The sequence below is a fragment of the Phacochoerus africanus genome, chromosome 8, assembly GCF_016906955.1.
Source record: "Phacochoerus africanus isolate WHEZ1 chromosome 8, ROS_Pafr_v1, whole genome shotgun sequence".
Lineage (NCBI taxonomy): Eukaryota > Metazoa > Chordata > Mammalia > Artiodactyla > Suidae > Phacochoerus > Phacochoerus africanus.
This window is the reverse complement of record NC_062551.1, coordinates 24056889-24128977: the sequence shown is the minus strand read 5'-3', so window position 1 is coordinate 24128977 and position 72089 is coordinate 24056889.

The following is a 72089-nucleotide window of genomic DNA, read 5'->3' as shown; positions in this document are numbered from 1 at the left end:
TTAAGGTCTTATTTGACTTCTGCTAAACCCAGGTACATTAAAAGCATTATACTTGACACTGGTGATCCTAAAGATATGTCTACGTGAATTAACCCAACAAACTTAACCTAGCTTCGATACCCAATATCGATTCAGTACTGAATACTGCCCAGATTCCATGAACCTGAAATTCATGCTGGCCAATTTATATTTAGAAGTATTTAATTTTTAAGGGCATACTTTAAAATCAATTAGAGTTCATTTACAACTTTTTTTGTATAAATACAGAACCAGAGATCTCAGGTTTTCTGCTTGAGTTTTTAAAAGCCTCTCTTTTTCTCTTCAATCTCAAGGACTACAGAAGTTAAGTTTCGGAGAGCCCAGACAGAATATTTTCATTTGCAGGGGTGGGGATGGGGGCTCACCCACAGCATATGGAAGTTCCTGGGCCAGGGACTGAATCCAAGCTGCAGCTGTGACCTGCACCACGATGAGAACTCCAGAATACTTCTATTTTAAGGGCATGGGGCAGGAAAGGCAAGTTCCTCTTAGAAGAACTTTTTCCCATGAGGACAGACGTCTGAAGACATATTTTATCAAGCCAGTTTTTTCTAACTACATATGTAAAAAGAACCAGCTTTAGAATTTCCAAATTGTTTCATCTTAACCTATTTTCTCTGGAGTCAAAAGAGTACTGTGGTCACACAGTATTTAAAAAAAAAAATCATTTTCCTTCTTTTGTCATAGGCTCATATGATCATAGGATCAAAATCCTTCCAGTCATCCAGAATGTGCCCCAAGGGGCTGTGAGGCGGAATTGAACCAGAATCTCCCGTTCAACAAAAAGGCAATGAGAATTTCAATCATACAAATGGAATGCACACTCACACATCAAAGGACAGATCCATCACAAATCCTCCGGAAGGATAACAGGGAAAGGGTCCCAAACAAACACTTTCCCAGCATAAATGGCCCTCGATGGCAGATGCATGTCAGAACCAACTGGTAAAATGCCCAGAGAGCACAAAGGGAAGGCTGCTCACATGCACTTCATGGGACTTACAGGTCCTCCACTCACAAGCTCATCTCAGATGCACGTATCCATTTCCACCAACCAAAAATAAGAGTCAGCAGCCTTTGCAGGCAGGGGAAAAACGGGGAGAATCCCAAAACGAGTGCTTTCAGCAGCTGCTGAAACATCCCCCAATCCCCCTCTCGGGGCAGCTAGCCATGAGCAGCTGGCTCCTTTCAGTCATCCTCGTGCTTCACTGTGGCTGATGGCTCTAGTCCAGGAGACCTGGAGAAGCCAGACACTGTGAGAGCGCAGCCCCGTGTTGGGTGCCAGAATTTGGTACCAAACTTGGGTTTGGCTGATCACTACTCCAGAGCCAATACTTGAGAGGCAAGTGTTGTTTGGAAAGGAAAGGCTGCTTTACGCCGGAGGCCAGCAACCTGGGGACAAGGCGGACTCGTGTCTAAGAACAAACTCTGAATATTCTGCTGGACTGCATACGTTTTTCAAGGGAAAGTTAATCACAGTTAATCATTTGGGGAGGGGGTGAGAATCTTGGTTATCCTCCTACTGTGTGCAGACTTACTTGTGACTGGTTGGTGGTGAGGTAACAGGGCAGAGGTCCAGGCTCTTCTTGCTCAGCCTGAAGTTACCGTCCGCCACCTGGAAGGGGCCTTAGTTCCTGCAGAAGAATTCAAAGACATTGTTATCGATATTCCTTGAGAAGGAATCAGGACTCTTCCCATAGCTCCAGCATTGTTTCTTGAGTCTTTCTCCTTTGTTTCTGCATTCCCTCCCTTTGCTGATTAGCAACTGTTTGAATCTGCCCTTTGGGACTCAGAGAAGGTTGAGGAGGTTGAATGAAGCCTGTTTCCCCAAAACAAGAGAGGGACCTGCAGGGGACTTGCTCAGCTTCACTCATGGATTCTTTTGAACCCTATTCTATTTCACTATTTCTTCTACTTACATGACAGTACTATCTTGTTTTTTGGAGTTATTTTTTGTTTTGAAAAAGAAGAAGCTACTAGCTATCAGATATGTTTAATATATGATAAGATGCTCCCCTGCTTATTATTTCTACACATTTTTAGCAATTTTTAAATATTTATTTTTCTACAAGTTGTATTTAGTACCCCTAAGGAAATAAATTTTTATTCATATTGAAATCAAAATAAATTATTAAATTAGTGAGACTTGAAACTGTGGTGTTGAGACATTCTAAGGAAGAACGGAGGGTATGTCCTTCCATTTGCTCAAGTTTGGAGGTATTTTTTGTTTGTTTTGGCCATACCTGTGGCATGCAGAAGTTCCCAGACCAGGGATCAAATTCATGCCACAGCAGGGACAATGCCAAATCCTTAACCATTAGGCCACCAGGGAACTCCTGGAAGTGTTTTATACACATAAACACAATCCAGGAGATGGGGTATATGAACAAAGCTCTTTTTCCTCCTCTTTCGTCCACTCACACAGACATTTCCATTATAGGCACCCCTCGTTGCAAGGGATAGCACATTGGACTATCTCTCAGAAGGGTCTTGAAAGCATGTGATGTGGATAAAATATCCACAACATGCCATAAAAGTTGCCAGATACTTAGAATTATTCTAGTCATGAGTCTCCCTTTTTGCAAACTGGACAAATAATTTCTGAACTTGGGATGTCATACTGTATTATATGCGAGATAATTTCTAGTCCCCGCTGAAACCAAGCAGGGTCCTGTGGGGCTCCTGGGCACTAGTCTTTCTGTGTCCCTATTTCTTATTTGTAGGGAATAGGCTTCAGTCTCCAGGATTTTCCAAAGGGCAGGCTCAAGCAGTTGCTCATCAGGAAAGAGAGGGGATGAAGAAACAAAGGAGAAAGTGTCAAGAAGTAATGCTGCAGCCTTAGGGCAGGGTCCTGGTTCCACCCTCAAGGGATGCCTATGATAATATATTCAAATTCTTCTGCAGAACTGAAACCCCCAATAAATGGAAGATGTTTCTATCTAGTATTCTTCATTCTAGAGAGAAGTCACAGTTTGATAATCTCAAGAGCCAGAGAAGGTCATCAGGAGACCACCTGAGGCTTGATGAAAGAAATGCAGGTCCTGCACAGAACCTGATCCTTACCAGCAGCCCTGACCTTGAACCACTGCTATAAAATTCCTCACCATATCCCCTGGGGTTGGGACACAGAATTTTTGAAGGCAAGAGCCCACTGTGTCCCCTTCTGTCTGGCAAAGCTCTGTCTCCAAGATTGAATTCGGCATCAGTGCAGAGGCTGAGTTTCAGCATCAGTGCTATTTCTAAGGTTCTAAATAAGAATTCTTCAACACTAAGATGCTAGGTTATATGCCCTTTAATTCTTTAAGAAATTAATTAAATAAAGACTGTAGACTAAGAGGCTCATAGTATTTGAAAGAGACTCTTTTATAAGTGTTAAACTACTGCCTATTTTGCTATTGAAATTAGCAGTTAGTTTTCAAATATGTTTTTCTTTAATTTACTAAGAACATGGATGGCATCTTTTTCAAATTCATAAAGATGGCCTGCAGGGAAATAGCTAATTATCCTAAATATATTTTAAAACTCCCAAAAGGAGATACAGGAAAACCTATTTCAAATGGGTCTGTTAGAATAGCTTCAAAGTCCTTTGATAAACTCTTGGATCATCACAATGATGGGATTTATTAGGATCCTTTCTGTATGTGCTGCACAAAGAAAAAGGAGTATTATCCTATGCAGAAACCTGTAGCTGCAAGGGAGAAATAGACCATTTAAATGCAAATCTTCTAATCCAAGAGATTCACTCTCTAAATAGAAGTGGGTCTTCAGGGTGACTCATGAAGTTAGCAATATATGGCCATTCTTCTGGGATTACTTATTTTAGGAAATCTAATAACCTGCTTTATTATGTGAGGATACAGCGTCCTACCACGTATCCCCTAGACTTTTCCGAGTTACTGTTGCTTATGATGTGTGGGCTCCCTGGTTGTTTAAAGTTTCAGTGGTTCCTTGAGTTATGAATCAGGTGCCAGTTCTAGCTACAGTATTAAATTGTCTATAGTAATTACATAGTATATATTCTCCAGTCGCTACTATTGGAAAAGTGTTCAAGAAAAATATGTTAAAAGGACAGAAGAGTGTATATATTTGAGGGACAATAATATTTCATAAGAACAGTTCCACTGCAAGATATATACCTCTGAGCTGTCTCTCCACAAATCACACTGAATATTCATTTAAAATGTTTTTCTTCTATATTCTATAGCACAGTAAACTATTTGTAAGCTGTATTTATGATGCTGAAAAAAACCCAAAGATAGACTTACAATGATCAGGTTTGGCATCCCAGTTTTGACCTTATCCCAGAATTTTGGCTTATTGTGTCCATTTTCCACATCCACAATTTTTCCAATATTCACATGTAAGTAATCGATGACTCAAGCAAACTCCTGGTGCTATTAGAGGAATGAGTAGAACTGTAAGATTTACATGAAATCCATCACTTAATGTAAGCTTTATTTTTGGTCACATAATCAGGACTGGAAGGGCTAGGACTAACTCTCATTTCCTCTGCTAAAACCAGTAGCATGCTTCAAATCCCTAAAAAGCCGAGACATAAATAAAGGTTCACAAAGGAACTTCCATTTGAAATTGACCGTGAAGAAAAACAAGCATGCTTCTGAACAGGTAGTGAGGAGTATCAGGGACATAGAGCAGAGGCATTCGAGTTCAGAAGTGTGGCAGATAGAAATCAGGGAAGGTTTGAAAATCAGATTCAGTTAAGGTAAATGACATAAGGGTAGAAAAGACGGGGATAGAGAGAGATTAGAAATAAGGCTAGATTCAAACTACGTAAGCAGTTGTTTGCTACTTTAAGAAGTCTAACATTTTTAGAATAGGCTGTTCTGAAGGAAGGTTGTTTTGTTTTGTCTTGTCTTTACTCACTATGTTTATAAAGCACACGCTATAACATGATGTGTGTTATAGGGCGAGTACCCAGCAGAATAAATGAGAGGAGGGAAATCTCTAGGGTAACAATACAGTCACCAAGTCACAGACGATGAAGTCTTACCAGAGCTGTTGACATGGAGAAAAACGACTTTAAAAATACAGTAAGTTCCTGTTGTGGTTCAGTGTGTTACAAACCTAACTAGTATTCATGAGGATGTGGGTTCAATCCCTGGCCTTGCTCCATGGGTTAAGGATCTGGTGCTGCTGGGAGCCATGGTGTAAGTTGCAGACACAGCCCGGCCTGGATCCCCTGTTGCTATGGCTATGAGGTAGGCTAGCAGCTGCAGCTCTGATTTGACCCCTGGTCTTGGAACCTCCATATGCCACAGGTGCTGCCCTAAAAAGCAAAAATAAATAAATAAATACAGTTCGACAGACAGTGGGAATGAAAGGCCTGTTGAGTAATTCAATATACATAGGGAGAAGTCAGAACATTTCTATTTTTGAAGACTTTGTAGATAGAGAATTATTTGCTAAATTAAATGTTCTGTCAATACAGCTTGATCTTGGTAGTGGGGCAAGGTAGTGGGGTGAGCTTTGTAGTTTATTTTTTTAAATCTTTTTTTTAGGGCCATGTCACCTGAAGCATATCGAAGTTCCTAGGCAAAGGGTCCAATTAAAGCTGCAGCTGCTGGCCTATGCCAAAGCCACAGCAAACCAGATCCGAGCCACTTCTGCAACTTACACCACAGCACATGGCAACACTGGATCCTTAACCCACTGAATGAGGCCAGGGCTTGAACCTGCATCCTCATGGATAATGGTCGGGTTCGTTAAGCGCTGAGCCACGACAGGAACTCCGAGCTTTGGGGTTTAAAGGTGAGTGCCCCTCCTGAGTAGAGAAAGCCAACAGGTAAGAGGCTACTAGAGCTTGTTGGATGGCAGAGACATCTGTATACACATCCAGAATGGAGGATCATGAGCTCAGAGATCAGAAGTCATCAAACCTAAATATATATACCAGAATAACCTAGAAGTTTAAAAATCATTCAATGCCCTGCTCCCATTTCCAGTGATGCTAACTTTGCCCTTGGGTGGGTCATAGACTTTGGTACTTTTTTTAAAAGTTCCTCACAGATTCTCATACACAATGAGGATGAGCATCACTGCTGTACATGGCAACTAAGGAGAGTGGAAACATGATTTATTTATTCTCTTTGGTCATCATGATTTGTTGCAATACCTGTCTCCCTCCCACCACGTGATAGCAGGGGTCAGATAGGTTTCATTCACAGTTTCATTCCTCGAGATTCATTACTGTGACATGTATACTTTGTACAGTAGTATAAAGTGTTCACTCTCTCATTCCCCAATATCTATCCACTGAGCAGGGCTCTCTGAGGGGTTCTAGGAATACAAGAGAAAGCAAACTCTTACCCCACTCCTCACTTCATGGAGTTTTCACTCTGTACAGGAAAAAGAAAATGAAAGGAAAATGATAAAAGAAATTTAAAGTCCTTATCTTCTGTGCCAAGGTTGTATTCACTTTATGGCACTGCTAATTATGGATACATGGAATTTCGAGCATCACTGAATAAATAAAAGAAGCATTGTTGTGGCAAAAGATGGTGTGTGCATGTGGGCTCTAGCTCTCTCTTTTTTTTTCTTTTCTGTACAGTTGATCTGACAATAAGTCCTAACATTCTAAATAAGACAATAATGCTAAGATGCATATATTCATTTTTAGCAGGCAAAAATAACGTCTGCTTAGGACACTGATGATTCATACTGCTCCTTGTCCCCTAGAAAAAGCTGATTATTATGAAACAGAGCAGAACTCTTTTGCTTCAGAAGCCCTAAATAATAATATTTCAATAATATTTCACAGCCTTCTTAAGGGGTAGACCTCCACAGCTCATTTTTAAAAGAGTAAATCTACCAAAATCTTAAGGATTAGATCACTTACAGGACAGAGAAAAATTTGGTAGGGTCACAATTTGTATCTATAATTCTTCTGTTTGGAGGAAGTTTATTTGGCCGGAGTAAATTGCATGACATATAGAAAGAGGAGGATGATAAGCATTTTTAGACCTGAGGAGAAAGAAATAGTGTCATGCAGTCATTTTGTACATTGTTCAGAACAAGTGATATAAATATGTTTGTTGAGACCAGATCCTTAACAAGGATATCTCAATTTAATTTAAAAAGTAAAGGAAAAGCTATGAACAATGAATTTTAAGAAAAATCATTCTTAGAATCATAGAATCAAAGGATTTCAGAACTAGGAAAGGTCTTTCAAAATTTATCCCCACTTGGTCAAAATTTCTAAATTATGACAACAGCTTTACCGAGTTTCAGTTTACATACCATAAAATCCACCAATTTCCATTTTAATTGACAAATTTAATAATTTGGGTCAACTTCAAGAGTTTCATAATCTATGGAATATTCTCCAGGATAGTCATATACTGGGCCACAAATCAGGCCTCAGTAAATTAAGAAAACTGAAATCATATCAAGAATCTTTTGCAGCAGAAATGAATCTGACTAGGAACCATGAGGTGGGTTCGATCCCTGGCCTCATTCAGTGGGTTAAGGATCCTGTGTTGCCATGAGCTGTGGTGTAGGCTGGCAGCTGTAGCTCCAACTCAATGCCTAGCCTTGGAACCTTCCTATGCCATGGGTGTGGCCCTACAAAAAAATAAAAACAAACAATGAAAAGAATCTTTTCCATCCACAACACTGTAATATCAGAAATCAATTACAAGGGGAAAAAAGGTTAAAAAATACAGACATGTGGAAACCAATGGATCACTGAAAAAAAAGCAAGGAGGAAATTAAAAAATACCTAGAGACAAATGACAATGAAAATATGACAATCCAAAAAAACTATGGGATTCAACAAAAATAGCTCTAAGAGGGAAGTTTATAGCAATACAACCTTACCTCAGGAAACAAGAAAAATCTCAACCTAACCTTACACCCAAAACAACTAGAAAAAGAAGGACAAACAAAACCCCATAGTTCATAGAAAGAAAGAAAGCATAAAGATCAGAGCAGAAATAAATGAAATATTTACAGCAACACAGATGCAGCTAGAGATTCTCATACTAAGTGAAGTAAGTCAGAAAGAAAAATACCATATGATGTCACTTATATGTGGACTCTCAGGGTACAAATGAACCTATCTACAAAACAGAAAGAGACTCACAGATACAGAGAATGGAGCTGTGGTTCCCAAGGAGGAGAAGAGAGGGAGTGGGAGAGAGTGGGATGGCCTGGGAGTTTGGGGTTAGTAGATGCAAACTATTACATTTCGAATGGATAAGCAATGAGGTCCTGCTGTACAGCCCAGGGAACTATATCCAGTCTCTTGGGATAGAACATGATGGAAGATAATATAAGAAAGGGAATGTGTATATAAGTAGGACTGGGTCACTTTGATTTACACCACTGTCTCAGTTTCTGCTGTATATCAATGATACAGTAATAAAAAAACTAATGAAATAGAGATGAAGAAAACAAGAGAAAAGGGCACTGAAACTAGAAGCTGGTTCTTTGAAAGATAAATAAAATTGAAAAATCTTTAGCCAGACTCATCAAGAAAAAAAGGGGAGGGGCTCAAATCAATAAAATTAGAAATGAAAAAGAAGTTACGGCAGACAACACAGAAATATAAAGGATCATAAGAGCTACTACAATTAATTATACGTCAATAAAATGGACAACCTAGAAGAAATGGACAAATTCTTAGAAAGGTACAAACTTCCAAGACTGAACCAGGAAGAAACAGAAAATATTAACAGGTGGAGTTCCCGTCATGGCGCAGCAGAAATGAATCCAACTAGGAACCATGGGGTTGTGGGTCTGATCCCTGGCCTTGCTCAGGGGGTTAAGGATCCGTGTTGCTGTGACCTGTGGTGTAGGTTGAATGCTCAGCTCAGATCTGGCATTGCTGTGGCTCTGGCTTAGGCCAGTGGCTACAGCTCTGATTAGACCCCTAGCCTGGGAACCTCCATATGCTGCGGGTGTGGCCCTAAAAGCACCAAAGACAAAAAAGAAAAAGAAAAAAAAGAGAGAGAAAGAAAATATTAACAGGCCAATCACAAGTACTGGATTTGAAACTGTAATTTAAAAACTTTCAACAAACCAAATTCCAGGACCAGATGGCTTCACAGGTCAATTCTATCAAACATTTAGAGAAGCTTTAACACCTTTCCTTCTGAAACTTACAAAACACTGCAGAGGCAGGAACACTCCCAAGCTCATTCTAACAGGCTACCATCACCCAGATACCAAAATCAGACACAGATATCACAAACAGCAACAACTACAGGCCAGTATGAACAGAGACATAAAAATCCTCAACAAAATAACTAGCGAACCAAATCCAATGAAAAAGGATGATACACCATAATCAAGTGGGATTTATCCCAAGCAGGCAAGGATTCTTCAGTATCCACCCATCAGTGTGGTACATCACATTAACAAAGAGAAGAATAAAAACCACATAATCATCTCAAGAGCTAACAGAAAAAGCTTTCTACAACGTTTAACACTCATTTAGGATAAACACTCTCCAGAAAGTGGTCCGAGAGGGAACCTACCTCAACAGAATAAAGACCCTGTATCTACATTCTTTAGGCAGTTAGAGACAAGGTCAAAGCTTCTTCCAGAGTCTTTTGGGCCTGGTTTCCCCTCAAAATAATTCACATGCCAAGGAGACATTTGGGGTTGGCAGATTTCTCCTCTACAGCACTGTGACAGAAGGGAGCTCTCCAGGGCGTGGGGCCGAAACTGACACACAGAACTCTAGCTACACAGCTATTTTCATTCAAATGTTGTGCTTTGTAAATAGAGAAACTCACCTAATATAACTCGTCTGACGTCCCACAGGTCAGGAGTAACAGAGAAAGGTAACGAATTGGGATTTTGTTTACTTTTTCACTTGGAACATTTCAGTGACTAAAGATGAGCTCTAAGTTTTACATTTTCTTGGGTATTCAGGAAATAACCATAGTATTTCATAATCTCTAAGGAACTGAATGAAGGCTATCACTCTAATTAGTCCCATATGATTTTCATTTTATCAAGAACAACATGGTGACACATGCCTGCCCTCTCACCTGATTTTAATTAGGTCTCATGAAACACTGTCTATTCACCTCATTGTAAAAGACAAATTATTTCAAACCAGGTTTCTAATGAAAACTCTTTTCCAACCAAAAGGCACTGTCTGCTCTAGTCAGTACATATTTGCAAAATAGACAAAAACCATCAATTTCCAAGGATAGGTTAATTAAATTCTCATAAGCTCAGAGTTTTGACATTTAACAATTTTCATTTATATACTGATACGCCCATCTAGGCCATTAAAGCAGGTAAATAAAAGAGTAGTTAATGTTGTGGGGTAGTAGAGCACACAGAACCTGCTTAACTTCCAAGTTCAAGTCCGCTCACTTCCTCTTACCATAGTTATAACCATGGGCATGTTCCATTACATTTGAACCCTCATCTACAAAATGAGAGGGATAATACTCTCAATCACATTGGGTTGTGGTGCAGATTAAAAGACACATTACAAGTTAAGCATGTATCACAATTACTGACACAGTAAACAATTATGTACCACTATAGCTATTATTGAATTGTAGTTCATTGGATTTATTTTTTATTATTTTTAGGTATTTTCATAGGGCCTGGTATTTCTATGCACTATCATATTCTAAGTATTCTATCCTTGGTCTATCGACATAAAATATTCCAGAATTTCAATCCAGCCTGTCACTGCTTCCTCAAGAAGCACAAGAATCCTTTTTCATCCATGTGACCAGATTTCAGATCAGACAACGTGGTGTGTAAGTAAAGTATTTATTTGATCTTATAGTGCAATTTATGCCATCAAAATTCCTATACTGTGTCCCATGGTATTTCTAATTGCTGTAATTTGAAAACTGGAGGGTTTCATACAATTCCCTGAATACAATTATATTTTCATTAATATCATCAGGTGTCCTACCATAAATTTTAGCTTTATGAAAAAGGGAAAACTTCAAATGAGAATTCAATACAGATTAGAAAATACTGGGGAGACGACCAAGAGGGTGGGGAGAGAGGGAGGGAGGGAGAGAATGAGAATGTCTCTACCTATGGGTAGAGGCAGAAGTGGTAGAAAAAGTATTTGTATTAAATCTAATTCTACACCATTAAAATCCACTGATATTAGGTTGTGATTTCCTTGAGGAACACATAAAAGATCAAGATAGGAGTTCCCGTTGTGGCACAGAGGTTAACGAATCCGACTAGGAACCGTGAGGTTGCGGGTTCGGTCCCTGCCCTTGCTCAGTGGGTTAACGATCCGGTGTTGCTGTGAGCTGTGGTGTAGGTCGCAGACGCGGCTTGGATCCCGAGATGCTGTGGCTCTGGCGTAGGCCGGGGGGCTACAGCTCCGATTAGACCCCTAGCCTGGGAACCTCCATATGCTGTGGGAGCGGCCCAAGAAATGGCAAAAAAAAGACCAAAAAAAAAAAAAAAAAGATCAAGATAAAGTTAGGGTCCTATTTCATAAATACAAAAGATTAGAAAAATCAAAATTAAAGCAACCTATAGAATGGAAGGAAATATTTACAAACCATACAAAAAATGGGCAAAGGGCATTAATAAACATTTCTCCCAAGGAGATGTACAAATGGCCAATGAGTATATGAAAAGATGTTCAAACACCACCAATCCATGGGGAAGTGCAAATCAAAATCAAAATGAGGTATCATCTTAGGATCATTAGCTTGATCACTCTTAAAAACAAAGAAATAGGAGTTCCCGTCGTGGCTCAGTGGAAACGAATCCAACGAGCATCCATGAGGACACAGGTTCCATCCCTGGCCTCACTCAGTGGGTTAAGGATCTGGTGTGGCTGTGGCTGTGGTGTAGGCTGGCAGCTACAGCTCCGATTCGACCCCTAGCCCGGGAACCTCCATATGCCTTGGGTTCGGCCCTAAAAAGACAAAGAAAAGAGAAGAGAAGAAAAACAAACACCCAGAAAATAGCAAATGTTTGCAGAGATACAAGGGGAAAAGGGAACCCTTGTGCATTGTTGCTGGAAATATAAAATGGTGCAGCTGCTATGGAAAGCAGTATAGGGTTTCTGAAAAATTAAAAATAAAATTACCACATGATCGTGAAATTCCACTTTGGGGTATATACCCAAAATAATTGAGAAAAAAATATATATATACACATATATACGCACTCATATTCACTGCAACATCACTGACAACAGCTGAAAGGTGGAAACAACCCAATGTCCAACAGCAAATGAATAGATGAATAAAACTCAGTATAGAGAAGGAATGGGGCATCGTTCAGCCTTAAAAAGAAAATCCTGTTATGTGGCACAACGAGGATGAACTCTGAGGACATTGTGCTAAGTGAAATAAGCCAGTCACAAAAAAGACTATTACTGCATGATTCCACTTATATATGACATACAAAACAGCCAAACTCCTTGAAACAGAAAGTAGAATGGAACGGTAGTTGTCATGGGCCAGGGGAGGGAGAAGTGTGGAATCGATGTTTGATGGATTCAGAATTTCAGATTCACAAGATGAAAAAGTTCTAGGGACCTAGTGCCAATAATATGCACATAGCTAATAATACTGTACACTTAAATATGGTTAAGACGGTGGATTTTATAGTGTATGTATTTTTTTTATTGCAAAAACAGGTGCATTTTAGCCAAGGGGTATCCACTATACTAAAAGAAGTATACTGCTATCTGTATCACAGATTAGAAATGTGATTTATTAATTGGCCAAGTCATTTTGGAATACAGATCCTGCAACACAGATACTCCTAGAGGAGCTATAATTTTTAACTGTTAAGGTTCTATAGCCTATATCTTATCTCCCCACCAAACATGTAGCTAAACGGATAGCAAAGACAATACATATGCATGTTCTCTGGTTGGCTCATGAGGAATTTTCTTTCTTTCTTTTTTTTTTTTTTTCTTTTTTAGGGCCGCACCTGTGGCATATGGAAGTTCCCAGGCTAGGAGTTCCAATCTTAGCTGCAGCCACCAGCCTATGCCATAGCCACACAGGTTCCTAGCCATATCTGCAAGCTATATTGCAGATTGCGGCAACACTGTATCCTTAACCCACTGAGCGAGGCCAGGGATGGAACCTGCATCCTCAGGTTCTTAACCTACTGAGTCACAATGGAAACTCTAGGAAAAAAGTTTTTAAACTAAATTATTTTTCCATTGATGTTACTCACTTCATGACTGTATTTTTTTCCCTAAGTGCCAAGTTAAGGATTTGAGAAAAAAATAGTATCTGAGGCTAAGCAGCTCTAGCTACATCCTCAAAAAAAATTCTGGGAATTGAACTTCTTTATATTAATCTTTCAAACCAGAGACAGGTGTAAGCAAGTGTAAACCAACTGGCTCTCTCCCCTCCAAGGCTTATTTAGGGGTACTGAGGGAAATCTGAGAGGTGTCACATTCCAAAACATCATCAGGAAGCTACAGAATTTTCTGTCTCAATCCCAGTCTGGTTATAAAGGCTGTCCCATTACTCCTCTAGGATTCTCTCTTTCTGGATTCCCCAGGTACCCCTTTGTCCTGCTCATTCATCTAGCTCGAATACAGCTTTCAGATTCAGTCACAGGGATTTACTTGAGGAGTGGGGGTCAGAGTCCACAATGGAGAGTTAGATTTCAACTCCATGCAGAAAGGATTTCGTAACAAGGGCTTTTCAGCCATGAATGACAACTTACTACCAAGGATACTGTGGAGATGTTCATACAGCAGTCCAACTAAATGCAAAGGAACCTCCTAGGAGGTGAAATTTTGGAGAAAACCTTCCCTCGTCGTGCAAACCGTATTTTACAGCTGTGTGGTTTTCCTCTGCTGAGAACAAGTTGCTCTCACAGGAGGTGGATGACCTCTTAAAAAAAATCAGGGAGGAAAAAACAAAGATATAGCAATACAGAAAAAGACACATAGAACAGCACGATTTTGCTTTTTCCTCCACGCACACTCACATGTACACACACATGTTATCACTGACATTTCAAACATTATATACTTACGTGCATTTTAATCAAACATCTCTTCCTCATTCATCCTTTTATTCACTCTATTACCTATTTATGCTTTAATCTATCACCATGATCAATAACTTGTGAAGCATTATGCAGCTGCCCAAAATTTAAACTGATTAAAAAAAAAAGATCTCTTTGCACGTGTTCACTATGTATTAAATTATATACTTCATTTAGATACATAGCTATAAGTTAATGACTTTAGAACACATCTTCAGGAGTCATTGCTGGAAATTTCGTGCACAGGAAGAAACTCACCCATCTGCCACAGCTGTGAAAAATGCAGTCATATACCTCTGGTCATTATAAGCTGATGTCCTGTCATTCAATACAGGTACCCAGAGATTGTTTCATATTTAATAAACTGATATAATGATTTATTAATCCTGTGGAAAAAAATGAATCTTAATACTGTACTATCTATATATCCAACAACACAAAATCGTCTAATTTCCTACAGTGGATTTGCATACAGCGACACCATCTTTTGGGTATAAAGATGTATATACACAGCTCATCAGAATACTGATCTCGGTAAGTGTTACTTTTATTCTCCCACATACAAACAGGTTGGACTCTTCAGCAGGCTCTTTTCTTCCTCTTGTCAAGCTTTCTCTGAGCATCTGTCATTATTTCAACATCTGGAGGGGCAGATAAGCTGCTCCAATTGGAACATTGCAGTCAGCAACTTTCTCCAGGAAACGAAATTTGTCACTTCTGCAAAGCATCTGTCTTCTGCCAGCTTTTGACTTTCTATCCCCAGGCCAAACTCAAAAATCAGGCCTCCCTGTTTGTAAGGCTGCCGTGCTACGGACTAATTCAGCTATGGAGAAAAGGATGACAAAAGGTGGAAAGATCATGATTAACTCAAATTAAGTTCTAGAACAGCAGGAAACTCATCTCAATATGATATAAAGATTTAATCTTAACCTGCTGTCTCTCCAGCCATTAGACACCATTTCCTTCTTAAAGAAATACTGAATGCTTCTCTGCATTTCTCCCTGACAATTGCTTGTACCATTATTGTGCTGCTTTGATTATAGAGAGAGGTCATCTTTTTTCAATTAACTGGAATGCTAACAGTTGCTAATTTAAGGCTGTGTTATGAAATAAATTCATAAATCACCCATTCCTTATTCTAACCATTCAATTAAAGTAACAATAGAGCTGCACATACATAGTTATATTTTAAAGGCAAATCTGATCGGATTTTTTCTCTGATTAAAACCATTGATTGATTATTTTCCCCCAGAGAATATCGAGATGCTATTATGAGCGTGTCGAGGTGAGTTGTCATCTTTTTTTTCTCTTTTTACTGCCACACCTGCAGCACATGGAAGCTCCCAGGCTAGGGGTTGATGAGAGCTGTAACTGAGGCCTATGCCACAGCAATGCCAGATCCAAGCTGCACTTGTGACCTATGCTGCAGTTTGTGCAACACTGGATCCCTAACCCACTGAGCAAGGTCAGGCATCAAACCTGTATCCTCAGGGACACTCCCAGGTTCCTGACCCTCTGAGCCACAACAGGAACTCCAAGGTGAGCTGTCTTCTGACTCTTAATTAATTCCCCAGCTTGTGTCCTATCTTTATTCTACCCTCTGGCCACCTGAATCTCTCTACACCATGCCCTCTTGCCAATGTGTATGTTATTCCTATTTCTGGGAGGCCTCTCAAAATCTATGTGCATAGAGATTATCGAGGAATCTGGCTCAGATGCAGTTCTCAATTAAGTAATGCTGGACTGCGGTATTATTTTTATAGTCTTTTTAGGGCTGCACCTGCGGTATTTGGAAGTTCCTAGGCTAGGAGTTGAATCTTAGCTATAGCTGCCAGCCTATGCAACAATCACAGCGACACCAGACCTGAGCCACATCTGCGACCTATACCACAGCTCACGGCAACACTAGATCCGTAACCCACTGAGCGAGGCCAGGGATCAAACCCACGTCCTCATGCTTACTAGTCAGGTTCATTACCACTGAACCACGACAGGAACTCCTGGAGGGGGGCTTTAGACAATGTATTTATAACGAGCACATACTGTTGAGCCCTGTAGGACACTTTGAGTTCTGTGGTCTTAGAGCACTTATTCTCCATTCGGGGGTGATTTTGCTCCCCAGGGTCATTTGGAACTATCTGGACATGTTTGTCATAACCTGGGGGTGCTACTAGCATCTAGTGGATAAGACACAGGATATTACCAAATATCATACAATCCCCAGGACAATCTACCAGGACAAAGGCTTACTCGGGCCAAAATGTCAATAGCATGAGGTTGAAAATCTAGTCTTCAGTAATCAGCTGTCTTCTCTAAGTCAGTCCCTAACCACACCTGTTTCTGGTTTGCCCCATCCATCCAAGCCCACCACTTCCTCACGCACATAAAAAGTATACATACGGTTTATCTGATACATTATCAATCACTTCTTTATATGCCTAATTTCACATTATTTGCATTTGTAAGCATTCTAAATGCACTGATCAAATCTGTATCACATAACACAGCACCTATTTTGTTGCTGTTGGTTTTAGGGCACTTTTCCACGTGATTAATATGAGATGTTGAAAGAAAATGAGATCATTAAAATTTGCAAATTTCTGGGGATCCCGTTGTGGCTCAATGCGTTAAGAACCCAACATAATGTCCTGTGAGGACATGGGTTCCATCCCTGGCGTGGCTCAGTTGGTTAAGGATCTGGTATGCTGTAAGCTGCAGTATAGGTCGCAGATGCAGCTCAGATCCAATGCTGATGTGGCTGTGGCATAGGCCTGCAGCTGCAGCTCTGATTTCATACCTAGCCCAGGAACTTCAGGATGCCATAGGTATAGCTATAAAAAGGAAGAAAAAAAATTGCAAAATTCAATTTAGCCACCATTAATAAAAGGTAAAGCAAGAAGGCCCAATTTTGGAGTTTCCTCATGGCTCATCAGATTAAAGATCTGGTGATATCACTGCTCTGCTTATAGATATGGTGCTGCTGATTTGATCCTTGGCCCCAGGCACAGCCAAAAAAAAAAAAAAGAGAGAGAGAGAGAGAGAGAGTGCCATTTGGTTTAACCTATCGACACAATTCCAATTGCTCATAAAAATGATTCATTCATATTACTCAGAAATAAATCACCAACAGTATTTAAAATAGACCTGTTCTTGAATCATCTCTAAGAGGTCACTGGTTGATCTGGAGTTGAATCAGCCCACAGACACAGAGAATGAATTTTTATCCATAGATTTGTGATAGAATTTAGGAGTTCTGTGAATTCGGAGGAGAAAGAAAATACACCCCATTTAATATTTATTGTTTTATGTTGAATGAAGGAAACAAACCACTAAGTTATTAATACATTGTCCTTTGTGGTTACCATAAATGTTTTATATTATCTTACAATAATGCTATTTAAAAATAATAGTACTTAAGAGATTTTTAATGTGTTAATGAGGAAGCACTTACATGTCTATGTCATGATTAAAACACTTAGACAAATTTGATTTCAACACAATTAGATCTCTTTGTAATCCCTTTGCTTAACCTAAAAATATTATTTTAATACTTGATCCATCAGCTGCACAGAAGCCAAAAAAACAATAAAAATCCTAACCCAATCCTCTATATCCCACCTCAGATCCTGTTAATGTGACTAATTCATAAGTATGAGAATATTTCATGACTATACTTTCACTGTAGAGCTTTATTAAAGTTAATTTATCAATGGGTATTCAGAAAACACTGTATAAGGTCCACTCTGCAAAAGACAAATGAAACATGTAACATACTATATTAGATGTCTATTGCTATATAGGAAATTACCCAGGAGTTCCCACTGTGGTGCAGTGGAAACAAATCCGATTAGGAACCATGAGGTTTTGGGTTTGATCCCTGACCTCACTCAGTGGGTTAAGGATCTGGCGTTAGCTACAGCTCTGATTTGACCCCCGGCCTGGGAACCTCTGTATGCCACAGGTGCTGTCCTAAAAACAAAACAAAACAAAAATTACCCAAAATTTACAAGCTTAAAACAACACAAATTTATTATCTTGCAGTTCTGCAAGTCCAAAATCTCAAACAAATCTCCTCAGGCTAAAACTGAGGTGTCAGCAAACTTTATCTCATTCTGGAGGCTATAGTGGAGAATCTATTTTTTTTACTCACTGGGCTGTTAGGATAATTCACTTCCTTGGGGTTGTAGGAACCAGGTCCTTGTCTTTCTTGCTGCTTTTAATATGAGGGCTATTCGCTGCTTTCCTTGCCTAATGGCCCCATCCTGTATCTTTAAAGTCACTAAAGCGAGTCTGGTATTTCTTATTATTACACCTCTCTTCTTCCATCATTTTTCAGTTTAGAGAACTCATGTGATTAGGAGAAAGCTCCCTATTTCAAGACCTGTAACCTTACTCTCATCTGAAAAGTGTCTTTTGTCATATAAAGTAATATATTTACATGTACTGGGAGGGAATTCGGGTGTGGCCACCCTTAGGGGGCTATAATTCTGTCTCTAATTCATACCTGATAGAATAGCTCTGACTCAAATCAGTTTACCATGTTTTGGACATCTAATCACAGGCTTATGAATGCAAAATAGCTGTCATGGATGCAACAAGGCCAGGTGCCTAGAAATATATCTCAAAGGCTAGAAACACTCTTCATCTTTGAACTTTGTTGCTATTTCACCATGATTATTAGAAGGTGCCTGAACTGATGCAAACCAATGAAAACTAAATTAATTTTATTATTTATAAATGTCATATGTATAGAGCTATTATAATCAGTTCTGATATAATATTTTTACTAAAAGGAGGATAAAAAATCTTTGCTAATGGATTTCCCACCAATGGCACAGTGGGTTAAGAATCCAATTGCAAAAAAAAAAAAAAAAGGAATCCAATTGCAGTGTCTCAGGTTGCTGTGGAGGTGCAGGTTCAAACCCAACCCCCAGGACTATGGCCCCGCCCTGCACAGCGAGTTAAAGGATCCAGCACTGCAGCATTGCTACAGCTGGGGGTGCAGGTTACAGCTGTGGCTGGGAGTCTACCCCCGGCCCAGGAACTTTCATATCCAGAGGGGCAGCCATAAAATTAAAAAAGAAAATCTTTGCTCATATGTTTCTTTCAAGTTTTCTTTCTAAATTCTATTAACCCTATTAATCCATGTATATGTAGACTTTTATAGCTCTCAATATCTTTTGTATACTGTACATGTTTTCTTTTTAAAATATCTTGGCGTCTATGTACAGTGCTAGCATGTGACATGACATTTTCAATAGTAAAACTCCAGAAATTACCTGAGGAAAGGATTCTATTTTCCAGTTTTGGACTGTTTACATGAATAATCCTATAAAAGTAAAGTGATCAGGAGTTCCCGTCGTGGCGCAGTGGTTAACGAATCCGACTAGGAACCATGAGGTTGTGGGTTCGGTCCCTGCCCTTGCTCAGTGGGTTAATGATCCGGCGTTGCCGTGAGCTGTGGTGTAGGTTGCAGACGTGGCTCAGATCCCACGTTGCTATGGCTCTGGCGTAGGCTGGTGGCTACAGCTCCAATTTGACCCCTAGCCTGGGAACCTCCATATGCCATGGGAGCGGCCCAAAGAAATAGCAAAAAGACAAAAAATAAAAAAATAAAATAAAATAAAAGTAAAGTGATCAAAGAACATGTAGTTAAACGGTGAATAATCCTTCTCAAAAATTATCTACGTTTATGTGGGGAAAGACTGTCTCAGAAAACTAAGGACACATACCTACTGAATATGTAGGATATATAAACTCATGATATTTGTAAAAACATTAATTTGTACATTTTTTGAATACTGCCCTAACTTGACAAGGTAGATTATTCAGAAAGTTAAAAGTCTTCGGCATATTTAAGTCAGAATGTACACTGGCCACAGCTTAAGAGGAAAAATAAAAATCCTGTCAAGGCAGAGAGGTTCAATTTGTAGAATTCCTTCTTGGGAAACCACAGGTAAAAGTAGAAAATGAAATAAAATACTAGGGCCAAAAAGGAAACGCCAAAAGCAGTTCATGATTTCCTATAGAAAATAACCCTTTAGCCACTGCTGCCATCACTCTCTTTCTCTTTAACTGCTTTTTAAACTAGCAAAGAGGATCGGTAAAGGATCTTTGGAACTGAGAGCAAGCTTCACTAATGAGTCTCCTGATGCTGTCCCTGTGATGGGCATGGCAGAATTCCATCAATAAAACATTAAGATAAAGCACCCACGGCCCTTAAGGCAGCAGCCAAATCTCATTCCAGGGACTTGCATTTTGTGTCAATTAAGGAGCAGACTTCAAGAGATGAAATTGACTTTGCTCAGGCTTGTAGGACACCTCCGGCAAACATTAGCACAACAATCGCCATCATATTTTTTGCACATCTCAGGTCTGGGTGCAATGACTCTTTCTCTCATTTCTCATTGGCACACTGTTGTTCTCATTTACTCACCAAGACTTGCGTTTAACTCCCAGTTGAGCTTGTTGGACACGGAAATCGAGTAACAGGCATGAGCCTTTTCCAAATCTGTATTTTCTCCATTTATTAGTAAACCTTTCGACTCATTTTCCTGCTTTCATCAAGAGACTTTCAAGACAACCCTGTAAGGTGAGATAAGAATGTTCTTATTTATTTTACTAATGCTCCTATAAATACATTTGAATTCTAAGTGCCTTCCAGGGCTTCTCTCTCTCCTACATTTGGTTCTTGAATTCCAGAAAAAGGAAGAGGAACAGAAGTGCTATTAACATTAACTCACTCTGTTTCTTTATTTGTTATAGCAGCAAATATTCTGTAATGCAAATACCAGAATGGAATTTACAGTGAACATCAGTGTATTTCTGTGTGTCTTATCACATCTAAAGTAACTAAAGGGTTTTTGTTTAGGGGATCTCTTTTCCTGATTAAAATGTAGTTAGCATCATAAAATCTTGGGGTTTTATATTTGGGAATCTCACTTTGCATAAACTACCATTTTGCTCTCCTTAAAGAATAAACAAACTTACATTTTCTCATGTAACCTGCCTCATCAGAAAAAGCCTTGAATATTCAGGTAAGCATAATTTGTCTCTGCTGTCACATTAGTTTAGGATGTGATTTACCTGCCTTTCCTAAGATATCTAAGTATACCCTAATTAAATAGACATGAAAGTAACAAAGTGGATATTTTAATCTCACAAAAAGAACAGGTGTGCAAAAGTTAGAGAGCACCCCGCTCCCACTCACCCAGCGATGCATCAAATTCAAATACTGCCCAAGATAAGATTCAACCTCAGCCTCTTCCCCAGAGATGTGGCACTGCCACGAGCAACCTCTCACTAACAATAGGTCTTTTACCTCTGACACTTCCCAAGGCTTTGTCACCATCGGCAAGAACTCTCCCCATGTGCTTGTTTTCCCTCTTGCCTGATTGCTCCAGTTACAAAACCAGTTTTAAACTGGGGAAAGTTAGAACAACAAACAGTGTCTTTGATATCACGTCTCATTGTACATCCAAGAAAAGCACACTTTACCTAAGCCCCGGAAGATGCCCCGTCATTTACCGGATCTGAACAGTCATCTGGGGACAGAATCAAGTTTAGGAATCCTGTTCAGAACACCTTCTAATCTACTGTTGTGCATTTCTGAAATTCAGAAGAACATGAGATTAGATGGTTTTACGGTTAGTGAATTAGAGACATGAACAGGTTTTAAACAGACAATAATGAAGGAAGATTATCCATTCCAGACCAAAAATAGTTCTTCACAAAGAATATAATGCCTCTTTAGCCTCTAATAGAACACGAGGAATCATCTCATTCAACACTTTCTTTAGATAAGGAAGACAAAAAAATCGGTTCAGAGGAGTGAATTGCCCAAGTCAAGCTTTCAAAGAGTGTTTTTATTGATCATCCACCGTGGGCCTTGCAGATAATATGTCACCCAGTACTTCAGGGTCTAGGGATCTGAGTGTCTGCTCTGAACTTTGCTGGGGATTCAGCTCTGAACAAAGCAGAAGTAATTCTTGTGTTCACAGTCTCTTTAGTCTCATGAAAGGAGACAGAAACTGAAGCTATATTTGTGAAGAAATAGCTCATTACCAATTGTAATTGTGCTAAGTCCTTTTTGAAAATAATTACTAGTTGAAATGAGATAAGGAGGGAGATGCTAGAATGATCAAAGATTTTTTTAAAAAAGTCCATTTTGAAGAATGAAAATTTAAAACCCAAAAGTTAAATAGAAATTAACCAGAGGCACCCCTCACCACCACCACCACCACTAAAATGGGGACGACAGGAAAGGGATCGAAGGAGAGAGAGCAGCCAGTGCAAAGTCTTGCAAATGCTAAGGAAGGCAGCATATCTGAAGAATTTTAAGGATGCCAAGAGATGGTGAGATTTTCAAGAAACACGGAAAATGTTAGAATATATTGGTGACTCACGCAAAACCACTCTATAGCAGACCATACCGAAAAAAACGGGCCTCTAATTCCAATTCCATTGCCATGGTTTGTTAACTCATAAAATCATTTCCCATTTGTCTGCCACATGACATAGAAAACATTTGGAACTCAGGCACTTTACATTTCCATTGCAATCCACACATAAATTTGGTGCTCTTCTTGAAAACTTCCATTTTGACTGTATAATCAAAACCATCGGCAGATACTGCCAGCTGAAAGTTAAGCAAATTAAACTACATTACATCAAAACACGATGCTCTCAGCCAGCATACAATCCCCTATCATCAAACAGTCAGTGAGCATGTATTTTGCAAGTTTCACTATCTCAATCTGTATTTGCCCTCAAACCTTCCTCAGGGCTCTGTCTACATTGTCAAATGAGGAGTTGAGCTATCACCATGGGATGGGTATCGATGGAGACAGTTCAGGTCAAATGAGTCCCCTTTTCCCAGATCCTGTTCTATAATAGCCTCGCCTCTCCTCTTCAATTTGCTTGCATCAACAGAGCTGTAGGGCAACTGTGAGACTAGCAGATACTCCAAACGTGTCTCAAATAATATTACAGAATTTAAGGTCTTCTCAACAAAGCATATTTGACCCATAATGTTTCAGTGCTGAATGCGAGGCAAGAGAGATCCTGCTTGAACTTCTTTCTGTTATATTTAAGGAAACTGAGGTTCAAAGATGTTCATTCATTAGCACTGCTGCATGGCACCACAAAGACACTCCTTGGTGGAAACAGAAATGAAATACACATATGTTGACTCCTAGTTCAGACTTTTCTTTGCCTGGGTGTCTGTACATTGTGACTGCAACCCATTCATCCCAGCAACCAGTAGCTAGCACTCCATATTTATCAGCTCATATAGGACTCTTGAAAGACAACCTGAACCAACCACAGCTAACTCTCTTCTAGGAATTGTGCTCAGAGATGTAATTCTTCTCATTGCCATGCTATGCTTAGGAGGGAGATGTGATTATTAACCCCATGCAACATGAGACTGAAAATTTTAAGTCTGAGTGGCTTCTCCCAAAATCACACAGCTATTAGGTGTTTAACAGAACTTGACCCCCCAGCCTGAAGTCTTAATCATTAAGCTCTTCTGCCCCGTAAGTAATTATTTGGATATTCTTTGGGAAGGGTATAATAACTTTGTCCTATTCAATCCTAGAAATATTCATGAATTTCTACCATGTGTCTGCAATTGTGTTTCTTGCAAAGGATGCTCTGAGGAAGACAATACATATTTCTTACAGAGCGTACTGCCCAGTAGGTGAAAGGGATAATTAAGGAAGAATGACACAGATGTATTTAAGTACTAAGAGCACTTTTTATCTTACTTCAAGTGTATTAAGGATTAATAGACGGCACTGTAAAAACAATATATAACAACTATTCACTGGTGTCTGAGAGGCTGTTGTCAAGATGAGGCTTAAAGGAAGAAAGGGAATTGACAACACTAAAAGAGAAGAGAGAAGAGGTAGGGGGAAGAGTGGATGCACAGGTCCAGGTTTGGAGAAGAACTTGATGCAGCTGAAGCATAGAGATGGCCAATGTGCCATAAGGCACCAAACCCTGGGATACCTGTGCAAAATAGAGCAGAAGAGAAAAGTAAAGTGTGCCAACAATATGCAGTTTCTTTCAGGTGGGTGAAAGATTTTGGTCTTTTCCTACAATATGTTATGTAACTATCGGGGGCTTTAGTAGAGGAGGGTATCCTCATAAGAAAATGTTGATTGCTATGTAGTAAGTCTGTAGGATTACAGAAGGGCTAGGGTGGAACTCTTTGAGTGCTGACATTTTCACTTACTAGCATGATGACAACCTGGAATACAAATAGAGGTGAACAAGCATGCTTGGCAAAGACTCCAGAAATCACTGCCATTGAAGGACTGTGTCAAGAATTGGACATGCTTACTTTTGAGAAAGAGAATTAGGTGAGAGTGGGCCTTTTATCGGAGGGAAGAGATGGAAACAATACCTTAATTTCGAAGGAGACATATTTCAGCTCAGGAGAGCCAATTTTATACCCAGCGAGAGTCAATAAAATAATGAGGAGCTCTCTAGGACATTGTCAGGCCCCAAAGACCTTCAAGGAGACATCACACATTTCTACTTCTTGGGATATTATAGAACTGGTTCTATAACTGAAACTGAATTTTGTACAGTGTTCTCCTCCAAAATTGGTTGAAATGCTAAGATTCTTAGTTTGCTTTACAAATCTGAATGTCCAACAGCAACCTATTGCTAAAGACAAAATAATATAATTTCCTTGTACATGGAATCCAGAGGGATTTTTATCTTATTTACAAAGTAAGGGCTATTTTACCTTTGGAAGCTCAGATGGATTTTCCTACAGAAATATCATGACCTCCTAGAATTCCCTGGTGGGCTAGCAGTTAAAGATTTGACACAGTCATTGCTATGGCTCAGATTCAATCCCTGGCCCAGGAACTTTTGTATGCCATGGGTGAGCCCAAAAATAAATCATGATTTCCTTGATTCAGCTTGGTCCTTGCCTAGAACTGGCCACTAGCTACCATAATTTAACATATCAACTAAAGACAGAGTTTCTATTTTAGACATACTTCATTCACCCTTATGAAACTAGTCCAAAAAATTGTAGAGGAAGGAGTACTCCCAAGCTCATTCTATGATACCCAAACCAGACAAATATACCACAAAAAAAAAAAAAAAAGAAAAAGAAAATCACAAGCCAGTATCACCGAAGAACACAGGCCCTATAAAATCTTTAACAAAATATTAGCAAACAAAACCTGAAAATATGTTAAAAGGATTCACCATGATCATGTGAGATTTATCCCAGGGATCCAAGGATTTGTCAATAATCTGCAAATCAGTGAGTATGATACACCACATTAACAAACTGAAGAATAAAAACCATATGATCATCTCAATAGATGCAGGAAAAGCTTTTGACAAAATGTAACACCCATTTATAATAAAAACTCTCCCAAAAGTGGGCATAGAGGGAATCTTAATATAATAAAGACCATATATGACAAATCCATAGCTAAAATCATACTCAATGGAGAAAAGCTGAAAACATTTCCTTTAATATAAGGAATAAAACAAGGATTTCCACTCTCACCAATATTATTCAACATAATCTTATAAGTCCTAGCCATGGCAATCAGAGAAGAAAAAGAAATAAAAAAATTCAAATTGGAAAAGGAATTCCCACTGTGTCTCAGCAGGTTAAGAACTCAGCTAGTGTCTGTGAGGATACAGGTTTGATCCATGGCCTCATTCAGTGGGTTAAGGATCCAGCATTTCCACAAGCTATAGCATAGGATGTGGCCCAGATCCCACACTGCTATGACTATCACATAGGCTGGCAACTGCAGCTCCAATTTGACCCCTAGCCCAGGAACTTCCATATGCTGCAGGTATGGCCCAATAAGAAAAAAATATTGGAAATGAAGAGATAAACTGTCACTGTTTGCAGATAACATGATACTATGCATAGAAAAACCTAAAGATGCCACCAGAAAACTTCTAGAGCTCATCAATGAATTCAGTAAAGTTGTAGGATATAAAATTCATACACAGAATTATTTGCATTCCTACACACAAACAATGAAAGATCAGAAAAAAGAAATGAAGCAAAAAATCCTATTTACTGTTGCATCAAAATGAATAAAATACCTAGCCACAAACCTAAACAGAGAGGCAAAAGACTTGTACTCTGAAAACTCTAACAAGACAATGACAAAAAAAAAAAAAAAAAAATCCAAGATGACACAGATGGAAAGATACACCATCTTCTTGCATTGGAAGAATCAATTCTGTCAAAATGACCATACTCCCCCAGGCAAACTAGAGTCAATGCAATCCCTATCAAATTTCTAAGAGCATTTTTTACAGAATAGAAGAAAAAAATTTTAAGTGCGTATGGAAACACAAAAGATCCCAAATAACCAAAGCACTGCTGAGAAAGAAAAACAGAATTGGAAGAATCAATCTGACTTCAGACTATACTACAAGGCTATAGTCATCAAAACAGTATGGTACTGGATTTTTAAAACATAAATATAGATCAGTGGAGCAGGACAGAAACCCCAGAAATAAACCCACACACCTATGATAGATTTATCTTTGACAAAGTAGTTAAGAATTGGAAAAAGACAGTCTCTTCAATAAGCGGCGCTGGGAAAACTGGACAGCTACATGAAACAAATGAAATGAGACATTCTCTTATACCATACACAAAAATAAACTCAAAGAGGATTAAGGACCTAAATATAAGGCCAGATAGTATAAAACTTCCAGAGGAAAGCAGAACACTCTGACATAAATTGACACAATATGTTTTTGATTCATCTGCTGTAATTAAGATTTAAAAAAAAATAAACAAATGAGACCTAATTAATCTTAAAAGCTTTTGCACAGCAAGGGAAACCATAAAAAAAGACATGACAAACTACAGAATGGGAGAAAATCTTTGCAAATGAAGCAACCAACAAGAGATTACTCTCCAAAATATACAGACATCTCATGGAGCATTACATCAAAACAAAACAAAAAACCCAATTCAAAAATGGGCAGATTTAAATGTCTAATGAGACATTCCTACAAAGAAGAGAGAAAGATGGCCAAAAAGCACATGAAAAGATGCTCAGCATCACTAATTATTAGGAATGCAAATCAAAACTATATATCACCTCCTACCTGTCAAAATGGCCATTATAAAAAGTCTACAAACAATAAATGCTGGAGAGGATGTGGAGAAAAGGGAACCCTCCTACACTGTTGGTGGGAATGTAAATTGGTGCAACCACTATGGAGAACAGTATAGACATTTCTTAAAAAACTAAAAACAAACTACCATATGACCCAGCAATCCCATTCCTAGGCATATATCTGGAGAAAACCGTAATTTATAAAGATACATGCACCTCAGTGTTCAGTGCAGCACTGTTTACAACCAAGACACGGAAACAATCTAAATTTCCATTGACAGTGAAATGGATACAAAAAGATATGGTCCATATACACAGTGGAATATTTTTTAGCCATAAAAAAGAATGAAGTAATTCCATTTGCAGCAACACGGGTGGACCCAGAGTATATCATGGTAAATGAAGTGACAGAGAAAGACAAATGCTATATGGTATCACTTATGTGTGGAATTTTTAAAATGAACTTATTTACGAAACAGAAACAGGCTCCCAGACTTTGAAAACAAATGCATGTTACCAAAGAGAAAGAGGGGAAGGGATGGACTGGAGTTTTGTGAACAGCACACTTTTGTATATGAAATGGATAATCAACAGGGACCTGCTCTTGCACACAGGGAAATCTACTCAGTGCTTTGTGATAACCTATATGGGAATGGATAGGTATACATGCATGGCTGAATTACTTTGCTATACAGCAGACATTAACACAACATTACGAATCAACTGTAATTCAATAAAATTAAATTCTTAAGATATATTGCATTATTTTTCTGCTTATATTCTAACAGTGAATGTGCAAATATTATAATTAATAATTCTTCCTATTATTAACTTTTAAAACATTATAAATTTAAACCCAAAGTAAATTTTTTTCCCTCTGCATTGCTTCAGTTCATTGCGTCTCATTGGACTTATTTCATTCTGTTTCTGCTTTCCATTCTTTCCTCCACTCTCCAGTGTACTTCCTCCTTATCAATGCTAGACATCATCTTTCTTATGCATAACATGTCTTTGTGCCACTTCCATGTTTAAGACACACACCCACAGAAAATTTCTTCCCAGTGCTTACAATGTAAAATCTACACAATTTTATCTTGACAGAAATTGTCCCTTGTAATTTTTATCTAATGTTCCTAATCATTCCCACACACATCCCTCCTATTTTTATAAATCTCAATGAATTCAAGCTACCATGGACTTTTTATTTTTTAAACAAAGAACAGTAATTTCTATAGCAGTGTTAACATTTTAGCATTAAAACAGTTTTATAGTAAAAGCAATGGCTGCCAGTTAAGGACCTCGTATAAACCAAACATTCTAATATGACTTTCATTTATTTTCTTCATTTATTTATTCATCATGTTCTTATTAAAGGCCAGTCTCAGGGACTGATCCTGGAAGCTGAGATCATGCAGTTACTGTTTCAAGAGGTTACTGTTTCAAGAGGTTACTGTTTCAAGAGGTTACTGTTTCAGTGAGTCATGATGGGTACTACATTTTACAGAGAGAAGTTTTATTCAGGAATATCTCTTCCCTTTTCACTTTCTTCCCTAAAGTCTACACCTATATAAGATGCCTCAGAAAAAGTATAAATGAACTTTCTTCATATGCCCTCCAAAATGAAAATCTAATTGCTTAAATAAGAGGCAACCACTAGTATGCCGGTTAAGAACAATCACAGCTCCCAGCATACAAACGTGGGTTTTTAACCTTGTTTTGACTCAGTAACCTACGTGGTGGAGGAGGTTTGCCAACTGGACTCGATATCTCTGAAGCTTCACCTGCTCCATCTGTATTCATTTGAATGTCATGCCATCGATGTGTCTCTCTTCGAGTGAAGAGCATTTCATTCTTAATATAGTCACGTAGCATAGAGTGCTTTTCACCCTGGGAAAGGCAGGAAGTGCAGAACCGGGGACTTTCTGGGTTGAGGAACAAAGTCCAAGGGAAACCCCTGGTGAGATCGTCAAAGGCAGCGGGTGAGGAGGTGTGAGAAGGTGTGACATGTTATCCAAAAGGAGGAAGAATGATTGGCAAGGTCAGGCTATTCGTAGAGACAGCATTTGAGCCCAGTTCGATTGAAACTTAAAAGCTTAGACAAGTCAAAGGGCTGTTTGAGTGTGTGTGTGTGTTGGGGGCTGCAGGGGGTGGGGGGGGAAGTCAAGCTTTTCCTTATGGGAAACTCCGTAAGAAAAAGAATCACCCGTATTTGCGGAACTGAACAAATGGAAAGAAAATTGTAAATGGAATGAAGTGTATAGTACTTAGACAACATTTAAAAACACACCTAATTGTATTAGATGTACAAAAGGATTAATTATGGGTATGCACAGGGCGGGACATAGTTTTGAAATATCCAAAGGGAGTATAACCAGCTAATATTGATAACTGCTTTTTTAAGTCTCATCAGGAAGTACCTTTGAAACATGATCCTTCAATGAGAATCAGCTGGCAGCTTTTTTGTTTTTTAATTTCCTGGCTATTTCTCTTGCATACGCATCCAAGATCTTGTGACAGTGGGCTTTTATTTAATTTCTCAAATGTTTTAGCAATGTGAAGTATCCCTTTTTCTGGGGATATAGACTTTCCGGTTCCTCGTGGGCTGCCCTGTGCCTACCCCTCTTCCTCAGCTGCATATCCTGCCTGTGGGTGTTTTTCTACCATGGACTTCACACTAAAGCCACAGACATGCAGGCTGACACGAGACTCTGGATCCTCCATTCTTCACCAAGTTGCACGGTCCCTTTTCCACCTGCAGTATCTTCCAAACCTCTCTTTTCTCTCTTTCAAAATTCAACTAAGAGTCACTTGCTCTAGGAAGCCTCTAATGAACACCAGGTGCTGTGTTGGGCAGGCTTTCCATGTGCTTCTGTGGCTCCTGATCCAATAGAGTCCATACAAAGTCTCACTGGCACTTCTCGTTGCAGGCTGTACTAATCCACTGGCATGTATGTCTTTCATCTATTTGGTAAATTCTTGGGAAGGGTCGGCTTGCTTTCAGGGAATATGTAAGCCAGTAACTGTATGTAGTGTCTAACGATGAAGATGGAAGCTAAGCAGTTACATTCAAGTGGGATAAAGGCTCTGATAGGGGAATTACAGAATGCCACAGAACGATGCCACAGGATTCCAAACCTAAGACAGTCCAGACTTAAGTGACTGCTTCCTTCCAGAAGTCATTGTTTGATTGTCTACAGGCCTCTACAAATAGCCTTCACTGACTATTCTCTGACAATAACAATTCATTCTGCCGCCACTGCAAGAATAGTTTCTCCACCAACTGAAGACATTTGAACACCCATTTATTTTGTACTTACCACTGTCTATATGCTTTGATGAGAATGGAAAACAAAACAATAAGCACATGTGCTTGCAGCCTCAAGTCAATATTTGTGTTAGGCTTAGCATGATGGTATTTACTGAAACACACTAATCACTCAGGTCAACCCTTAATGTGGGTAACATCAGCTAATCTTCACTCATCCTTACACAGTAGGTGCTATTGTCATCACTAGTTCATAGATGAGGAAACTAAAGTTCCAATAAATAGTCCCATTTGTCCAGAATCATACTTAAGTAGCCCTTTGATTGCAAACCTGTGTGGTCTGACTCCAGAGGGCACACTCGTATCCATTAAGATAACTTCCTTGCAGTTTCATTTCACTGTGACGTTCCACTGTATCTTAGATTGAAATTTTATTCTAAGCCTGTCGTTTCTGGAGGGGTAACACATCAGAAGCTATAAGAGCAAAACACCTGGCTCTGAGTCTTGCTCTTATTATTTATTAGCTGGATAGTTTGGAGTATTTCCCACAATCATTCTGTGCTTTGGGTTAGCCCCTGGCACCATGGAGGTAACAGTAACACATGAAACAGTTGTTGTATAAATTGAGTTAAAAGTTGGGACAAGGCTTAGCAAAGAGTGAGCACTCGTTTCTGGTTATAGTCACGCCATCACTATTACTATACAATCATGACTTCTCATAGAGCGCTACAACCACCATGGCTGATTTGTGAGCCTTCAGTGAATCAATTAGACACAGTTTTCCCATTGTTAAAATGTGCACCTAAACCCTTCCTGTTTTCCCCATAATGTTTCTATGACGATGGAAATAAAAGATGAATATAGGATCATTTCAAGTTCTCTGAATTCACACTCACAAGGTATATCTCTCAACTTTTCACTCATATTGATGTATATCTCTTTTCTTTGTGAGATTCTGAAAGATACTTCCTGATACTGCTATCATACCAAAATCAGAAGGAAAAGTCCTCAAATAATTGCATTCATATATCCATGACCAGATTACCATAAGAAGGGGGTATAAAATAAAGGAAGAAGAAGAATATCAAAATGTCCCCTAAGAATCAGAATCTGGAACATGGTTAAGTTGTTTCTATTTAACACCTGCTCTCTCCCTGGTTACAGAAAATATACCCTGGATCCCATATACACTGGGCCTAGTGAGCAAAGGTATATAATTTTCATCGATTGACAGAAGATTTTCCTCTATGCCAGGCACTTTTACCTGTGTCCACTCCCCCCGCCACCCCTTTATACCCTATCTTCTTTATAATACTAGGAAGTCTGACGCATTACCTCCTTTTTATCTGATAAAATTCTAGCTGTGTGAGATGAAACAAGTTTCAAAAATACATCTTAAAAAATGGCAAAGATAAATTTAAGTCTGGGTGCCTGAGTAGAGAGTTCAGGTACTTTCCTCTGAGATATGCCATATCCTCAATGAGCTCTAAGAACAACTAACAAGCAAGGCCATTCATCAGTCCAAGAAAATAATTAATGTGTTAAGAAATGGCCTAGTCAGTGGCTCATGAATGTTTCAGGAAGACAGGTATAAGGAGGATAGCTAGAAACAGATACACAGGCGTCATATGTAGGTAGAGAGAGAGAGAGATCTTAAAATCCTTATAGGTTCTTGGTCACAAAAACCAAATGTGAAGTTAATTTGAATGTTCTAAAATAGCAAAATGTCTAAAGCCCTACCACTCTGTATCTCAGCTTCAGAATCACATTTTCTTTTTTCCCTTTCATTCATTTTAAGCGTAACGAATGTTCAATGTAGAAAATGTGGGGAAAATTCCAGAAGGAAAGTAAAATCGCTCTTTGTCAAAAGACCCATAAGTTACCATAGTTATATTTTTCAATACTTTATTTTATAAATTGGCTGTGCTTACTCTAATTTTTTTATATTTGTGTGCTTCTATATTCTATTCTTTTAAAATTAAGATACTTCTGTAATTTGTCTGCTTTCCTCCAGTTTAGTGTTTGGCCATTTTATGACAAACTTTTCATAGACAAGAGTCTAATAACTTTATAAATTTCTAACTTGAGAATTGATAATTATTTAATTCACCATTAACTTTTGTTTTCAATTCATAAATTAAAATGTTTTATAACATAAGCTGCCATTAAAATCTCTGTTATTCAAAGATTTTCCCATATCCATATTATTACAATAGAATGGACTCTGGGGAATTAAAAATGAGAAGCATTTGGACTTTTTTTTTTTTTTTTTTGCTTTTTAGGGCCACACCCAGGGCATATGGAGGCTCCCAGGCTACGGGTCAAACTGGAGCTACAGCTGCCAGCCTACACCACAGATCACGGCAACGCCAGATCCTTAACCCAGTAAATGAGGCCAGGGATCGAAGCCACATCCACATGCATACTAGTCAGATTCATTACAACTGAGGCACAATGGGAACTCCCATGCCAGGGCTTATTTAACTAATGAATGGTAGCTCTATCTATCATAAATGTATTTAAATAGCTATGACAATATTATGACTGGTTTTTGAGGGGTCGTTGTTGTTGTTTTGCTCTTTAGGGCTGCACATGTGGCATATGGAAGTTCCCAGGGTAGGGGTCCAATCATAGCTGCAGCTGCCAGCCTACGCCACAGACACAGCAACTCGGGATCCTTAGCCCACTGAGAGAGGCCAGGGATCAAACATGCATCCTTATGGCTACTAGTCAGGTTCTTAACACACTAAGCCACAATGGGAATTCCCTATTATGACTAGTTTTGATAACCCAGAATAGTCAAGTATTCTAACTAGTCAACGTCGATGCCATCAGCAAGGCACTGCTTTCTTTGCAGTTCCAAATTATTTTTCAGTTTTAAAAATTCAAGAATGACTAATAAACACAGTTCTAATTCTACGGTTTTCTAATATTTCTTTCAAACTAGAGTATCTTCCATCCATTCTAGTTTCAGTATTTCCCTGAGGTCCCCCCCCCCCAAACACGTAGTTCTAGAACTCCATTTTTTAAGAATAACTATAGGTAAGAGTCACAGATCACATTATTGAATTAACAAGCATGGCCTTACAGAAAATCACCTCCATTGTTTCAGGATTATTAGTACTTGGTAAACAGAGGGAAACCAGAGTATTCATGAATGTATTAAACATGTAGTCATGGAGATTAAGTTCGAGAATACAGAATTAATTGTATTCTCTGCCTCTGCAGAATTCACATTCTTTTTTTTTCTTCTTCTTTCATGTACAGCATATGAAAGTTCCCAGGCATCGACTCAGAGCTGAAGCTGCCGGCCTATGTCAGAGCCACAGCAACACAGGATCTGAGCCACATCTGTGACACATACCACAGTTCACAGCAATGCCGGATCCTCAACCACTGAGCGAGGCCAGGGATGGAACCTGCCTCCTCATGGATACTAGGTGGATTCATTTCCACTGCTCTAGAATGGGAATTCAGAACTCACTTCCTTATGACAATTACAGTAAGAATTGTACATCCCATGCTTTTTTAAGACTGTGAAGTTAAATCCCTCATCTTATTTCCCCTTCTTGTCTGCTCTGCTGCTCTCATGGCAGAATGCATAGGTTTCTAAAACACCCCAGAGGAGATACCCCACACGGCCCGAGGAGTTGAAAAAGCTTTTCCAGAGGAGATACTGGCTGAGCTGAAGTATCCTGGCAATAATCACAAATGGCAATCCAGCAGGATAAATCATCTGGTGCAAAGTTATGGAGTTGGGGAATTCGACATATCTGAAATTAGTTTGAGGTGCGATTTGGGAACTAGACATGAGGTCAAATCACAAAGGAGTGCTACCAGTTTGAAGTCTGTTCTGTACTGTTAGGAGTGTAGTGGTATTGAAAGATTTTCTGTAAGTGGCACAACCATACTGACAGTGTAGACTGATCTCCTTGGTGGAGCTATGGAAATTATATTTGGGGAGTCTGGGGATTAAGGATGTCCTCAGGGTAATTCACTGCTAGGCTAGTTTAATGGTTCAACTGAGATATAAAGGGCGCCTTTTTCCAGGAGAATAAAAGGAGGAGCAGAGTAGAGGAAACACATGAAAGATATTTATTATCACAGAGGTTTGACAAGTTTCTTTCGAAAGGCTCAGTTCTTTAAATCCCACAGATTTACAGTTGGGCATCTTTCAAAACATGAGCTGCCAAAATGAGAAAGAGTGAAAGCTAAATTGCCTTCAACTTAGAAGGATTTTTTTTTCCCCAGCTCTAATTTGCCTATGTTTGGTGTGGAATTAGGTATTGAAATCCACTCAAGTTTCTAATTTTCAGCTTCTCTGCACCCACACAGCCTCACAGCTGTGAGTTTGTTAATATAATGGATTTCCAGTTAAACCTAACAAGGGACTCACTACACAAATTTTCTTAGATGCTATGTTTTTATATAAATAAAACCTTGATCAAAACGTGGATACTAGTAAACTTAAAGGTCTATGTTTTCATAGAAGTCTCTTAAAATTATTCTAATTTATTGTGTAGACATGGCCAAGTTGCAACAGAGTTCGTTCATTTGATGTAAAGAGAAGAGATTGGTACATTCATCACACAGCCCTATTGGACTACAGTATTGGTGTGGTCCTTAGGTATTATCTGGTCTAAATAATAAACAGAGGCAGCTAAACAAAAGAGGAAATGATTTTAAAAAGACACTTCTGGCTTGTAATCCTGGTATTAGCTCCCCTGCCAGTCAAAATTTGAACATTTCCCTCAAAAGCCTGATTTTAAAACCAGGTAAACATACTCAAATCTAAGGCATCATCTAGGCCATACCACACATGTGTATTAGAATGCCTGAGGCTAGAAGCCTGGGATCCTGGATTTTAAGTGAAAGCATATCTCCTGTACACCTAAGTTTGATAGCAACTACTCTAAGACTATAGGGTGCCATGTCACTCTACATTTATTTGAATCTATGCTTTTATTTCAAAAGTTCTTGATCCTGCTGTATAGCACTGAGAACTTTATCTAGTCATTTACAATGGAGCATGATAACGTGAGAAAAAGAATGTATATTGTATGTGTGACCGGGCCACCTTGCTGTACCGTGGAAAATTGATAGAACACTTAAGCCAGCTATAATGGGAAAAAATAAAAATCATTTAAAAATAAAATACAATAAAAGTTCTTGATGGTTTTATACAGAACAACTGTTTTTGAAATGTAATAAACACTTTGAAAGATTTCTACTCCTAAAACCCAGAAACCATTGAAAAGGATAAGACAGAAGATTTATCCAGGTGTTAGGTATGGATATGCAGGCTCAGTGTAGAAAGCGACAGGAATATATTCCTGCCTATGATCCCTGGTGCCTAGCACAAAGTCTGAGGCACAGCAGGTATCCAGTAAAATGTGTGGAATGAATTAACTGATTGGAAAGTCAGTGCCCTTCCTCTCAACAAGGAAGTTGTAGAGGTAAGTTTTACCTTCCAAAGTGAAGCCTCAAAATTTCCCAGTAATGAACACTGCAGTCATCTCTTTATGGGAATGGGAAGCAATTCCTTTACAGGCATTCTGTAAGGAGTTATAGATACATATCCTGAAAAAACGAAGCAATGGTTTGCCATGGCTTCATTTAAATAGATGAGCTCCATTCTTTTGTCTTTTTTGCGTGCAGGATTGCTGTGCACCTCTAGATGGTGCTGCTGCTTCATAACTAAGCAGCTATGCTATCCAACCCCACGGCAGAGTCAAGAGTTCTGACCTCTGAAGAACCATCTCTACATGTGTGATTCTGCCTCTTGCCAATTTGCAGGAAGCTGTATTTTAAAACACTTCCACTTGGCCAATTCTGAGCACCTTTCCTTCCTACTTTCCCCTCATTATCTTTGTTTTCAAATTAAGGGACCTGTTTTAAGATAGTCTTAATAGAATTTCTAATTATGTTTATGCTCTTTTTTATTCACAGTATACAGGCTGCAAGAGTAGAGATAACTGATCCACGTTAGAAAAAAAAAAAAACTGTTTCTACCTGGAAATGTTCCATGCTGACCTTGATACATATGGAACTCCATTTTTATGTACACCATACACAACTTTGTCCAAGATATATAGGATGTCTCTGAGTCCAACTGCAATCACTGTTTAAAGGAAACAGTGTAACACTGGAAATACAGCATTACCGAATCAGAAACCCTTGGGGTTGAACAGTATGTGCCACAGGCATGGCTGCTGTCCCCTCTCACTCCCAGGACAGTTGCCAGTATTATTTCATGGTACTCGTCCCCAGTTAGCTACTTTGGGGATCGGAATTCACTCCCAACACAGAAATGAAGATAGGCAAGTGTATGCATATACTTTAAAATATTCACTAACCCTGATCTAGTATAATGCTGCTATTCTATGGGTAGTTATTTGGGACCTAAAGAATCTAGGTGTTCTGCCCTATTTCTGTGAAGTAAACAGAACTACAAACCAAACCCAGATATACTGACCCCTATTTAAGTGCTTCTAACTCACGCTGACTACAGTCAGTTTTATTTCTAACATTCCAAGCCAGAGTCTCAAACTGTTAATGCCATCCTAGGAAACAGGCAACAATTCACTTACTGATCAATAAGGATTTATTCAGCAGTTACTATAAGCTCAAAACTATGCCAAATAAATGGTGCTAAAGAGACGAAGAGAATGACTGCTGCTTTCAGAAGTTATCACTATTGCAGAAGAGAATAACCATATAAAGTATTCTATATATAAAGTATGCTATAGGTAATCACTGTTTCTCATCTATTGTTACAAGAGACAAGCAGCATGATAGACGTGTACCAGGTATACTGGGGGAATATGTGATATGATAGGAGTGTGGACCAGAAGCCTAATTAAGGCTGCCCTGCTGGGGAACGAAGCCAAGACTCAGATTCAGTTTAATGAAACTGACAGTATACAGGTCATTTTTGTTTTCCAAGATTGAATATGCAATTATCAGAAGCACAAGCGGTAGATCAATGCGTGTATTTAGGTTTAAAAGATATGAAAACAATAATAACCACAGGACTCGTACATTTGGTGAATACCTGTGATAAGTATCTCATTTAATTCTTACAAAACTACTACTATGACTACCAGAATGTGACAGCCACTTCCCATGTAATACATCTGAGCATCAAGACATCAGAGATATACAGAGATTTACTCAAGTTCACATGACCAACTGCAGAGGTAGTTTCAAAGCTGATGCCTTCCGCCTCCACATTAGAAAGTCTTTCTTTCATTTAGAATCAAGGAGGAAAGTGATGACATACTTGGGCTAGTCCCCAACAAATTTCATGTTTCTATTTCACAAAGAGACTTGGGATGTGTCCCTGAATCGCTTTAGCTTGAAGGAAGTCAAAGAAGGCACAGAGCTCACAGGGACACTGAGCTCAGCAAGGTCATCGTTTACAGTGTCACCTGGAGACGGGCACTTGCCATCTGCCTCTACCTAGATTGAATCATGAGCCACCACCGCTACTGACCCTCAAAACCCTCTGAAAGGAGCTCAGGGTGGAAATCAGGAGTGAGGGGCTCTGTGCTCTGGGAAACCTGGTAGAGCAGGTCTTCAGGTAGTTAGATATTTTCTGGAGAAGATATAAGGAGCCCAATTCTTCTATCTCCTCATAGCTAGAAAAGCACTAAAATCCTTCATGGTGATGTATGTTCCTCATGACTAGCAGTAACTTTCTGTAAATACATGTGCTTGGTGGCACGTACCTCCTCCGTTCACCAAAATTACATACATACTAGCATCTCCCACCCCACCCCCACTGCCTCTCTGGAGCAGTTTTTTAGAGCTATCTGAAATACTGCCTTCCAGGCTATAGTCCTAATTTTTCCCCCAATGAAACTTAACTTTCAACTTCTACGTTGTGCATATATAGCTTTTTAAGTTGACAACAGCTTCAGTAAGTCTAGTCAAGAAAGAAAAGCAGGAGAGACCTGGTGGTTGATACACATTCACAGAAACAGAAATGAGAACTCAGATTCCAGAAAAAAATAAATACATAAATAGGAAGGACAGGAGCCTCAGGATCTGTCACAAAATGCTGAAGACTCTAGAGCCAAAACCAAAACGTTGCTGTATAATTCTGGAAAAGTTACTCCACCTTTCAGGGGCAGACTTGCCTCAGTCTGCAGGTGCCAATAGGCAGGGAACCAGATCATGGCCTTAATTTTAGCTCTTTCTTTGGTTCTAAAATATTCAAAAGCCACATAATCTCAACACCAGGTCATGGAGGAAAGGGCAAATGAACATGGAGAGAGATGATCCACTTAAGACTTGTAGGGAGAAGCAGTCTGGATTTTCCAGAGGCCAGGCTAATGTCTCTTTCAGCATCTCTTCCCCTGCCATATCTGCAGCAATTAGAACTATACCTGGAACAAAGGGAGTGCTCCCCAGGTAAGTGTTGAAAGTGTGACGTAGTCAATTTGCATCCATTCATCCATTCAGTAAATATGTAGTCAGCATCCTCTATAGGGAGCATACTCTTATAATCACTGGGGCTTAAAGAGTATTGCTTATGAGGTCTAAATATGCATGGATATTTTGACGGAAAGAAAAAGGCATAGTCAATAGACAGAAACCAAAAACAAGAATTTTGAGTTTGGGGGAAGAAGAAAATTCGACCTCTTGAATCTAGAAAAATTCTAAAGTTCAATAAGAGATTCAAGTCTGACATACGGAACAGACTTGTAATTGCCAAGGGGGCAGGGAGGGAGAGTGGGATGGACTAGGAATTTGGGGTTAGCAGGCACAAATGATTACATTTAGAACGAATAAGCAATGAGGCCCTACTGTGTAGCATGAGGAACTATATTCAATCTCCTGGGATAGACCATGATGAAAAAGAATATTTTAAAAGACTGTGTGTCTGTGTATGTGTGTGTGTGTGTGTATATATATATATATCTATGTATGACTGAGTCACTTTGCTGCACATAGAAATTGGCACACCACTGTAAATCAACTATACTTTTGTAAAACAAGAGAGAGAGAGAGACTAGAGTCTTAAGAAGACCGTATACACCAGTCAGGGCAACGTAAAAGACAGATTTTGGAGGAGGACTCATTCATGGTGGATGCTGGGAGGACACATTTTCTTACTCCAATTATTTACCTGAGATAACTAGGAGCAGACCTGTTCCTGAGCAATACCTTTCCCAGAGATTTGAACTGCAAAAGAGCATCTCAGTCAAATGAACTGATCTAAAATCTTATTTTTTAAAGGAGTTGTCTCAGTTCCCTCTCTCCTCTTTCTGTTCTTTGGATTAAAGAATAAAAGATAGACTGTATTTACATATGAGTTCACACCTTACATGCTAAAGCATATAACAGGCAAGAAACAGACCAGCCTGAGCCTCTTCAGACCACAGGAATATCACAGCCATCAGTCCCTGGAGATCTGGCCACTCTATCTGTGTCGTGCCTGTGGGTTTTCAGCAACATCACTGATTATTCATCCAGAGACTTGCTTGTCCCATCATCACTATACACTGGGCATAACTGCTCATTGCTGTCCACTGATTAGAAAGCTGTGATTTATAATTGGACACGGTAAAAGAAAAATAGACCAAGGCCATTACTTGCAGGTGGGTTTTTCTAGTTGCTTGATTTCTGGGTAATCAATCTTCTGGGGAGTATCTCTTGTCCACTTGACATTGGGATTTTTAAAGTGACTTTCTACACTGATAACTAGACCAAATACCATGTATGTCCAATTCTAAAAGACAGCTGAAATATAACTTTTTACATGGCAGTATACTTACATAAACTATTCTACAACTGTCCTTTATGTGAAAACTGTGTTTCAGTCCAAGACTCTGAACTGACAGATTAAAAGGACTAAGTAGAAAGTGTTTATATTACTAGATCAAGTTTGTCACCAGTAAAACACTCAAATTGGCTCATGTCTGCTAACTGCTGATGGGCAAAAAATTTAGACAGTGCAGATGCTGTTAAATTCTATTTCCAAGTTAAAACTGCCTTTAAACATTGCCCTATAGGAGAACCTCTTCTTGACAGGCAAAGAAGAGAGAGATCAGGAAAGCAGAAGCCACATGGTATAAGAGATGAAGAAAAAAATGTGCATTCGTAATGTCCACCCTCAGTTTGACCCAAATAATTCTCAGATGTCCCTAGGGATGGGGGCCTTTCCTGTGGCAACCTAGAGTCTCACATAGCACACGACATAGGACAAGGCATAAGCAGGTGCCCATTCATAATAATTACAATTATAGCATTCATATAACCCTGAAGGACTAGGGAGGTGAGGATTAATTAAAGCCTAAACAGAAGTGGGACTCCTAGATGAAGAAAAAGTTGCCTTGATGGATATGGGTTCCCAATGTCTATTTATTTCAGTTGGTATGAGTCTATGGGCCCAACATCCGGCAAACCTGGGATTTAGCAGATGGATCTTCTGAGCTACATGTGAACAAATATATCCTTCATTTTTCAATTCAACAACAGAAAAGAGAAATTGTTTGTTTTGTTTTTTACAAGCAATTTAAAGTTCTGCCACAGAAACCATTTTAAGTTCAACAAAAATGAGGCTATTTTAAAAGACTCATTGTTTTAAAACATCTTCCTTCTATTGAAAAAAAGTAAAATCCACTTACTAGCTTTTAAAAACTTGGATCACTTCTGCAAATAACGGCATGTATCTGTAAAGATAAATATGTGCTATACACCTACATATCAACTTCTGCAGATTGCTAAAAAATCTCAACTTCTGAAAACGTTTATATATAAATATATGCTTTGCCCTTTCTTCTTCTGTATTTTCTAGAACAATTACATTGGAGAGCAAGACATGAACCTTCTCATAGATACTTATTCTTCAGAATCACAAGAGTTATTTGACTAGCAGAAACTCCAAGGTAGAGTAAAGAGTTACATTTCAGATCCAATGAACTTCTTTGGAAACCTGATCACCTCTGCTGCCTAAAATAGGGACAGTCTTGGAAGAAAAAAGCTTCCTGTAAGACTATAAAAGGGGATCTGAAGGAGAAAGTGGCTAAAGGAACTGGACAAATTCCTATAGGTCCTTATTATAAATGAGACTCTAAATTCTATGAAGTTAAATTAAAAAGCAATAGAATTTTAAATTTCCAGAGACTGACCCATTACAAACTCTCTTTACTATAAGAAAGGGTTTTGTTTGTTTGTTTGTTTAAGGAGAAAAATTTAAGATGGCAAGAGGAGTGGTTGTGGCAAAGTAAGCATTCTCTTAAATATTAAAAGAAAAAAAAAAGCCAAATGTTAACCCATCCTTCAGCTCACTTTCCTATATACTAATCACCGATGTTCATAATGTTTGCAGGCCTAGCTAAAAGCCTTGAGCATCACAGGAAGATTAAATTGTACTCATTAGATTGTAGCTAACAAGGCAGGAGAACGTCCTGATACATGGAACAATGATTTCCAATAACTTGCTCTGTGACCTTGGAAAATTCACTTAACTGCTCTGAACCTCAGTTTTAATGTGTCAAATTAAATGACTGAAGGGGATAATCCGAAGTCCCTCATATAACTAAAAGTCAATGATTTTTAAGATGTTTCCAAAAAAAAAAAAAAAACTTCAGTTCCAAATGTCCTTCCAGCCAGAAAATTAAATTACTAAAGCACTTCCCAGAGCCATTGGTGGCTCCCAAAAGCCTATGCAGATGACTCTGAAGCATAGCCAGATTTGGGTATCATTGGTAATACCCATAATCTCATTAGGAAGGCATTACCCAGGAGTCAGACAAGGGAGAGAAAACCCAAACTTCTCCAAGATGTTTTTCAGCTCATGCTCTGTGCCGGGTTCTGGGTTTAGAGAAGGCTTTGACATGGAAGATGGGTAAAATACACTAAATATTAAGTATTTAATCAGGGAGAGCATAGAGTAATTGAAAAGGGAGGTAACTGCACCAGGAACAAGAATCTGTTTTTTGTTTTGTTTTGCCTTTTCTAGGGCCACTTCCGCGGCATATGGAGGGTTCCAGGCTAGGGGTTGAATCGGAGCTGTAGCTGCCAGCCTACGCCAGAGCCACAGCAACGCTGGATCCGAGCCACATCTGCGACCTACACCACAACTCACAGCAACGTGGGATCCTTAACCCACTGAGCAAGGGCAGGGACAGAACCCACAACCTCATGGTTCCTAGTCGGATTCGTTAACCACTGCACCACGACGGGAACTCCAGAATCTGTATTTTTAAAGACTCAAATAATACAGAGAATATAGACTAAAACCTAACTAACCACTCTGAACCTCTGGACCTCCAGCTCTGGTCAATTTGAGCATGTTATATGTAACTACAGTCTGTTGTCAAACATTAAAACAACTTCTATTCATGAATATGTATAGAAACAGTAACACACACCAATCTAGTACATCAATAAATCATATACTCAATCTCTTTCTTAGTTAACACATCTTTGAGATCTTTAAAATATGCTAATCTACCTCTTTATTTGAAATCCTGGCATCAAATTCCATGGCATAAATGCACTTGAATGAACTGATCCTTGAAAAATTCCTTGATTTAAACAGTTTCAAGTGTTTGCTTTTTATAACCCACATCCCTATTTAATATCTATAGTTTAATAGCTTCTGATACTCTTTAGAACTACACAGGGCACAACTTTTAAATAAATAAATAATTATTATCCCCTCCCTGGACATATTATATATCAGAGAAGAAAAACACATTCTCTATCTTAGACTTGAACAAGGTGACCTAAGTCTGAGTCTTGTCTTTTACTGGCTGTGAAACATTAGACAAATAATTTCTCCCAGTGTCCACTCCCTTATCTGTCAATGATCTGATAGTTTCAAAAGCATTGGGGAAAAAAAAAAGTGACTATGCTCTTCTAAAATAGCAAAAGTATAATGAAAATATATAAAAACATAGTTAAACATTGAAAAAATTAAAAAGTTTAAAAAATTTAAATAAAAGCCACCCAATTCTGCTCTTTGGAATTTTTTCAGCGATTACTATGGCAACCACCAAGCCATCACTTTTGTTGGCATTCAGACAATCATAGAACAGAGGGAGTTCCTGTCATGGCTCAGCAGAAATGAACCCGACTAGTATCCATGAGAACACGGGCAGGGTTCAATCCCTGGCCTCCCTCATTGGGTTAAGGATCTGGTGTTCCCTGGATTTGTGCTGTAGGTCACGTGGCTGTGGCTGTGGGTATAAGCCGGCAGCTACAGCTCTGATTAGACCCCTAGCCTAGGAACTTCCACATGCCAAGGGTGCGGCCCTAAAAAGACAACAGTGACAACAGAAATAAAGATGTAATGCCCCTCATTCTGTCTGGTGGTCAAATGGGACAGAAACACTCCCATCTTGTTCCAGAGTCTAGTCAGCTCAGGGGTACTCCAGGGTTCATCCACAGCATTAAACTGGTATAACTGGTATGCCCTCCTAGTCAAAGATTCCCCAAGAGGATGCTCCTTCAGGAATATTTCCAAAAGTGTTTACATCTCCATTTTTAAATTGGTAGGTCAATTTCCAGAGGAGATTTGGTAGAAGCATTTCCAAGACTCACAAAGAAACTGTCTCAAAACTCACAGAACTTGCCTGAATCAATCTGCATGAGAAAAGTAAGTGCAGTGGTATGATTTTTTAAAGAAAGAACAAAATTCCTAATATAATTCATATATGCCCCAGAAAATGACAAAGCAAAACAAAAATCCTAAGTAAACAAAACTCATGCTTATGGAAAATGTTGTCATTAGATTAAGTTTTTTTTATTTTTTTATCTTTTGTCTCCTGAGGGCTGCACCCATGGCATATGAGGTTCCCAGGCTAGTGGTTGAATGGAAGGTGTAGCTGCCGGGCTACACCAAAGCCACAGCAATGCTGAGTTTGTTTTTTAATCAATAGTTTTCTTTTTTTTCTTATTTATTTTGATGGGAAGTAGGTGCGGTGGACAGAGAAATACAGCTTGAAGCATACAGGGATAACCTAAATTATCATTTCTTAAAGATGTTAAAACGCTATGGATGTGAATAAATTTTAAATTGAGACCTTCAGAGGTGATTCTGACTGCTAACTAGAATCTTTTAACTAATCCTATATACATAGTATAGAAATTCTATTATTTTCTGCTTCTCATAGCAGCTTGGAGTGGCACAATCTACTTTAGCATTCTTTAGTCTTTAACAAGTAAGACTGGGAATTGAGGAATAATCAGTAATGGTTATCTGCCTTTTCCTATTTAAGAACAATAATGGTGCTCACTCATCCTGAACAAGGCTGTTAATTAATCATTGTAGCTATGCAGGTTGAAGTCCCAATGTTATCATCATTGAAGCATAGCAGTAATATAAACTCCTGCTTAAGTGCTTTTGTTCTGTGAAATAAATCTTTGCATTACAACCATTCCTAATCATTTATTAAAAGTGTAACACTTTGCCATTATCATACTTGATTGTGATGTTTTTAAGCCATTTGTTTGTTTTATCTTCTTGCTTGCACAAATTTAATTTTCTAGAATTTTAGAGCATAGAGTGAATTTGGTGTGGGGTGGTGGGAAAGCTCTCTGGAAGAAGGCATTCCTAAGGAAAAAAAAAAGAGCAAAAACAAAAAAATCAGATAGAAAATTAAGCTAAATGCTCAAGCTGCTTGGTTATGCAATGGGTATTGGGCATAAAATATAAATGTTTGAATATTAGATTCAGTTACAGAACACAACCAAAAGAAACAACAAATAACACTGAGGTAACCATACTATCTTCAACAGAACTTTCTCCTGACTTTAAAGGAATGTTTGTCTCTCATTTGGAAGTTGAGATAATAGCCTCATTTGCTTAAATGTTAGTTAGTGTCTGTGAATAATTCAAGTGAAATTACTACTTTATAGTCTGGTGGGACTCGCATCCTCTAGGAAAGACAACTTTTTAAGAGACTTTATCTAACCAGATACAAATGGTTTCTTTTTCATTCATACAAAAAAAATTGAAAAGTCTGATCTGGACTAACTCTTTATTAAGAAAGACCACACAGAGCCCTGAATACCTAGGAGGAAGCTGTGTGCCACTCCCACACCACAAGCAGCCCTGCAATAGTACATAATCTCCCCACATTCCTCTTTAAGCACATGTTGATTATATGCTTGAATGGGGTCTAATACAGGTTATGAGACAATATAATGTCACTAAATTGTTCAACAAATAGGCCAGAACTTATACAGCCAAATGAAGGCTGAATTTTTGGAACAGATACCGAAGGAGGCTGCCTGTTCTAATATATAACTTGATCTTAAACTCTGGGTTCCCCGTTAATGTCCCTTCAGTGGCCCAACCAATCAGATCATTATATGTTCACCTGAGAGACTGGAACCTTTTTCCAAAGCTGGGATAGTTTGGGATGGCTTCACTACCACATTTGGAGAGTGGACTTCAGCCTTCATCAAACAAACCTGAGTTCGAGCACCAGCTGTATCTTTCACTGCCTGAAAGACTGTGAGCTGTGACTCTAAGTGACTGAATGAATAAGCATTTGAATAAATTAACACAAACTTTTGCTCCTTAATCAGAAAATCTGTCCTGAGTAATGATGACTCTAAATTTTGATGCAGTGCTAGAAGAAAAACTGGCCAATACATGAATATACTTTGGTAGCCAAGAAAACTCATTTCTCCCCTCCCACATTTAAATATGTACTGGGTGCCTACCATGTGCCTTGCACTGCACTGGGCAGAGAAAATATTAAATATAGACCTTATATGTCCTCCCAAACCTCACAGTCCAAAAGAAAAGACAAACAATAACCAGATAACGAGAATATTGTTTGATGACTGTTAGAACAGAGCGAGGCAAAGAATTTTGCTGGGGTTGTGGGATGGAAATCCTGTAAAATTGGATTGTGATGATCATTGTACAACTACAAATGTGATAAACTGAGTAATTAAAAAAAAAGAATTTTGAGACTAACAGGAAGAAGGGAAGGGAAAGGAGAGTTGAAGGAAGATTTCTTCGAGAAGAACTGGTGGATCTGGAGAATACAGACAGGTAATCATACCACCTACAAATAGACCGAATATTTGGGTCCCCACACAACTGAAATGTCAATATCCTAACCCCCTCCCCCGCCCCAATGTGATGGTCTTAGGAGGCAGGGCCTTTGGGAGACAATTATTTCAAGAGTGTGTGGAGCCCTCATGAATGAAATTAATGACCTTATGAAAGGAACCTCAGAAATCTCTCTTGCCTTCTTTCTGCCACATGAAGATACAATGAAGTCAACAGTCTACAAGCCAGGAGAGGTATCTCACTGGAACCAAATCACACTGGTCCTCACATCTTAGACTTCCAGCCTCCAAAACTGAGAGAAATATTCTTTTGCGGTTTGTAAGCCACCCGGCCGACTGGATTTTGTGGTAACAGCTCAAATGGACACCATTCCCTTTCTTTGTCAGGTGAGGATAAATAGAAGAACTCATCAATCCAAGATTGAACAACCTCCTATTCACAGATTTGAACTGTGAGTTACAGACCCAGTGCCCTGGCACTCATTTATGTGGATAAAGTCTATACATCCTGCTTTATCAAGCAAAGATCCAGTGTATGCCTGTTGTCCTGCAGTCATTGTGACAACACCCTCTCCCCGCCTACTTTCACTCCGGAAAGGGGTATCGGCTTAGAAAATAAGTGATATAGTTTGGTCTCTTAGAGTGTGACTTCATGTGGGGTCTCTGGGACACATGGCCAAGATTCACTCATTTAAGTACAGAACTGCAAATACAGGCTCCAAGCACAGTCGTTGTAGAGTAGACAAATGTCTCTTTTTTTTACTATAGTTGATTTACAGTGTTGTGCTAATTCTGCTGTACAGCACAGTGACCCAGTCGTACTCACATACACAGTCCCTCTCTTATGTTATCATCAATCATGGTCTATCCCAAGAGACTGGATATACTTGCCTATGTTATACAGTAGGACCTCATTGCTTCTCCATTCTCAATGTCCTACTTTGCATCTACTAACCCCAAACCCCATACCACTTCCTCCCTCCTCCCCCTGGGCAACTATAACTCTATTCTTCATGTCTGTGAGTCTGTTTCTGTTTTGTAGATAGGTTCATTTGTGTCATATTTTAGATCTCACATATAAGGGATATCATATGGTATTTGTCTCTCTTACTTCACTTAATATGAGAATCTCTAGTTGCATCCATGTTGCTGCAAATGGCATTATTTTGGGTTTTTTATGGCTTAGTAGTATTCCATTAAGTGTATATGGACCACATCTTCATAATCCATTCATCTGTCAATGGATATCTGGGCTGTTTCCATGTCTTGGCTATTGTAAATAGTGCTGCTATGAACATAGGGGTGCATGTATCTTTTTGAATTGTAGTTTTGTCTGGATATCTGCCCAGAAGTAGGATTGCTGGATCATACGGTAGTTCTATTTTTAGTTTTCTGAGGAACCTCCATACTGTTTCCTACAGTGGTTTCGCCAATTTACATTCTCCTCAACAGTGCAGGAGGTTCCTTTTTCTTCACAACCTCTCCAGCATTTGCTATTTGTGGACTTATTAATGATGGCTATTCTGACTGGTTTGAGGTGGCACCTCACTGTAGTTTTGATTTGCTTTCCTCTAATCATCAGTGATGTTGAGCATCTTTTCCATGTGCCTACTGGACATCTATATGTCTTCTTTGGAAAAAATGTCTATTTAGAGCTTCTGCCCATTTTTTGATTGGGTTTTTTTGTCATAGAGTTGTATGAGTTGTTTGCATGTTTTGGTGATTAAGCTCTTGTTGGTTGCATCATTTGCAACTATTTTCTCCCATTCCATAGGTTGTCTTTTTGGTTTTTTAATGGTTTCCTTTGCTGTGGACAAACACCTCTTATACTTACTGGTTGTGGACACGTTATTGACCCTGTAAGCCTCAGTTACCTCCTACATGTAATGGATTGTGGGAGGATGGTATGGTATCAACCTCCCAGATACGTTCGAGGAGTGAATGTGTTAGTGCTTGGACAATCTGAAGTATGTTACCTGGTATATATACTAACTAATGTTAGCCACTCTTATGCTGTTAATTACAGTTCACCTATTTATTCCTGTAATCATATTCATTGATAGCAGCCAAGCAATACGATTTAAAAGGATTTTTCCGAACCTGACTGTGTACGTGTGAATCCTGGATCTGCCAAGTCTACATACACTCAAAAGCCGTGAACACTTCAGGCCAACGACTAAACCCCTTTGTGCTTCAGTTTCCTCATCGGTAAAACAGAGGTATCAGTAACAGGATCTACCTCATCTTAGGACTGTTAATGCTATTAAATGTTAAGCAGCGCGTACGTGAACAATTTCTGTAATGTGAGAAGTGCTGTCACAATTACTGTCATCATCATCTTTCTTTTTAGGCCTCTTGTGTACTAATTCTTGAAAGTATTTTTTAAAAAAAGTCTCTGGCCCTAAAAAGCCTACAAATTGTACCTGACATTGCTAACGCTATTTTTGCAAAGTTCCCTACTTGGTATGAATACCCAATATATTTTACCTAACTTTTAAATTATAATTTTGCCTTTCATTACACTGGATTTCACCAACTCTTTCTGAGACTTGGCATCATGGTGAAAACTTGATTTTTTTTTAAATATGCACCCCTTTCATTTTTTACTCCAGTACTCTTAGGAATTACTCACAATTAAGAGGACTGTTGAATACTAAAGTGCCAAGAAGCACCCACTTGATTCATTAATGGTATTTGACTTCCAGCAAATGCTCAGAAGTACTGAGAGAAGTAGAAGCTGTCTGATTTTGAGTCTCTCGGTTTTCAATTCATTAATCAAAGCCCCACGTAATGAGTCAAGTAGTCTACACCACACATATCACAGCACAAACATTCTACCACCACGGAGGTTTACCAAGGAACACACGAATGGAAACACAATGCTTTCTTTAAAGTAAAATTCTAAAGACACAGTCCTGAACCTGAAAAAGATAGCTCAGCACCCACACAGCCTGCCTGTTTGCAAAGTAATTTAACTGTATCACTTTGAATCTGGAAAAATAATGAAGTTTCACGTTGTATTTCCAATGCAGACATCTAAAACCTAGTTCCAGATAACACTAGTGCTGTCTTCTCTAGTAAATTCCCTCACAAAGTAGGCACAGGGCACATGATTTCCTTATTATTTCTCCCTTTCTATTTTCAACTCATTATTTCAACCCTCTGCCTAAGCCTCTACCCTCTTCCAATATGACCCTTCTCCCATATCATTTTCTTACCAAACTTTACTCATTTTACTTGGTAAAACTACCACTTCTATGTGAAACTTATCCTGGCATCCTTTGCATTCTAGCCTCCCTCCCAATCATAATTAGCCCACAGCCCTTCGTGACTAGTTGGATTTAACGGGTATTCATCTCAATTGTTTATCACAGGTAGATGCATCCTGGGTTTTGCTATTCAGTCACAAATTCTTCAAGAGTAGAGACGACCTCTTGTTTCCCACCTTTGTGTGCTTCCTGATTCACTTTCAGCCCACTCTTCAGCAAGGAATTACAAGTCCCCAATATGAAAGACTTATCTATTCAATGTGTGTCCAGAAAATAATAATAATAATAATAATAATAATAATAATAATAATAGATGCATCCAGCATACCACTACACACCCAGAAACTGGACCAATGCATCCCTATGTGCTTGGACAGTATTCTTACGATTACAAAGTTGACTTTGCAAACACAACAGTATCTGTCCTAAAAATGGAGGTGTTGGAGTTCCCATCGTGGCACAGCAGAAACGAATCCGACTAGGAACCACGAGGTTGCGGGTTCAACCCCTGGCCTCGCTCAGTGGGTTAAGGATCTGGTGTTGCCATGAGCTGTGGTGTAGGTCACAGACACGGCTCAGATCTGGCATTGCTATGGCTGTGGCGTAGGCTGGCAGCTGTAGCTCTGATTTGACCCCTAGCCTGGGAACCTCCATATGCCATGGGTGAGGCCCTAAAAAGCAAAAATATAAAAATAAATAAAATACATAAAATAAAAATGGAGGTGTTTTCAATTCTTTCTGTCTCTTCCTCTCACGTACGCGCACACACACACACACTCTGAAACGACCAATAACATTACTGTGATGTTCCCTTTGAAAGAAAGATATCCCCATTAAACTCCTTTTGAAAGAAAGGCACAAAGTGAGTTAGGTATGCTGAACAGGTGTATATCAAAGGCAGACTTCCCCTTGCTGCCATTAACTATGTGAAAGCTTTCGGGAGTTATTCCTTTGCTCATTTTAGTGGTTTGTATAATGAGATGAGAAGACAGAAACTCTGGCAACTCTTGGATCTATTTGCCACTGCTAGACACAGAGAGACACTGCAGAGGAATGATGATTCTATTTGAAAACACCAAACATCCAGATGCCTGAAGTGGCCAATAATCACCCCTGTCTTGTCTGGGTATCATCCATCGTCTTCCCTTGCACGGTGGACTCGTCACTATTTTTTTTTTCTTTCCAGCCTCATGATCAGGAAAAAGCTTTCTCAGTGTGCTCATTTGGCTCACTGGGAAACAGAGTCTTAGGAGCAGAAAAAGAAAGACATTCATACCTGGTAAGAAATAAGATAGAAACCAAACTAATCACACACACACACACATCTACATATGACGTAAACAATATCCAACAGCAAGGGTATCTGGCCAACTTACCACGTACATCTTAAACACTCTGCAGTGTTTCCCAAATGCTGACTCGATTCTGCTCTTTGATGCTTGCCTTTGTCTACTTTCTTGGCCTTTCTTTTGGTATTTCAAACAAATGCTGTTTGACTTAGAAGCTGATGCCAGGACTGACTTCATTCCTGGTGCTTTCCATACACAGAGGTCTCCTGTCACCCTCAGCTGCATCCTCCTCCCATTCATTGGTATGAATAACTAATACAGTATTACAACTGATGTCCACACCTGGATAATCCCCTTGTAAAAGAGACTGGATCGTGAAGAAGGATAAAGGACAACAGCTTTAGCTAGACTGTCAATAATTCAGTATCTTCAGGTTGGGAGAGGTGCACAAGCAAGAGAAAAACGGTTTTCCAAAGGCAGCAACAGACTTTTCAGCAGGAAGACTGAAGCGCAAATGGTAAGTGCAGCGTTTTGCCTCCCACTTACCTCCCTTCAGATTCCGAACCCATTTCCTACCTCCCTTTACCACAGAGGCCTCCAAGCTGCTCCCACTTCTTGAGATGACAAGTGTGAAGCCAGCTCAGGGGTGTCCTGTGACAGCACTTCCTCTTCCCCCTGAGCACTTCCTCTCTGCCCCTCCTTTTGTCCCCCAGTGCCCACCAAGACCCTGGTCTCCTGGGACTTAATAGTCCTCTTCCTTTCGGGGTCATGTGGGTGACAGGGCTTTAATATCTCCGCTCTTGAGAAAGTAGAAACTAACTGCATGTCCATCAGTAGGGGATCAGTTAAATAAATTGGGTACATCCATACAAGGTCCACTGGGGGAAAAAAAAAAAGGCAGGAACAGGTTCTCGGCCCCAGGGGGTGGGGGGGTGAGACGCATTTACTTTCTCAGTTCTAGTGCCAATGAGGAGAATGAATTCATAGAAATACTAGGCAGGACTTTGGAAGTGCTGATCTACATGGGTCATTCTTGGGTTTTGTAAATCTTTATCTTGAAATATACTTGGAATAAAAAAAAAAAAGCATTATTTCTCATACGTGTCCAAATTTGCAACACTGGCTGAATTGCCGTGCATTTCTTGTTGCTTATTGTTCAAGATCTTTCCTGAATAAAAATATAATAAGTGGGAGTTCCCATCGTGGCTCAGTGGTTAATGAATCCGACTAGGAACCATGAGGTTGTGGGTTCGATCCCTGGCCTTGCTCAGTGGGTTGGGGATCCGGCATTGCCATGAGCTGTGTTGTAGGACGCAGATGTGGCTCGGATCCTGCGTAGCTGTGGCTCTGGTGTAGGCCGGTGGTTACAGCTCCAATTTGACCCCTAGCCTGGGAACTCCATATGCTGTGGGAGCAGCCCAAGAAATTTCAAAAAGACAAAAAAATAAATAAATAATATATATAAAATAAGTGACAACTTTCCTGAGTCTGGATCAAATCAGGGTCTTATAACCTTTCCAGTTCAGCCAGCTTCCAAAAAGCTCAGCCCAAGAAAGTAAACATCTCAAGATCTTGCATACAAAGGTCTTCCTGGGATCACTCAAGAGTCATAAGCCATCCCTCCTCTTTTTTTTTGTCTTTTTTGTCTTTTCTAGGGCCACACTTGTGGCATATGGAGGTTCCCAGGCTAGGGGTCTCATCGGAGCTGTAGCACTGGCCTACGCCAGAGCCACAGCAACGTGGGATCTGAGCCGCGTCTGCGACCTACACCACAGCTCACAGCAATGGCGGATCCTTAACCCACTGAGTAAGGCCAGGGATTGAACCGGCAACCTCATGATTCCTAGTCGGATTCGTTAACCACTGAGCCACAATGGGAACTCCTCATTCCTCCTCTTGAGGCAGGACTGCACCATCACTTTCAGTATGTCTACACTCCCTCCTGATCAATAAAGTCTAGATTTATGCCTACTTTGTAGTCATAATTATCATCAAGAGCCCAGTTTACACCTACAATCACCCCCATGTAATAGTACATTATATGGTCCCTTTAACCACTTTCACATCTAAAGCTATGCTTTTCAAGGTACAGACCACAGATTAACCATACATGCAGCCTGAGGAGCCTGGTTAGAAAGCAAATCCCTAAGCATGAGTCTCACACATATTGGTTTGATTAGGTCAACCTGGTGCCCATGAATGTGTACACATCAAACAACAAGTACTGGACACATCACCAGATGCCTTTTTAGTGCTGAAAATCAGAATCACATAGGAAAAATTCTTATGCACTTTCAATGGCCGTGGTAACTACAAGGGGATTTTTAACAACATCTGAAGCAAAAACAAAAATCAAAAACAAACCAAAAACCCCCAAAACAAAAACAAAAAATCATAGTATGTGACAGTTGAAAATGCTATTAGAGACCACTATCCCAGTTCTCTCATAGTTCATGAAAGAAAGTAGAGCTGAATGATAAGAGCATCAACAAGATGAACTACTACTTTTGGAGGAGTCCACTGTTCCAAGCATTGTCCTAAGGTTTTCCTTTCCATTATTGCCTCTGTCCTCACAAAGAAACCAATGAGGGGGATATTACCACTATCCTCATTTTGCACATGGGGAAATTGAATGCAGATACATCAAGGTCATATAAATAATAAGAGAGTAAAGCCATATTTTACCCAAGTAGTCTTCACCATTTAGTGAACTATGTTAGGATAAGAAGCCAGGGCTCTTGACTCCCAATATGATTTGCTTTCTGGTCTACCATGTTTCCTCAAGTGAAACATCATCAAAGTTATCAGCATGTTGTAGGCCAGAGAACTTCTCACTTCTTCAAGTCAAGGAACAAATTTTAACACCTCTGGCAACAACAACTAACCAATTTATTTAAATCTATCTCTTAGTTCATTGACATCCCAAGGTAAATGCTTTAAGAAAAATACATTGACTGTTATGGTGGATTTGAAAAACATTAACCTGCTTTATGGGTATAGCTAAACACATAAATTTTAAAAGCAAAAGGAAAGATACACAGCCAGCAAATGTGGTGAGGGTTTTAAATGCTGTATGTCTCCCCCAGGACAACAGAAGTCTGTCCAAAATCCATACAAAAGTAGTAGATGAACAACTCCTGTTGGAGTAGAGGTGATTTTTAGTTTCAGGTTTATTGTATCTTTAGATTTGTTGCCTTCATGTTGGCAGCATTTCTGCATTAAGAGACAATTAATCTTTCCAAACATATATGCAGGATTTAAATGAGGTGATTGTGACGTAAGTGAAAGCTACATGCACAGGATGATGGAAAAGCCAACTGTACTTAGAGAGCACTTGCTGTAAATGTCAGATATATGTTATTGTTTGTTTTTTTTCTTTGCTTCACATAAAGTAAATACTCATGAATTCTCCACACAAATATATCCTTAGAAATTATTGCTAGTTTTCAATAGGAGAAAACTGGAGGTCACTCTCCAAAGACACAGAAATCATAAATGATGTTTCATGATTGGAACCCAGGGTTTCAATAATTCCATATTCAATTCTCTATTAACTTTTTACCCTTTAATGAGCTTCTAACTGAAACTGAAGCATCCACCTCCCTGCTTCATTTTTTAAAACTACGTATAGGAGTTCCCGCCATGGCGCAGTGGTTAACGAATTCGACTAGGAACCATGAGGTTGCAGGTTCGATCCCTGGCCTCGCTCAGTGAGTTAAGGATCCGGCATTGCCGTGAGCTGTGGTGTAGGTTGCAGACGCGGCTCGGATTCCACATTCTATGGCTGTGGTGTAGGCCGGCGGCTATAGCTCCGATTCAACCCCTAGCCTGGGAACCTCCACATGCCACAGAAGCAGCCCTAGAAAAGGCAAAAAAAAAAGGCAAAAAAAAGACAAAAAAAAAAAGACCTACATATAGAGAGTAGAAAAGAGTAACACAACAACAACCTACAGATTGATAAAAATGAGTATCTCTGAAAATAGAGCTCTGATATTTCAGGATACAGAATCACTTTAGAATTCTGACAAAATATTTGACATTAATGCCTATATAGTTTAGGGTTTCCTTTTATCTTTTTATTGTCAAAATGATAGTTACCTAGGCATGTTAATACATATTGTGTATTTCCCTGTGTTTAAGGAAAGCCTGCTTTTTTCCTCAATTTGAATCTAAGTTTTATGTCTTAATATCTGCGCAACTGCATGAAACACATTGAATTCTGAGCTTAGTCTTCTTGTTGTAAAATGGAAAATAATCACACAACTTCATAGGAATTGTGGAAATGAAGTGAAATATTTTACATAACATGCTCAGCAGTATCAAGCAAATTACAAGGTGAACCAGAATTTTTCAAAATTACATTTAAAAATATATTTCCTCAAAATCACATACATATATGTAGAGAAAATAATTCCATAGTGCCAGTACATTTACCCATTAAGACCAATAAAAAGCTTATCTAGTCTGTTGACTTTCAGATGATTTATAGCATACACTTGAAAATAGTTTTAAATACACTTTGTTTTATTATTACCAATATTTAGAAGTCATTTGGTGGCATTATGGGAGGGTAGGTCCTAAGAAATGTATCCAAGTATTAAAGAATTATCTTCTCTTTAATTAAGAGGCATATGAGATGTATGAAGCCACATTGCCTATAAAATAAGAGAATTTTCATGAGCAGCACAGGAGCACCCAGTGGGACTACAAACCTGCTATCCGTTCAACAGAGACACAGAAAAACAGACAAAAGAAAAAGGGAGCTGACCAGCAATTTAACAATATTTTCTCCAACAATCTGAGTTATATCATAAATTAAGTATGCAAAACATACCCCAAGTTTGTATCTATCTTTATTCACCAAAGCAAGTGTTCCAAGGTGCCACTTCTGTGTAAGTGAACACTAATGAATAAAAAGTAGTTTTATACAGAAAGTTTTATACAGAAAAACTTGTCTCAACCTATGTCAGATTCTGGGCTACTCTCTTAGCATCTGTCAGGTAAATGTTAAATCTTGATATTACAAAGAGGAAATAAGCAAGGGAGCTTAATCTAAGCATTGCTTCATGAATCTACTCACTTACTAATTGTGTAATTTATTCTAGTTTCAAACCCAGTGCTTGGGATATAAACAGATAAATAAGTCCTAGTTCTCTAGAAAGTGGCAGTCTATGATGTTTAACCTAACTGAAGTAATAAATAATGTATGTCAGGCTATACCTGTCTTGTACATGTATCATCTCATCCCAATTCCTCTGATACATAAAGAAACTAGAGCACATTTTAATCAAGTGACCATGTTTTTAAGGTCTTCAATTCTGTGCTGACATTTCGTTATATAGCACAGAGGGTGGATCTTAAATACATATACACTTGGGTCTAATTATTTTCCACCATTCTGTTCTCTTTACATCAGAGTTTCTCAAACTCAACCCTACTAAAATTCTGGACCAGGTAAGCCTTTGTGATGGTGGGTGGTTCTTTACAACACAGGATGCTTAGCAGTCTCTATAGTTTCAACCCAGGAGATGCCATTAGCACCACCGTCCACCTCCATTCATGACAACTAATAATGTCACCAGATGTTCCCAGAGGAAAAAAATCATGTCCAATTGAGAATCACGGAATCATATATTACTGAGATACTATTATTCCCATCTATAATCAAGAAAATATTAACAAAAGCAGTTGTATTCCCATTAGATCTATTAGGACTGAACATAATTATTATTTTCAATACTAGTATAGTTAGAATATAGTCAAGGCCAGAAACCACCTTATTTTCATTTACCTCTGAAGTTCCAAGACTTAAGTATAACACTACAAAAATTTCAAATGACAAATATACACCTTTTTTACACTCTCATTCCAGGCTTTGAGCCTAAGGTCCATTCTGTCTTGGCTACAATGGCAAGTGTTGAAGGCGTGTTAAACACACATTAGCAACATACCGATTCATTCTCCTTGGTGTGTCCAGAGGGAATGAAAGAAGGCTGAGATAAGAATAGCTTTCTCACTCTAAAATTCAAGGTTAATTATTGCCTTGCCAGCATGCCATCCCAAATCATCCTGTGTTCCACTAAAAATCATTCTCACATAGAGCCCAGTTTCATATCTCCCACTCTGGCAAACCCGGTACTAGTTGCTTTCTAATTCTATCTCAAAGATCCCACCAATCTTTTAGGATGTATAAATGTCAAACATTAAAAGAAGTAGAAAGTAAAGTTAATAGTGAAAGTTGTGGGGTTAACTGTAAGTCAAATGGATTGAGTAGAGCCATTGAATAATGTCTTTATAATTGACATGAGAGTGCTGTACAGCTCAGCCCTAATGTGATTGTCTTAAAAAGTTCAAAGACAAGAGACTACTTTTCCCTTTTTGGTACACATATCAAAGAGTTTTGTAATAATTCATGTGATGATGGACTGAGATTGTTCTATGATTGATAAACTCAAGGGATACAATGTATCATTTTTGAAGTAGGTGTTACGGTGATTGGTTTAATAATGATACAAGGTGTCAAAGATTAAAAATATCAGGGGAAATGTCTATATAATATGTAAATGACTGCTAAGTGCAAGCATTTTTAACTAGGCAAAGACAAAAAGCACAGGCACCAAAAAGACTTGAACGTCACTCTGTCTGGAACCCTTCTATCTCAGACACTTGGAATACTTTCAAGTTCATTGCTGGCCTGAGTGTATGAGTCTCACAGAGCACTTTTCTCTCTCAGAGTTCAGAAACGTGTAGATCATGTCACGGAGTTGAATACCATGTGAAAAAGTAGGGAGTGGAAAGACAGAATTTTTTTTTTTTTTAATGAGGGCTATTCTTCATTAAAGAAAAAGAGAGACTTTCTAGATTGATTAATCCTATGTTACCCTTCCTCTGTAGATCCAGTTGGAGTGGTTACTTTTAATGGCTAGCATCAGAGAGCTACGATAGTTGGACGCATCTAATGAAATATATTGCCTCCTGCAAGGGGTATCCACATTTGCGGAAGACTATGCTTTATTCATGAACCTCTGGAGCCACACACACCTAATGATGCATTAACTCCATTTCACATCCTGATGCTTCACCTACAACTCTGCCTTCTTCCAATATTCTCTTAATTTACTTTGAACACAAGAACCTTATTTTAAAAGTGCTTTTTTCACAAAACATGTATGTTAACATTGAAAATCCAAATCTTCCCCATTTTATTTTCAGAGGATAAGAAACTTGAGATTAAGAACATGATTCTTAGAGTTCCTGTCATTGCTCAGTGGTAACAAATCCAACTAATAACCATGAGGACACAGGTTGGATCCCTAGCCCTGCTCAGTTGATTAAGGGTCTGGTGTTGCCATGGGCTGTGGCATAGGCCAGCAGCTACAGCTCAGATTCAACCCCTAGCCTGGTGCAGATGTGGCACCCTAAAAACAACAAAAAAAGAACTTGATTCTTGCAGCAGAAGCTGTACCAAGTATTGAAATATGTCACACATGCCTACCCAGGATTCATGACACTTAAGAGCAGCCACTTGCTTTGAAGAGATACCAACTGCAAAAGCATCCTCCACTTAAACATTCCATCTCAAGAATGATCTGCCTTGAATGTGTATATATATATATGAATGACTGCATTTTGCTGTACAGCAGAAATTGGCACAACACTGTAAATCAACTATACTTAAAAAAAAAAAAAGACACCCCCTCCCCCCCGAAAAAAAGGAGTTCCTGTCATGGCTCAGTGGTTAACGAACCTGACTTGCATCCATGAGGATGCAGGTTCAATCCCTGGCCTTGCTGAGTGGGTTAAGGATCCGGCATTTCGATGAGCTGTGGTATAGGTCGCAGATGTGGCTTGGATTCTGTGTTGCTTTGGCCATGGTGTAGGTCGGCAGCTACAACTCCAATTTGACCCTTAGCCTGGGAACCTCCATATGCCATGGGTGCGGCCCTAAAAAGAGACAAAGAAAACCAATGCAACTAGAGATTCTCATACCAAGTAAAGTAATTCGGAAAGAGAAAGACAAACACCATATGATGTCACTTATATGTGGAATCTAAAGCACGGCATAGAGGAACCTATTTACAAAACAGAAACAGACTCACAGGCATGAAGAGCAGGCTTGTGGTTGCCAAGGGGGCAGGGGGAGGGAGCAGGATGGACAGGGAGTTTGGGGTTAGTAGATGCAAACTATTACATTTAGAAGGGATAAGCCATGAGCTCCTACTGAACTGCCCAGGGAACTGTATCCAATCTCTTGGCATAGAACATAATGGAAGAAAATATGAGAAACAAGAATGCATACATATGGATGACTGGGTCACTGCTGTACAGCAGAAATTGACACGGCACCATAAATCAACTATAACAAAAAGGAAACATTTTTTAAAAGGGGAGAAATAAACAGAATGGCCTGCCTTTCGTCTATCTAAAGCCTCTAAGTAATGTCTGCAATCCTCACAGCCCCTCCACTGGAGAAAGGGCCCCAGAATGCTCCAAGTAAACCACACTGCTCTCTGGAAACAGGAGATCTGCAAATGCCCTGTGTTTCCTTTGTCTGATGGGAGATACATGTTTCAAGCCACGACCTCTGTTCCTGGGTCCACCTTCAATTAAGCATACGAAGCCAGAATCGGCTCTTTGCTCTCCATCACTTCACTGAATGTCTACTCCACAGAGAATAAGGAGGCGCTCCACTCTTCACTCCGAAAAGCTGCTAACAACGTAGAGGCCCCTGAAATCAAAACCCCACCACCCTTTAAGTGGCTGCCCTTAGCACTACCCATTCTCATACTTACAAGAATCACCCTCAAATACCTATTTCCAGGCACTCCTGGTGGCTCTTGAATTAAAAGTTGGTAATTTCCCAGGCCCTTGAAGAGGGGTGTTAGGAAGAGCAGGCACCCAGGAGCGGAATTTCAACACGGATCCTCCATGTTCTGCACCCAGAATCAGACACATACTACCTAACTACAATCAGAACAGAGAAAAAAGGGGGCTGGTCTGGAGAGATGGCCCAGTGCCCACCACATACATTCCATGTGCCTGTCTTGTGTTCCCTAACACTGACCTTGTCCGTGGGGTACGAGATTACACTCTGCAATACAAAACAGGCTGTCTCTGTCAGTCCACAGAATCTATCCATCTGGGTTTTGTAGGAAACCACGTGATCTGTTTATATGTTCCATCCATCAGGGAGAAAGAAAATTTCACATGCTTAGATTTTGAATTCTGGTGATTTGACAACTGAGATGAAGAGAATCCCTAAGAGTTCACTGCTCATTAGACGTTCTGTGATAATAAATGTATAAAATTCTTTTTACAACTTAGGGAAACCTGAGAAAGTCTCCTCCCAGACCAGAAAGCGATACACATTCTCCTATTGCTACTTTAGCATTGGTTAGTAGAACACTGGTTTACTGCAGCACTAACTTAAGAGGAAGGAGAAAGGTGAGAAAGAACCCTTCATTATGTATTTGATCGATTCAAAATAAGATATCCTAAACAAGGCTGCCTCAATGAAGGAAAACTGGGCTATGAGAAATGTACCTCTCTAGCTTGCTGGGTAGCTTTGGACTATTTGCTACACTTTGTGGTCTTTTATTTTCTCCTCTATGAAATAAGAATTATAGGAAATCTTATCCCCAAAATGAATATGTGATTAAAAACATCCTTTCCAAAGGATTTTATTTATTAATCACTACGTTTATGTTTCTAGCTTTAATTCAGCTAATTCAGTAACTAAAATAATTAGGAAATAATCTTTCAAGGCAGTTATAATTCAGCTTAAGAGACAAGGGAGATGAGATTCAAGAAGGTAATCTACCATTAGCCAATTATGGAGAGCATTAATAATTTCAGCTGTAGAGCAGAGAGAACTCAATATTCTGTGATAATCTATATGGGGAAAGAATCTGAAAGAGAATGGATGTGTGTATATGTATAGCTCAATCACTTTGTTGTACAGCAGAAATTATTACAACCCTGTAAATCAACTACACTTGAATAAAACTTTGAAAAAAGTGGGGAAAAAAATAAAAATAGGAACAGATTATTTCTTGGGTTGTTTTGAGCCACCAGCCCTGGGACTGAATCTGAGCTGCAGTTGCAGCCTACACCATAGCTGTGGCAACACAGGATACTTAACTCACTGTGCTGGGCTGGAGATCAAACCTGAGCCACCACAGAGATTACACAGGATCTTAACCCACTGTGTCACAGTGGGAACTCTAGGAACAGATTATTTCTAAGCTACACTGAGTGATGCAATTCTACATTTCACCCAATGGAGGAGAAAAGAAAACTTAGGATAATCTTATTGGAATCAGGATAAAATATGGCTAATATATAATTTAACTTACATTATTCTAATACAGTCAAAAATGCGAAAAGGACATAAAGTACAAAGATAGAGGAAGAAGCCAAATAGCAGTATTTGTGATAGTATGATAATCTTCTCGGAAGACAAATGAAACAACTGGAAGATTCCCATTGTGGTTCAGCGGTAATAAATCCAACTGGTATCAGTGAGGACATAGATTTGATCCTGGCCTTGCTCAGTGGCATTATCGTGAGCTGTGGTGTAGGTCGCAGATGCAGCTTGGATCCCGTGGGGCTGTTGTGTAGGCCCACAGCTACAGCTCTGATTTGACCCCTAGCCTGGGAACACCCATATGCTGTAGGTGTGTCTCTAAAAAACAAAAAAACAAAAAAACAAAAAAACAAAAAAAACAAACAAACCTGGAAACTGATTATATTAAAAATGAAATTCAGAGTTTAGGGAATAGCACACAAAGTATGTTTCCTATATACTCACAAGAGCCAGTTAGAAATCATAACAAAGATTTCAACCATACAAGCAAAATTTAGATTAAAAATAACAAGAAACATGTAGGGTATATATAAAGCACATATTAAATTTGTTTAGGGCCCTTAAGAAGATTTTAATAAATTGAGAGACACACTATATTCCTTGCTAGATTCAAGGGTAATTAATAGCAATAAAATTTTGATTCTTCACGAGTTGATAAATGGATTTAATATAATTCCAATTATAATCACAGTGGGGTTAATGGAATTTAGAAGCAACTTTAAGAGTCTACATTTCATGTAGAAGAAGAAATACAACACTTGATTTTTTTAAAAATAGTTAGATACTGGTAAAGAGAAGCTTACCATGACAGATATTAAAATACACCATATTAATAGTTCATATTATACATCATCCTCCATAAGGCTCTTCAAAGAGCTTGATGTATGCCAACTCATTCTTTCTTTAGCATAAACCCTAAAAGCTATGTTCAGTTTGTAAATCAAGAAACTAAGGCAAAAATGAGGGAAAAAGCCATGTGTCTGTCCTGCACCTGCCTCCTTAGCACAGTGGGCAGCACATCAGTCCTAGAACATACCATCACGTGGGTGGCTCAGAGTTGATGAGAACTGGGATCATCTGACATCAGAATGGGTGCTTATAATGACTACGGTATACGGAGGGCTGGCACTAGATTGAAGTGGCGAGGGAGATGGAAAAACTGCAAGGATGGATAAAGGACAGGAGGCAAATCAGAGAGAACACAGTACATTTACAATCACATAACCATCTATGAGTGACACCACTAAAATGGAACTTCAGATCTCCAAATTTCCCAGGAACCAGAGCCACTCAGCATTCCTAATTCTCTCTGGCATTTATTATCAGTGCTTTGCCACATGAAGCACCACTGATTTCATCCTACAGTTGGCAAAATCACTTTCATGCTTTTTGTTTGCCTCAAGTATGTTCTCTCTATGATCTTTAATTTTGTAAAAAAATGACCAAGCAACATGGTAACTTTCTGATTTCTGCAGAATGTGACTTTTAAGAATAGGTTATTAGGAGTTCCCGTCATGGCGCAGTGGTTAACGAATCCGACTAGAAACCATGAGGTTGCAGGTTCGGTCCCTGCCCTTGCTCAGTGGGTTAAGGATCCGGCGTTGCCTTGAGCTGTGGTGTAGGTTGCAGAGGCCGGCTTGGATCCCGCGTTGCTGTGGCTCTGGCGTAGGCTGGTGGCTACAGCTCCGATTCAACCCCTAGCCTGGGAACCTCCATATGCCGTGGGAGCGGCCCAAGAAATAGCAACAACAACAACAACAACAAAAAGACAAAAGACAAAAAAAAGAATAGGTTATTACACAATTTGCTCATGTTTAAGTCATGAGTATATGTGCATACACACACGTATACCGCAAAGGGATAAACTTATGTGAAATAACTAGTAAAATTAAAATAGAAATTCGTGCTTCTTTCATATGCAAATGAGTGTGCAAAGGGGCAATTCATATTCATATAAATTATAGCTTATATTTAATGAGATTTTGCAACATCAGGTGATTTGCTAAAAACTTTACAAGGATCATCTCATGGAAACTTCTCACTCCACTCTCATAATTTAAGCAGGGGCATTAGCTCTTTGGTCTGTATAAGCAAATAGGTTACAAACCCCATTCACAGTAGTTTTGATACAGAATTGAAAACAACATTTTCAGAAACAGAATGTGAATTTAGTTTTCTATCATTTTAAAAGTGATGCTTTTTTTTGGTAAGGATAATCGACTCCTAGTTTTATATTAGTTTCAGGTATGGAACATAGCAACTCATTATTTTTATAGATTATTATATTCCTTGTAAAACATTATAACCTTATGACTTACTTCACACCGGTAGTTAGAACCTCTTAATCCCCATTACCTATCTTGCCCCTCCTAGGACCCCTCTCCTCTGCGGTAACCCCTAGGTTTGCTCTCTGTTTCTGTGAATCTGTTTCAGCTTTGTTGTGTTTGTTCATTTGTTTTAGTTTTCAGATTCAACATATAAGTAAAAACGCACATTTATTTGTCGTTCTGTGTCTGACATTTCACTCGGCATCATACCTTAAGCACTACGTGGCAGAGACCTTCAAACTAGAGGATACAAGCATGCGAGACAAGCGATTCTATTAGTACCCACAGATGCAGGAAGGTGGTGGAGGGTGGTTTTTGAGATGTGCTGGTGGTGTAATAGAGTCCTGCACTGGTGGTCGAGATATGTGGAATTTCCTACATACTGCGACTCTGAAACATTTGCTCTTCACTTTCCAGAGTCTCATCACCTCACATGAGACTGAAGAAAGAGAACAAGGCAAGAGCAGCAACACCGACTCTTACAGGGTGTTGTTTAGGTAGTCACTCATCTAAGGAAAGGCCTCTGGCAGAAAACTGTGCTCATGTAAATAAAAACCCAGTCACACCTAAGATGAGTATCTGCCTCCTGAAAAGAAAATCAGTGACCAAGGTAGATACAAATGAACAAACAAAACCACACACACACACAAAAAATTGTTTTCAAAAACAGATAATTATTCAAAACCAAAGTGCAATTTCAGTATTTTTGTTTTAAGAAAAAGCAAATAAAAAAGAAAGAGAAAAGAAACGAGACTTTCAATTTTAAGAACATACAAGGATGTGTCCTATGTTGCTCTCCATAGAAGGAGAAGAATTGAGAGTTTCCCAACAGCGATCTCTTTCTTCATTCACTGAACCTTCATTGAGTGATTATTGGGAGCAAAGAACTGCTGTATGTGCTGAGGTCTATTGGTGAAAAATAAAGACGGAAATCATCGTCCTCTTTCAGCTTAAATTCTACTGGGAATGTGGGTGAAGAAAGAAAAACAAGACACACACTAAACACATGAATAAATTGTGTGTTCCTTGGGAATCACGGTGGCGGGAAGAAAAGGAAAGAGGAACAGAGCAAGAGATGTGGGGGTGAGGGATGAGGCAAGGAAACACAGGTAAAGCAACTGAGGTGGGTAGAGAAATTTGAGGAAAAAAGACAGGCAGGTGGTCAAATTAGCCAATAATTGGTGCCATGCATTTCCTACAGATTTCTACAATCAGAAATACTATTTAGTATTGCTACTCCTGAAATATTATTAGGACAATGTTTTATCTTAATTTGTGTGTGTGTGCTACTGGGTTTTGAGGATGTGATTTTGACATCCTTTCCACCTGAAAAATCTCTGTAATAGAACTTAGGCAATGCAAAAAAACTTTGTTGTTACTGCTTCTTTTGTTGTTTGACTGTGGAAACCATGAAAAGGGTTTAAGCTCTACCTTTGGATCAATACCCACATGGCAATAAAGGAGAACCTCAAGACACAAAGCCCATCATAAGAATTTAGTCAAGTGAGGAAGTAAGAGACCTTCCCAACCAGGTAAATGTAAGACAGCTGGGAACTCAGAGACACCTTGGAGAGGCTTTCAGAGGTAGTGGGTTAGGATTTGGAAGCACTTTTTATTGAAATGTTTTAGGAAAGTCTGACCTCAGTTGGTGTCTCTGTTAACTAAGATACAGAGAAAATAAGTGATTTCCATAGCATAACACATGCACTAACTGGCTGAACTAAAACTTAGGTTATCTGCATCCAAGATTGATTTGCTTTTCATTGCTCCTCACTAAGCTTTTTTTTTTTCTTTTTTTTGGCTGGGGGGCAGCGGTGGGGGGCCAAAACCATGGTCCCAAGCCACAGCAGCAACCCAAGCTGCTGCAGTGAAAATGCAGGATCCTTCACCTGCTGCACCACCAGGGAACTCCTCCTCACTGAGCTTTTAGTGAACTCTCCCTGCTCAGTGTGCATCCACGCTCCTGACCTGGTCTCCATTTTCCAGGTACACAGTCATCTGGCACAATATGAAATTCCTTAGCAAAAACATTCTGAGGGAGGCAGGAGAAAATAATATCAGAAGTGAAACAAAAAGGATAAATGGGCATCTTGACCAAAATATGCTTAGCGTTTTACCATCTGAATGTAATCTTTAGTGAGTAATTTATATTAAATTTAATAAAAGTATGTCAGAAAGCTTATGACCAAATGTAACAAATCATGCATGAGAGCTGCAGCAAGTATGGAAGAATTATGTCTGCCGTCCACATGATATAAGAGAAGGCGATCTGACACTTTTAGACCTGTGAAAGTTTCAAACCATGACTAAAAAGTTCTTGCTAAAGTACATGCCTTTTCCCAGCGGCTGCATATGTTTGCCTGACAAAACCCATGGCTGGGCAATGGGTCCCAAGGTGTTAACATTAAATTCCCACTCACATAGTAAGTTCTTCAATGCCTGCGACTGAGCTGACAGCACAGCAGAATGCTTTTCCATAAACAAATCCCATTCTAGAGCCTGATTTTCCCTGTAGTTTCTGAAGAGAATTGTAATGTCGAGCTAAGACTCTTAAACAGAGCAAAAGAAAGAAAAATCTTCCTTTAAATAGAACCCTCAGACAACAGGAAATTCTTTATCATGTTCTGTTCCCTCAGAGTAAACTAAAAATGCCCCCTTTTTTTCTGCTAATTGTTGAAAGTTTGTGTAAATGCCCTTTCATTCTGCAATAATCACAGCAGAAGGAAAATGCTCTCGTCTAATCTTGAAGAGGTCTGCCTAGTATTTAAGCAGTAGATTCAGGCAGACCTAGTGTACATCTCTGATCAAGCTACGTGAAGTGTGGCACTTTAAGGAAAATTACTGGAGCAAAGTTTAATCATCTATAAAACGGGTAATATTTGCATCTAACACAAAAGGTGTTTGTTCATTTTGATCACTATTTTTTATGCAATATACTTACCATAGATCTGCCTATAAAAGCTCTTTAACAACACTTTTATAAATAGATCATCTTCTAAACCAGTGGACACCCATTTAAAACAACCAGCAGTAACAATAGCAACACAGTGACCATAAAATAAATTGATATCATCTTTGTCAGTCTTCATGCACATGAAGAATTTAGCGTGAACTAAGGAGTAACTAAGTAGACTAAGAATGCTAAGAATAGTATGTATTTTTAATATGATTACTACGAGGCACTGGTGAAGAGTCTACTACATGCTAGACATTTAGAATATTCAGAATCCTACAGTAAACCAGCCAATGTTTTATTAATATATTATATAACAAAAATTGATATATAGATGCTCAATGCATTTTCTAAAGTCACAATTAGTTGAGGAAAAATATATAATTTAAGCTCTAGTCTTAGTGAACATAATGAATTTAAGGAATGAACATTATTCTTTGAACTGACTGATTACATTGTATCATTCACGAATTTAGGAGTGTGTATTACTATCTAAGGAATACAATTGGGAGAGGTTATTTTAAGTACTGTTAAGAAGCTTAATAAAAGATTGAGATAGCAGGAAAGGTTGAATAACAAGTGAAAAATATCTTAATACAAAAAGATATGCTGATGAACTTATTATATAGATTTATACTTATTTAAAGATGTCAATTCACCCTCAAATAAATGTATACATACTTGGAAGTCTAATGAAATTCCAGCTGCATTTTCAGAAAAATATATCCAGAGGAAAATCATGGAAGCTTAAGACCATCATAAAAATTTTGAGCAAACATAGATCTGCCCTATAAGATTGAAAATATTCTCCAAAGGTATTACTAAAAACAGTTACTTGTGATGAGACAGGCAAAAAAAAAAATGAAGTGGAACACAGAACCAAGAACCACAGCATTCCATATATGGGAACTTAGTTTATGGTAACATAAGAGATCAAATCTTAGGAACTGATTAGCTTATAGATACATCAAGAGAGTTCTGGAGTTCCCGTTGTGGCTCAGTGGTTAACGAATCCGACTAGGAACCATGAGGTTGTGGGTTCTGTCCCTGGCCTTGCTCAGTGGGTTAAGGATCCGGCGTTGCCATGAGCTGTGCTGTAGGTTGCAGACACGGCTCGGATCCCAAGTTGCTGTGGCTCTGGCGTAGGCCGGTGGCTACAGCTCCGTTTCAACCCCTAGCCTGGGAACCTCCATATGCCCCAGGAGTGGCCCTAGAAAAGGCAAAAAGACAAAAAAAAAAAAAAAAGAGAGAGAGAGAGAGAGAGAATTCTCATTATTTGGAAAACAATAACTCAAATACTTTACAGCATACAAAAATAACCCTTTAAGGGTTTATGTATTTAAACGAGAAATTTAAACTTATAAAAGGAATAGAGGAAATGATAGAATATGACTGCTCAGTGGGAGAAAGAGGATTTCATATGTCTGCCCTGGAAAAATAACAAACTACATAAGGACAACTTACTGGGTTAAACTCCTTCAAATTTAAAGATTTCCATCCAAAAAAAGGAAAACATACACAGACCTAGGTCAAGCTGGGGCAAGTCATTTGCAAAATTTAAAACAGGATAAACAAGAACTTGAATTTTATAAGGTTTTGCTGCACAATGAGATGACAGGAAATCAAGAACAACAGGTGCGTTAAATGAATAGGAAAATTGCCTAAGGGTCCCGCACGTATGGTGGAATATGACAAAAAGTACCATCAATGAAATAAAAATTTATAGAACAAAGGGAGATCACTTTGCATTGTCATCTCGGTAGAAGAGAAAGCTGGATACCACTTGAGAAAGTGCGGGAATAGAAAGCCCCTGGTGTGGCTCAGGTTGTCAATCAACACAGCCATTCCTAAAACCAAGGGCCATTAGTGTGTAACTTCTCTAGACTGACGTGTCCACACCCCTGGACACGTCATCCCTGCAAGATACTGTCACAAAGGATGTGTTTGTGATATCCCAAGGGAGCAGTTTCTACAAATGATATAAGGTAGGATTTCAACTTGGCTCTTTCTGAGTGCAAGGAGACAGTTCTCTCATACTCTCTAGAAGCAACTGAAGAAGGTGGTTGTAAGGCTTTGTCTCTCATCTCCCCACATTCTCATTGCTGGCATGTCTGTGATACAAGTTGGAGGCAAATAAGATTTCTAGCGCCGGTAAAATCCATATTTAAGTGTGGCTTGCGCATTTGATTAAATACTGAAGAGTAATATTTTAAAGCTTTATGTTGTATTTATATACATTGGTTTTGAATACAAAATTGATTCATTTTATCTGCATATGGCCACTTACATGGATTGAAAATCCAGTTTTAAATGTAAAAAATCCTGGAGTTCCCGTCTGGCTCAGTGGTTAACACACCTGACTAATCACCATGAGGTTGCGGGTTCGATCCCTGGCCCTGCTCAGTGGGTTGAGGATCCAGTGTTGCCATGAGCTGTGGTGTGGATGGCAGACATGGCTCAGATCCCATGTTGCTGTGGCTGTGGTGCAGGCTGGCAGCTGTGGCTCCAATTAGAACCCCAGCCCGGGAACCTCCATGTGCTGCAGATGCAGCCCTAAAAAAATCAAAAGACAAAAAAAAAAAAAAAACAGAAAAATCCTCTAAGAAATAATTCTTTATAGAAAAAACATGTACAACATATGTGCGTATATATATATGTATGTGTATATATGCATACTTGCACATGCAGATACATATATATCATGAATATACAAAAATGCTAGTATTTTGCTAGTTTCCCATGTATCTAAAATTACAAAGAACATAAGTGCATATGTCATCATATGCACATATGATCCATCTCACTGGGCTAAGATGGTCTAGAATAAATGACACACCAGTAGCAAGAGGCACACCTAGTGCTTAGGAAAAAAACAATGACCTGTGATGTTTGGATAAGAACAAAGGCTTTATTCAAGGGAAGGGCTCCCACAATGAAGTTTAGTGGGGAGAGATAGGAGTTCAATTCTAGATGTAATAAGGAAAATAGGGATTTATGGCCAAGGGCAGAGGTGGCAGGGGAGGGTGAAGGAGGTGGCAGATGGACAATTAGTAAGAGGTAAGCTGATTCTCTGCTCTAACGGGCTTGTTCCTGAGAGTAGGCCAGGGTGATAAGATGGTCAGGAAAAGAGTAGGGGGGTTTTGCTAAACTCACTCTGCAGGAAGGTCTTGATAATCTGGAACAACCAGGCCACAGACTGGGCCCCAAGTTTAAGGTCTAGTCAGAGGAAGAACCCAGCCAGTTTCACCAGCAGAATAATGAAGGAGTTGGTCTAGCTAATTGCCAAGCTTTTCTAGGTGATCCTTTTTTTTTTTTTTTTGGTGCTACTGGATATCTACTCAAGATGAAGTTTAATATTAAATTAATTCCCTTACAGAAACAAGATGGAGAAAGATTCAACAAAGCATTTCTTTTTCAGTGAAAGATATGTAGTGGAGTTGAAGAACTTGGCTAGGATTCACAGCTGGAAAAAGATTTAGTATTGTGATGCCCAAGGTAAAATATTAGCTGCTTCACAAAAATAATATGTGTGTGTATACATACAAACCCATAGAAATATACACTAAAAATAAATGCATACAAACTTATCTCTATTCCTCAAATTTCTGGAAAACCACATGCCTTATTCATTTCAGAGGTTAACTTCTTTGTCTCTGCCCCATTTACACACAGAATCCACAATGTGTTGACTAAGAATCTCACAAAACACTGAACAGAATTGGTAAAAGAATTCTGTTTCTCTTCATAGAGTCACTCTTCCCTGACACACAATTTATCACCTTGTTTTCCCAACATGCCTGAGAGGCAAGAGAAGGTGAAAGTACTACAAGAAAACCAAAACACGTCCAGAGAAGGGAGAAAGCATATTTAATGCACTGCCACAGGAGGAATTAGATAATGAAAATATTAAGAAGTGAAAGCAATTTGGATTTCAATGTGTAACATTATTAAATGTGCTTTCTTTTCCTTCTAGAAAACCAATGTGCCATTTGCTGTACAGAAATATTTCTACTGCTTTCCCTAATTTCAGTATGCAAACGCAAATCCTTAGCACTTCGGGTCTCCATAACCAGACCCCTATTTTCTAAAACTCAAAGTCTCCAAATAAAATGGAGTGAAAGAGAATATACCTCTTATGTGTACAATCCTTATATACATTAGCTGGTATTCAAATGCATCACTTAAAACTGTGTGACTCTGGCTGTCTTATGTAACCCTCTGAATCTCATCTGCATTAATGCACAGGTTCCCCCATCTATAACATGGGAATATAAAGAGTCTTTAATTGTGTAGAAGGGAAGAAAAGAGTCAGATTGAATTATCTCTTCATGAGTGACTTAGTTCACTTATCCTGGTTTTGTGGTACTTCCATAAAGACTGCTGGAATTATGAACACTGCCTTTCTCTTGCTTTTCTGCAGAGATATCTTGGGACACCAATTTGCCTGAGATACCAAATTTCCCTCTAGTGAGCTGTTTCCAAGTATAAACTTGTGAGGGTAAAGTGTTGCAAAGGGTTAGTAAAACCTTCTGCACATGCTGCAATTAGTGTGTTGTTTACTAAAGTGGCATTTCTATGTCCATCTCCTGCTCCCCTGTGACGTATTCCAATACCAGGTCTAAATGTGAGACTGTGGAGAGTTTCACATAACCTGCTGGAAACACCAACATCCTCATCTGAAAACTATTATGAGAATTAATCGGAGACTATAAAAATTCACTCAGAACTTTCACGATTCACACTAGGACAACCAAAATTGTGGCTTCATGAACACTTAAGCTTTACCAAATTAGATCTAGATACTAAGGCATCACACTCTCATGCACACATGCATATTCATACATATGATTTTCGTCACCATTTAAAATTCAGTATTTGCAATCTCCTTCTCTATTCCATTCCATTTTAATCAACTCTATTTGTAAGGGAAAAAAATCCATACCAATTTGTTCAAACAGTAAATGTCTGATTGAAGAGTCAAAAGTCTAAAATCGTACAGTGAGGCATCCTTCTTTCAACACACACACACACACACAGAGTCCTCTTTTCACTGGGCAGGTGTCTGCTCAATTCTTCTATCAATGACATTTTTTTTTTTGCTTATTTGTTTTCACCTATACCATGCCTTTCATGTGGATTTGAATCCCCCTGGATCTGATGTTACCCCATAATTACCAGTCTTAGCAACCTAGCTTCTCACAGCTACCTGTGTCTATGGGTGGGTGGATGGGTGTGAAGGTGTGTGTGTGTGCACACGCATTTGTGCATGCAGTATGTATTCAAAGGATTCTTTAGAAACTAAAATATATTTTTCAAATAAAAGTTCTACAGGAAAATTTGGGAGATTAGGAGCCATAAACATTTTAAATACCTTAAATTATAATCTCCATGCAAATTATATAATTAAAGTACATA